Source organism: Macaca nemestrina, chromosome 9 (genome assembly GCF_043159975.1).
Source record: "Macaca nemestrina isolate mMacNem1 chromosome 9, mMacNem.hap1, whole genome shotgun sequence".
In the NCBI taxonomy this organism is placed as follows: domain Eukaryota; kingdom Metazoa; phylum Chordata; class Mammalia; order Primates; family Cercopithecidae; genus Macaca; species Macaca nemestrina.
Window position 1 is genome coordinate 19895077 of NC_092133.1, and position 60623 is coordinate 19955699.

At 41.7% G+C, this 60623-nt stretch overlaps 1 protein-coding gene and 1 long non-coding RNA gene across 6 annotated transcripts; one reads left to right on the plus strand and one right to left on the minus strand.

Annotated features, from left to right (window-relative positions):
- Positions 1-7631: 7631 nt before the first annotated feature.
- Positions 7632-41096, minus strand: LOC105466950 (pleckstrin homology domain containing S1). 5 transcript variants are annotated; one of them, XM_071069095.1, is made up of 15 exons: positions 40576-41095; positions 40347-40434; positions 38159-38205; positions 23680-23768; positions 23461-23567; positions 22692-22826; positions 21285-21360; positions 20266-20382; positions 17744-17863; positions 15504-15610; positions 14803-15012; positions 13977-14078; positions 12564-12699; positions 9430-9532; positions 7632-7794 (listed from the first exon to the last, which is right to left on the minus strand). In XM_071069095.1, the coding sequence occupies exons 3-15, from the start codon at positions 38184-38186 to the stop codon at positions 7775-7777; spliced, it is 1350 nt and encodes a 449-aa protein (XP_070925196.1). In that variant the 5' UTR covers positions 38187-38205; positions 40347-40434; positions 40576-41095; the 3' UTR covers positions 7632-7774. The 5 variants fall into 5 exon arrangements, with proteins under 5 accessions (XP_070925196.1, XP_070925197.1, XP_070925195.1 ...); XM_071069096.1 differs by having other exon boundaries at positions 7653-7810; positions 40576-41096; XM_071069094.1 differs by lacking the exon at positions 7632-7794 and having other exon boundaries at positions 9183-9532; positions 14845-15012.
- On the plus strand, positions 18622-53998 carry LOC139356184 (uncharacterized). Its single transcript, XR_011607625.1, has 3 exons — positions 18622-18817; positions 48669-48800; positions 53863-53998. It is a non-coding gene; the product is annotated as an uncharacterized lncRNA (long non-coding RNA).
- The last annotated feature ends 6625 nt before the right edge of the window (positions 53999-60623 follow it).

Here is a 60623-nt window from a genome sequence, read left to right on the forward strand (position 1 = left end):
CTCAAGTGATCCTTCCACCTCAGCCTCCTGAGTAGCTGGGACCACAGCTGCATGCCACCATGTCCAGCTAATTTTTTATATTTTTGATAGAGATGGGATTTTGCCATATTGCCCAGGCTTGTCTCAAACTCCTGAGATCAGGAGATTCATCTGCCTTGGCCTCCCAAAATGCTGGGATTACAAGCATGCGCCACCATGCCTGGCCTCTTTTTTATGACCAAATAATATTCCATATTATTTATTCCATGAATACATCACATTTTGTTTATCTATTCCTCAATGAATGGACATTTTCACTTTTTGGCTATTATGAATAACAGTGCTATGAGCATTCATACACATGTTTATGTGTGGACATATATTTTCATTCTACAAGGGAACTTTTTACCCCTAAACAATTTTCACACCTTAATTAGGCTATCACCTCCCTGAGGGAACATATTTTATTCCTGTTAATATCACCAGTGCCTGACAGGCCCCTGAACCCAGAAGATGCTGGAAAAGTGCTGACAGTGACAGCCGACAGAGATTAAGGAGTTCTACAGGACCCTCAAGAACTTCTGTGGCCCTCCAGTTATATTCTGGGGGCTGTGCACTGGGGATTTGGCCTGTTCTAGAATATTAAGTGAATCCTATTCATTCTTCAAGACATGAAATCCCTCCCACTACATTTCTCCACCCCAAATAAATCTCTCCCTTGAAGCTTTATCCAAACCAACTAGATAGGATTAGTCTTTAAGACTTTTGTGTTTGTAACATTGAGTTGTGTCTTTAACAAAGGATTTAGGATACTCGTATTTGCCTTGTAGGTATCTATGTATATGTCTTTACTCCACCTCACTTGATGACAAGGTCTACAAAGCCAAAGATTCTTTATTACTCACCTCCTATCCAGAGGACTAGCTGTAATGCCTTTGTCACTAGAAGTATGCATTCGTTTCGTATTAACTTGACTATAATATAGAGTCAGATGGCCAGCTCAAAGAAGAGGTATGAAACACGTTTACTAGTCATAACAGAAGCCACTGCAGAATTCCCCTGGCTCCTGGAACCACAAAAGGAACCACTTTTGTGGTTCTTTTGGGCAATAGGCCCGGAAGATGAATGCGTGTTACTGAAATGAGAGATGTACGAAAACGCCGAGTCATTCTGTGAGTCATTCCAACATGTTCCTTGTTTTTACTTTTGGCAAGTGAGCTCCATGTCTGATCATGTCTGCACCGCCATCCCTTGTTGGATTATTCTCTTCCAGAGCTCAATTTCAACTCCTCTTTCACGACGGCTGTGGTCTCCAAAGCCAGTCTTTCTGGTCTGAATTCTGGCTCTGTCTGGTACTAGCCATAGCCTTGAACAAGCGATGTATCTTCTCTGTCCTTTGTCTCCCCATCCGAAACCCAGGGACAGTGAGAGTCCTGGTCTTGCAGGGCTGTTTTTTGTTTTGTGTTGTTTTTGTTTTTGTTTTTTTCGAGACACGGTCTCGCTCTGTTGCCCAGGCTGGAGCATAATGGCGCTATCTAGGCTCACCGCAATCTCTGCCTCCTGAGTTCAAGTTCAAGCAATTCTCCTTCCTCAGCCTCCTGAGCAGCTGGCATTACAGACGCCTGCCATGACGCCCAGCTAATTTTTGTATTTTTGTAGAGATGAGGTTTCTCCATATTGGCCAGGCTGGTCTTGAACTCCTGACCTCAAGTGATCTGCCCGCCTCGGCTTTCCAAAATGCTGGGATTACAGGCATGACCCACTGCACCCAGCACACAGGGCTGTTGTAGGAGTCAGTAGAGTGTTTGAATATTGCCTGGCAGATAGAAGGCACTCACCGCACGTTAGTCATGGTTGACTTTCTGTTCCATCTCAATCTCCTTCCTTTCTGAACTCTGCTCTCACCATGCAGTTTGATAGTTCATTGACCTCTGATTTTTCTTGGAGAGTAATTTTACTCTACCTCTAATTATTTTTCTGGTGGTCTCACCTATCCAGAACATACTTGAGAGCCAAGAGGCAAGCAAATGGCAATACCTTCACCACCACCACCGCCACTAGCACCAAGGCAACTGAGAACTCCAAATCAATGTCACAGAACCCCTGGATTAAGAACCAACATCTTTACTCATAAAACCTCTTGGACCCATACTCAAAGCCTATTGACTCCTGGTGCATATGGTTAGAACAAGCTGCATCCTCTGCTTTTGCAACCCACAGCATAAACAAAGCTGTCTAGGATCAATTGGCATAGGGGAAAATAGTCCCCCGCAGCTCAGTACTCCGGAGGAAATATTTAGAGTAGTAGATACTTAGAATGCCCATAACCATGTCCCTGAGTGGGAGGAGTTTAAGAATGCAGGAAAGTGTTAAGAAATTTTAGAAAGATTATGATTCATGTAAGCTAAAAATTAAACTTACAGAATAGTGCCATATCAAATGATATCAGGTAAACAAAAGATAATGGTTTGCTCAATTTTTCTCTTCCTCACCACGTAGTAAGCTCTTTTTAAGAGACTTTTAGATCTTCTATTTCTTTTATGTCCCCGTAACAGCACCAAGCCTATTAACTACTGCATAGGAACCTTAGAAATCTCTTAATTGTTGAAAAAAGAGCTTACATTAAAAAGGCCCGGCATGGTGGCTCATGCCTGTAATCCCAACACTTTGAGAGGCTGAGGCAGGCGAATCACTTGAGCTCAGGAGATCGAGACCAGCCTGCAATGTAATGAGACTTCATCTCTACAGAAAACAACCACACAAAATTGGCCAGGTGCAGTGGTGTGTGCCTATAGTTCCAGCTACTCAGGAGTTTGAGGTGGGAGGATCGCTCAAGCCTGGGAAGTCAAGGTTGCAGTGAGCCAAGATCCTGCCACTGTACTCCAGCCTGGGTGAGAGGAACAAGACGCTATCTCAAAAAAAAAAAAAAAAAAAAAAAAACCCCATAACTTGGTTTTCAATTAATTGCATCTGACCCCAGACCAAAATAAATAAATAAATAAAAACAAAGTTATTAGCCTCACAATGGAATGACTCTGATAACATTTTTTGTGGGGAGCGGAGGCGGGGGGTGCTGGGGTCAGATGCAGTTAATAAATACTCATTTATGAACAAGGTTTGTGAATTAGTATTTAACACAACATTCCTTCTTTTAACATATACTTATTGAGTACTTGTTATGCGCCATGCCCTGTATTTATATGCTAGGAATATGGTGGTGAATAAGAAAGATGTGAATTGTTCTCCTCTTGGGGCTTAATACCCTGGATCAGTGCTGGCCTCTGGAAGTTTCTGTGATTAAAATATTTCACATCTGTGCCATGTAACACAGTACCAAATTGCCACATAGGGTTATTGAATGCTTCAAATGTGGCTGGTGCAACTGAGAAACTGAATTTTAAATTTTATGTAATTTGCATTAGTTACAGTTAAATGGTCACATGGAGCTAGTGGCTGTCGTATGAGGCAGCACAGCTCCAGAACCCAGTGCTGTGACTGCAAGGGTGCCCTTAAACCTCCCTTCATTTTCTAGAACCATCTAACCAGAGTTGATGTGGAGAATGACCCGTAAGTCCTACCAGATTCTTGATCATTAGACAAAGATTTCATTAACTCAGGCATTTTAAGGAGCTTTTTCTGTAAAACACATATCTTGCATATCCACAAAGTTCAACTTCACTGAAGAACTGAGTTAATCCAGCTAAATCTGAACACCCTCTCCCTTTGGGCCTGTTTATGATACTTTAAATTCCTCTTATCTCAAGGGAAAGTCACTTGGCACAAGCTCTAGAGAGAAATGGGATGGAGGTGGGGGGATCATGGTGCACTGTCATCTTAGCATATCAAAGAATTATTGTGATTCTCCACCTGTCCTCTCCACTCCCTGCTGATACACACACACACACACACACACACACACACACACACTTAGGTACATATATTGAACGTACAGTGGCTCATTCTCTAGGTAGAGAAGAATACCTTCCTGGAATCTACACTCACATGTTGATGGCTTCAAGTAAGGATGCATGTATTTGGCCCTGTGCATTCATTCCGTATCTTACCAGCTGCTTTTAAGATTTCACTCTGAAGGGTTTACATCCTCAGCCAAGAGAACAAAGTGGACACATATAGACTCCCTCTGTGGCCTGTTCTGGATGCATAAGGCAACCATTTGGAAGGGAGAGCAGGCCAGAGAGGTGGTACCGCCAGATGCCCTGCTGAGAAGTGTGAGTGCAGGGAAGGTGTTGGCCTGGGAGGTGGAGGCATGGCATGGAGCCAGAGAAGCCCAGGCCAGTGTCTCCAGATGTCTGGACTCTGGTTTCTTCTCCAGCAAGACTGAAAGGCTGCACCAGATTTGAGCTGAGTATGTGATGGTCAAGAATTGCTCCAGTCCATTCTCATGACCTCCTTTCCTCCAGAAATATGCCAGGCGGGCTATCCTGGCAGGAAAGCTGGGCCAATCGCTTTGCAGTCCCCGGCCCCATACTCACCCACCTAGAACCAGGTTGGGACAAATATCAAGGGCAGCTCTGGAAGGGGAAAGATCACAGGTGGCAGAAGGCACTGAGGGTGGGTGTGGGCTTGGCTGTGGTGGGCAGTGTGTCAGGAGGGTCTGTCCCACCCTCCTAGCTCTGGCAGAATTATACACATACGAGGCACAAGTGTTTTTCTAGCCCCAGCCTGGGAATTGTCTGCATCTCCCAGCAGCCTGTCCTGTACCTTTCTTTTCTTAGCTGTGCAGCAGAAAGGGCTCTAAAAGCTGAGGTCTGAGACAATGGCTTGATGACTGGGCTTTGGGGCCAGTTTGGTCATGAGCTTCCCTTGGAGCCACTCCCGTTATCAGGAGAAAGAGCCTCAGTGGGCCCCTGGGGAAGCGTGGCACCCAGCCCTGGGAAAGGGGAGGCCTAGAGGAGTGAACCCAGGCCCTGAGGAGCGGCAGGCAGAAGTGGCTTTGCTGAAGCCAAAGCTATGGGCTCCTTTCTCCACCTCAACTGCACAACAGCATGGGGTGGTGCCCAGCTCCTCCAGGCACTGATTGTACCCTTCCCTAAGTAGCAGATAGCAAGGAGTGAAAGCCAGGCTTCTCCCTTCAGGAATCAAGCCTTTTTGCAGGTGGGGAGGGGGTGACAGTCATTAACCTCTTTCAGAACTATTGGAAACTGTGGGCCTTCTTCCCTCAATAATGTGCATCCTCCACATTCTGCAGCCTCTCGGGAGGACTCATGTGCCTCTCCACGGGACCCCAGGGACAGTGCTCCCCAGTGTATGTTCCCTGTTCCACCTGCAGTGAGATCCCCTTCAGGGAAGGTGGCTGTTAGAACGCAGTTATTAGGGTCCCATACTGGGTCTGCAGAATCAGAATCTTTCAGTTGGGGGAACCTTGGAATCTGCCCCGAGATGTTCCTTGAGAACAAACTCCTCATGTGAGAGAAGCCCCCAGAGCAGGATCCTTATAACAAGGACCCCAGCTGGCCCTGATGTCGGAGGAAAGTTTTGGGATTAAGAGAGGGCCAAGGGCAGGCTGGCTGATCTCCCTATGCTGGGCTGGAAGAGCATGGGATTGGGAGCCAGGAGTTTTGTGTTCTGAGCCCGGCACTTCCTTGAGCCATGTCAATGATTCACCTCCTGAGGCCTCCCGCTGTTCTTTGCCTCATTGAGGGGATGGAAAGACTGGTGGGTAAGGTTTGCCCACTGGCCTCCGTTTCGCATTTATTGGTGTGGTAGTGTGGCCTCAGAGCAGGCCCAGGGAAGGACCTTTGGGCTTCAAAGCAGTGTATCCACCCACACCATGGTTGCCAGGTGGTTTTACCTGGAGGTTTTAAAAATTTCTTTCATTGCAGTGGCTTGGCTTCTCATTTCTGAAGGTTTAAAAAATACGTACATGTGGCCAGGTGCGGTGGCTCGTGCCTGTAATCCCAGCACTTTGGGGGGCCGAGGCAGGTGGATCACCTGAGGACAGGAGTTCAAGACCAGCCTGGGCAACATGGCAAAACCCCATCTCTACTAAAAGTACAAAAAAAAGTTGTACTTTACTAAAGGTACAAAAAAATGTTGTACTTTACTAAAAGTACAAAAAAAAGTTGTACTTTACTAAAAGTACAAAAAAATGTTGTACTTTACTAAAAGTACAAAAAATTAGCCGAGTGTGGTGGCTGGTGCCTGTAATCCCAGCTACTTGGGAGGCTGAAGCAGGAGAATCGCTTGAACCTGGGAGGCAGAAGTTGCAGTGAGCTGAGATCGCGCCACTGCACTCCAACTTGGATGGCAGAGCGAGACTCAGTCTCAAAAAAACAAAGTATATATATACATATATATTTTTCCCACACTTGCATTTTTGTATTATAAAAGTGACATATGCTCATTGCAAAAAAAGTATTCAAACATTACAGAAATGCCTCTCTTCCCATGGCCAGCCCTGATCATATTTCTCAGAGATAATTCTTACTAAAAATTTGATTCTAAGTTTTAATTAAAAAAAAAAAGAAAGCATGTAGAGCAACAGTGGCACAAGGAACACCTGTGGAGTGTTTACTCCTGATTAGGGAATGTACTTACAAGGAAACCTCACAATAGCCCTGGGAGGTACGGACCTCTCAACCTAGCGAGGATTGAAGAAATTTGATATACACATATACATATACATACACACAAACACCAAACATCTATTTGTACAAAAGTGGGATGATGTTATCCTTATTATACAACTTGATTCTTTCATTCTTAATATATCAAGAACAATTTTACAGAACTGTGCATGTTGAACATTTTAACATCTGCAGTGTTCAATGATATGAAATCAGAATTAAGCAATACCCAAATGATTTTTTTTTTGGAGACAGAGTTTCGCTCTTTTTGCCCAGGCTGGAGTGCAATGGCATGATCTCGGCTCACCGCAACCTCCACCTCCCGGTTCAAGTGATTCTTCTGCCTCAGCCTCTCAAGTAGCTGGGATTGCAGGCATGCACCACAATGCCCAGCTAGTTTTGTATTTTTAGTAGAGATGGGATTTCTGCATGCTGGTCAGGTTGTTCTCGAGCTCTTGGCCTCAGGTGATCCACCTGTCCTGGCCTCCTGAAGTGTTGGGATTATAGGTGTGAGCTACTGTGCCCGGCCTGATTTTTATTATTACAAACAATGCTGTAGTAAACTATTTTTTTTACATGTATCTTTGTGTATATGTGTATTTCTGTAGGATAAGTTTATAGAAACAGAAGATCCAAAAGGGCATGCATATTAGTTCATTCTTACATTAAATAAAGAAATCCCCAAGATCGGGTAATTTATAAGAAAAGAGGTTTAATTGGCCCACAGTTCTGCAGGTTGTACAGGAAACATGGCGGCATCTGCTTCTGGGGAGGCCTCAGGAAGCTTTCACTTGTGGCAGATGGAGCAGGCATCTTACATGGCAGGAGCAGGAGGAAAAGAGTGAGCAGGGAGGTGCTGCACACTTTTAAACAACCGGATCTCACGAGAACTTACTATCATGAGAATAGCACCAAGGGGATGATGATAAATCATTCACGAGAAATCCACTCCCACGATATCATGATCTAGCTGCCTCCCACCAACTTCCACCTCCAACACTGGGGACTACAACTCAACATGGGATTTGTTAGGGATACAGATCCAAACCATATCAGCATGTAAATGAAAAAATTTTAATACTTTCCGAACAATCTGGATAACAGGAAATGAAATGTATTTGAATGTCTCTTCTAAGTGCTGAAGGTATTTTCAAATCCAAGTCCAAATATGAGGCTGGCAACAGGACATTTGTTTCCCAGAGCTGGTTTTAGATTCTTGGTTCTGCAACTGAACGGTTATGAAACTTGGAGAAACAAAGAGGGTATGCCTTTCATCGCTCTGGGCCGTGATTTCTACCATGTGCAACAACAGCATGGTAAAATCCTCTCTCTGAAGCCTGTTTTTGTTCTAACAGTCCCCAGTTTGATTAGTGCTTTAGCTCTCTGCCTTTGTTTTCCTATTTATAAAAAAGAATTTTATTCCTTTGACCTTCCAGGATCAATTAGTCAATGGATCCATTAGTGAAGACCTTTCAACCTTGAAGTGCTAAGTAGAGATGTTATTGCTTGTAGAGCAAGCTGATCTTAGCTGCATATGACCTAAAACTGCTGCAACTTCTAAAATAGTTGCTGGGTCTTTAAGAGAACAAGATACTTATTGAATCCAAAAGGCCACTCTGTCTCAGCACTCTGGCTTGTGGGGTTGAGGAGAGGCCGGTGTTTGGGAAGGAGGTGTTTGTTTGGGAAGGAGGTGTTTGGGAAGGAGGTATTGGGAAGGAGGTGTTTGGGAAGGAGGTGTTTGTTTGGGAAGGAGGTGTTTGGGAAGGAGGTGTTTGTTTGGGAAGGAGGTGTTTGTTTGGGAAGGAGGTGTTTGTTTGGGAAGGAGGTGTTTGGGAAGGAAGTGTTTGGGAAAGAGGTGTTTGTTTGGGAAGGAGGTGTTTGTTTGGGAAGGAGGTGTTTGGGAAGGAGGTGTTTGTTTGGGAAGGAGGTGTTTGTTTGGGAAGGAGGTGTTTGGGAAGGAGGTGTTTGTTTGGGAAGGAGGTGTTTGTTTGGGAAGGAGGTGTCTGGGAAGGAAGTATTGGGAAGGAGGTGTTTGGGAAGGTGTTGGGAAGGGGGTGTTTGGGAAGGTGTTGGGAAGGGGGTGTTTGAGAAGGTGTTGGGAAGGAGGTGTTTGGGAAGAAGGTGTTGGAAAGGAGGTGTCTGGGAAGGAGGTGTTTGGGAAGGAGGTGTTGGGAAGGAGGTGTTTGGGAAGGTGTTGGGAAGGGGGTGTTTGGGAAGGTGTTGGGAAGGAGGTGTTTGGGAAGCAGGTGTTCGGAAGGAGGTGTTGGAAAGGAGGTGTCTGGGAAGGAGGTGTTGGGAAGGAGGTGTTTGGGAAGGTGTTGGGAAGGAGGTGTCTGGGAAGGAGGTGTCTGGAAAGGAGGTGTTGGGAAGGAGGTGTTTGGGAAGCCTGATCGGGTATCACATCTCCCTTGCGAATCTTGCCTTCTTGAAGTAAGAATTTGCAACTGTGTGTCCTTTAACAAAGAAGGAATTGTGTGGACCACATCCTCACAGAACATGGCATGTATTACGTGAGGGACTGACCCAATCTGTGTCTGTGGTGTTTGGGACAATAGCTGAGATAATAAGGACTTCCATTTCCCCCAGGTCCTCCAATCATGTCATGTGACCCTCTTAACATCTCTGACGCAATAACCAGACAGGGAATAGTCATCCCCATTGTTAAGATGCAGATGCAGAAATTCAGAGGGGTGTGCTGACTGTCTCCTATCACATGGCAGTAGCGGGTGGCAGAGCTGGACAGTCCCGGCTCCATCCTGGTTCTACCGCCATGGGTCTGGGGTGCGTTACTCCCCAGCTCCTTTCTGCTGGCTCTTTTTAATGGCCGGACTCCTCTTGGGAGCCCTGTCCAGTCGAGGCTTACCCAGCTGAGAAGGTGCAGCACTTTGGCGTTTTGAGGGACACGTACAGCACGCAGCATGAAATGTCTCTGAATTTGGGATCCTGCCGATGGTAAGCTTTAACTTCTAAAACACAGGAAAGAAGAAAGTTCAATGATTGAAGATTATCTTTCAGATTGTTGCTTCCCAATCTGTCCTCATTAATACCCTTGGGAGCTGGTTTTGAAGAAAGTCCTGCAGCGAACTGTAATATCTGGGCCAGAAGAAGACAGGGATGACTTACTTGGCTACTTGGGTGGAAGGTGGATTTTTATTTTCTGGTATCCATGGGGCTGAGCTTTTAAGGAAGGATCCAGGTAGCATTGATGGTGCTCTCAGGGGTCCAATTGCACCAATAATTAAAAGGCCTCTTGAAACAAGTGAATCAAAATGAAACCACCAGACAGGACTCACCCAGACAAGATTGGGAGGAAATTGAAACTTGATCAGTTTCTCCTGCAACCTATCATGTCCTTCCCCTGCACACACCTTCTCCCCTTCCTTTGAAAATCTCAGTTCTCTCCCCTCTCAATCCCTGCCCCATTCCCACCCCAACCTCCAATTCCCTCATCCGTAGCATAACAGGAAGGAGAGTAAATGGGATTGATTCAAGCACTTTAAAACATCAAGGGCCAATGGCTGTTCTTCCTTTGCTTCCACGTCTCCCTTTTCCAATATTCGTTTTCCTTCCAGGGACCATGTGTTTGAGTGTTAAAAGAGCAATGGATACCCGTCAATACCAAGAAAGAAGTCAGGAATGGTGGCGGTGGGAAAGTAAAGGAATTTTCTGATCTTCCAGATAATCATGAAGATGGATACTGCATATTTCTCAGTAGCATGTAGGAGCTGTTATCAATTGGAAAGGGAAGGCAGAACAAGCACAAGAGAAATGCAGTCGCCCCTTTCCTATGCAATGACTACACAGTCTGGAAAGGCAGTCAGGATAAACTGTAGTCAGCAACACCCAGGTACCGTTCCTGGATCTGCTCATAGGCAAAGACCCTTTTCCTGGCTTCTGAATTAATGCCTGGATCTTTGGGTCAGAGTAGTGTTTGGTAACTTTCAGAAGAGTTCAGAAGCTTATATTGGCCCCAGTGTATGTGGATCCTTTTTTTTCTTTTTTTGAAACAGTCTCGCACTGTCCGGGCTGGAGTGCAGTGGTGCAGTCTCGGCTCACTGCACCCTCTGCCTCCTGGGTTCAAGCGATTCTCCTGCTTCAGCCTCCCAAGTAGCTGGGATAACAGGCACCCACCACCACGCCTGGCTGATTTTTTGTATTTTTAGTACAGACAGGGAGTTTCACTATATTGGCCAGGCTGGTCTTAAATTCCTGACCTCATGATCCGCCCACCTCAGCCTCCCAAAGTGCTGGGGTTACAGGTGTGAGCCACCTTGCCCAGCCCAGTGTGGATCTTTGGCAGAGAAAATGTGCTATAGGTACCAGATTGTTGGACTGGGGCCCTGAAATCTACTTCTTTTCTGCCATGCACTTTCCTATCCAGTCTTCAAAACCCAAGCCCAACAGCACTTTCTTTGAGACACCATGCTGGCTTCCTTCATACAGATTTACTCCATTCTACCTCTGTGATCCTGTGGCCCTGTGTTCATATCTCAGGGCACACACTGTATTGCAAGTAGCACATAACATGCCTGCTTCATCCACTAATCTGTGAGCTTCTTAAGCTCAGGCTGAGGCCATTTTTGTAGCTCTTGAATTTAGCACAGTATCTAGCACCCAGTAGATGCTCAATAAATAGAAAGTGAATGAATATGTACTTGCTCTGCCACTAACTAGTTATGTATCTTAGACAACTCACTCACTTATCCTCCTGGGATTACTCATTTAGGGTAATGAGTAATAGGGATAGCACAATTTGTATGACCAACAGGACTATTACATAGTGCAGAAGAGATAAGACATGTTCTTAATATAGATACGCTACACAATCACAAAATTCCCAGAGCTGGAAGAAATTTGGAAATCATCTAATACAATGGTTTTCAGAAATTTGAAGCCAAAGAACTGTGTCTTAAGGAAAGCTAACAGGAAAGTCCAACATTTTGGACTAATCTTTTTTTATAAAAGATAAAAGATAAACATGAGCTTCTCTGGTTGAAGACCCAGCATACTCTCTCCTTCCTCTCCTTTCCTTTCACCTCTATCCTAGGGATGTAAGACGTACAGTCTGAAAACCAACTTCTCACTTTAGTGAGAATAAGCTGAAGTCCAGAGAAGGCAGTGAATTTCCTAAGGTCACAGGGCTAATTAGAAAGAAAAGTAGACCAGGGAAGGAATTAACACATGAAGACTGCAGTGACATGCAGGACAATAGCTAGTCCATGAAAAAACAACATACCCATATATTAGGGTTGGTTTGTTGTTGTTTTTCTTTTGAGACAGGGTCTTGCTCTGTCTTCCAGGCTGGAGTGCAGTGGTGCAATCATAGCACACTGTAACCTTGAACTCCTGGGCTCAATTGATCCTCCTGCCTTAGCCTTCCGAAGTGCTGGGATTACGGGTGTCAGCCACTGTGCCCTTCACCACATATTATGTTTAATTCTTGCAATACTCTATGAGGAAATTAGGGCTGTGACGATTTCTGAGATGAGGAAACTGAGGCTTTAAAAAATGGGCTTGAGTAACATTCCATGGTCAGTTGTAGTAGAAGTAAAAGTAACTAGTAACTTTATTGATTACCTAATATGTGCCAGTCACCTTTGTAAGCACATTATACATATTACCTCATTTAATTATCCAACAACCAGCACTATCATTAGCCATAATTTTACAGAAAAGAAAACTGAGGCACAAATTGGTTGAAGGACCTGGTTTGGAATCCCTGTACCAGTCTGATTGCATGCAAGCTCTTTTTGTTACATCACACTGATCTGAGGTCCTGAACCCAGGTGCTGTGTCTCTTAGCCCAGTGCCTTCTCCAAATGCTACTTGATATGAAAGAATCCTGAAAGAGTCCTAAAAGAACATTCTGTTATTTGCACTTGGTGGTGGAAGAATGAGGAGCCTTATTTATACTCAGGGTACCTCTCAGACTCCATCTAAGACCTTTTTCCTTCTGGTACTGATTTGCCCTGTTCAGGGCTGGTCAGTACAACTCACCTCCTTCTGGATGGACCGGGTGAGAAACAAGGAGAACTCGTCCAGGCTCTGGGGCTTCAGGCCATTCACCGCCAAAAGATGATCTCCGTGGCAAAATATGCATCCCAGACGTGGGGGGCCTTCCCACTGAGACACACTGCAGTGGGAATACAACATCCGACACCAGTGTGAGGCTCAGCCGGCCAGGAGGACAGGGCACACGTGGAGTCTACAGGGAGTCCTGATTCTAGGTCACGTGGCACCACCTCTGAAGTAGACTATCTCCATCTGTTTAGAATATTGTTTCCTCTGTCACTACTACAGGAGCCTAACCCTTTCTCCAAAGCCCAGCTCAAATTATACTGCTCTTACAAAGGCCCATAAAATCGTACATCCCATTCCTCTGCTATAATTCATTTCCCCTACCCCTGGACTTGTATTACATTGTGTGAGTACCTGATTTGTTACATTTTTAAATAAAATGCATTTTACATTTACTTGTTTGTGTGGCTGTCTTTTTTTTTACGAGGGTACAGGACCCCAGAAGTATGATGTCACCTTTTTGTTTGTTTTGTTTTTTAATTTTTAAAACCCCATGGTTCCAAGCAAAGAAAGAGGGCTCAGCGTTTGTTGGAAGTGAGGGTGTAATGATTACACAATGAATATCTAATGAACAAATAAATGAATTAAGGAATGAAGCAGCTCAGTTATGGAGGACTCCACAGTTTTGGTCAAGTGTGTATTGAGCCTTGGATTGTGGACTATTTAAAAAAAATGGAAGGTGTGGTTCCTCCCTTCTTAGAACTTATAAGACAACTATTGTGTGGCGTTTACATTAAAGAGTTTTCTTCTCTTACGAAGATGTAATCTTCCATCAAAATAAATTACAAAGTCTTTTTACAAATGCCATATCAAATAGACAGTGATTGCTTTAAGAAAATTCTCTGCCACACAGTCTTTTGTGTCTGTGTCCGTGACTAGCAGTTTTTTTTTTGTTTGTTTGTTTGTTTGTTTTACCTTGTGTCTGGAAGTCTTAGAAGCTGATATGCTTTCTTCTTTTAGGCCTCTGATTCCTGTTGACTTCAGTAATTTCACTCATTCATCAAATACTCATTGCACAGTGATCAGAAATGATGTCCTTGGGTCATCTGTATCCCCGCCCATTCTTCCTCCCTTCAAGGAGTCAGAAATGGCTGCTTCCTGAACTTTTGGGTCCTGTTATTCCCCCCTCTCACCTCCCAGCTGACTTTCCTGCACAACAAGACCCTGATTTCGGCCTCAAAGACTTTTGTAACAACAGCAAGACAACAGTCCAAGGTCCCCGACCCCCCAACCCGAGTCAGTGTTGCCAAATACACTGTTTCAAGATGTAACTGTTCTCTTCAAAGCTTCCAGCCCCATTTATAATCCACAACAGTCAAATCTCCAACCTACCATATCCGTCCTGCGGCTTCTGTGAGAGCAAGATAGTTGATGACATCAGGAGGAGAAAGGAAAATGTTCAGTTTCTCCACTTGGCTTTCATCAGGGATATTACTATGAACAAGACATTTGTAAAAGTCACATCAGACAACTGGCCATGGCTCTTAACTGCACTTTCTATTTCTGAGATGATATTGCACAGGTAAAGGTCCAAAACATTTGGAGAATAATATAAATTTAAGTTACTGAAAAATCCTCTTGGGATGTGGTAGTGGATGGTAGACTACGGGAACAGAGGGAAAATGGACTAAGTTGGTTATGTAACTGTCCACATCAGGCCAGTCTGCATATTTCTTTGCTGGAAATGATTCCGTAGAAGAAGGCACGGAAAAGAGTTAAAATTACATCAGTCGTACCAAATGCTCTTGGTATCACTTAAGGCCTAAATAACCCCCTCCTGGTCTATAACTAAGCCCCATGCAACTTGCATGCCCATAATTACACTCATGGGAAAACTGACTGACATGCTATTCAGATCGGTTTGGATCCCAAGTCTTGGGAACTGAAAGACTAGCCAAGGGGTGATTTTTAAAAATAGCTGAAAATGCCACCCCCAGCCCCGGGGACTGCTTTACTTCAGCTCTATCATCCCCTCTCCTTGGCCACAACGTCAATGACAGGGAGAAGATGGTCAAGTTTTTGGCTGACTTGGAGATTTTTAGGAATGGCTTTAAAATTTAATTCTAAGTTAAAAAACAAACAAACAAACAAACAAAACAGTGGGAGGGAGCCTGCCTTGCTCTTAGGGCCCATAAAGTTTTAGAAATTAGAGCTTTACTTGATTAATATAGACAATTGCACAACAGTTAGTGAGGCCGACCCCTTTTGGTCATTTGTGGTCTGTGCTTCCACATCGGCAGGGGAAAGACACCAATCAATTCCTGAGCCTTGTTCTTGCAGGTGGAGGCCCCCATCCTGGGTCTCTGGAAGGGTCTGGGGTTCCTCTTTGCTGCTATCCACAGACTCATGGGATGTCTCTTTGAAAAAACTAGAGTATAAGAAGTTAAAACAAGCCCTATTTTAGCATGTGTTTTTACAGTGTTCCCCTGTGTGTGTCAGATTTCAGTAGCTAACAGCCATGTGAAGACTAGCAAGGTCTTGAAGTATGTCCAACTATCAGAATCACAGCCACAGATAGAATCAAATCCAACAAACTTTCCTTCTAAAAATGGATATGGAATCAAAATTACCCTTTACAGTGTTTGGAGGACAGAAGCGAGAGTGTGAGAGACATAAATGCAAAGTAGAAGATAACTTCCTCAGGAGACGGAAAAGGTCCTGAGGATGTCATCGGTGGTTTTCTGTGGTTGGAGACGTGACTCCCTCATTTTTGTGTGTTGAGATGATGGAATAATATGTGGAACCTGGTCTGTGGTAATGTTTGGCATCAGTTTATCAACTATTGAAATGAACTGACAGTCATTGTTCCATAACAGCAGATGAGCAAAAATCAAATTTTTGAATGGCACTTTGACTTACTAGGATTCCATTGGCTCATAATGACACTCGATTCTTCCAGAGACCTGGTCTGGACCATCAGTTTCAATGGATTCACCAGAATCACTGGAAGCAATGACATTATCCAACTGTAGATAAAAGGAATAGATGTAAGAATCCCAGTTTACCGATAAGTCAGGTACCTTCTTATTTCTAGTGTTAACAGCTCTGGGCTCTGACATAGAGGTACAGTTTCCAGTGGATGAACGTGGTTCTCATTTGGGAAATATCAACTGACCTTACCTCCGTGAGACTGAACCAGCAAAGCTTCTGGAGGACTCAAAGTCAATTTTCTTCTCCTGGATCCCTCATGTGGCTGACACAAGTGTTATTTCTATTGAAACTAAATTGCTATTTATCTTTCTGTTTCACCATTAGGCACTTAATGACACGAAAGCGTTTCCCCAATCAGTTCTACTATAGAATCATGGCACTTGGCTGGGTCAAAGACTTTGACACAATGTGTAGCTGGTCTCAGGCTACTGTGCTCACAGGCAGGCCAAGTGGCTTCAGGGATGCTACAATGGTCTAGGAAAACACTGCCCTTAGGAAGCTCTCAATAGCCCCCTTAGAACAAGGAGAGTCACTTGTGGCGATGATTGCTCAGAAACCCTAAGGCCTACCTAAGTTCACCATTAACCCATGATGGAAACCTTCCTTCCAGTCAAGCCAGTCTTCCCATTGGCCCCCTGCAAATGGTGCTCTTCTGTCGCCATATTCATGCAGTCTTCTTCACCTAGCGTGCCATCTTTCCTTCCTGCCTACTGAAATCATGTTCAGGCCTGCCTGAAGTCCCACAGCCCCCTCTGATCACCTCAGTTACTGCAGAGCTCTCCTTTCTCTCAATTTCCATTGCATAGTTTTGTACTTATTTATTTATTTTTTTGTCTTTTTAGCTTAGTTTTGTCTGCTTTACTAGACTTTGCCTATCATAAAGTACCTAGCAAAGGCCAGGCCTCTAACTGATGCTCAGTACACGTCTGATTGGTTGGCTGGACTATCATAAAAGACTGCATCCCAGGAAACACAAACATGAAAATCTTTTGGTGAAAGAAGAACTATGTGCTCAAAGGAGCTTGGGAAACACCATGTGTTGTATTTGACTTGACTATTTACAGTGCACCACTGTATACTAAATGCTCTGAGAATTCTGCTAAGAAGTTTGTTTAACTTATTTTAACTGGGTGTTTCCAGAATTTATTTGACCCCAGAATGTTTCTTTTAAATAAACATATGTCACCCTCTTACGGAAAACCCTCAGTTTGGGAAATGATGCAGCATTGCCACCCTCCATTCTGTCTTCCTATCTCTCACTTCCATTCTCTTCTCTCTATAGTCCACAGCGGATACAGCTGCTGGGTTAATACTAATGGAGGATAACTCAGGTTTTGATACTTCCCAACTCAGAAGCCATCGCTTCCCCTATGCTGTCTACAGAATGAAGTCAACTTGGCATTCAAAACCCTTCATGGGCTGGCTCTTTTCTTCTGTTTATCTCCCACTATGCCTTTCACACACTCTAGGATGCAGCCTCACTGAACTATTCCCCATGCATGTATCAAATGGCACTTCATCCCGGAAGCCTTCCTTGACTCTAGTAGAGACAGAAAATATGCTCTTTTTCTATTGCTTCCGGAGCATACTGACCACGTCTTTTGTGCAGCATGATCCTGTGGTAACTGACAAGACTATGCACTCAGCAGGGTGATGTCAGGCTCATTACTTTAGCCACCGTGCCCAGTACAGTACAGTGACTACTGCTCAGAAGGCATTCAGTAAGGGCCTCCAACTGATCAATAGACTGATCGATACACAGCACACAACTGATCACCCAAGCACCTTGACTCACATTATTCTTTCTGCTAAGAATGCAGAAAGACTCCTCAAGGCAATCCCCCACATCCAAATTTTACTCATCATGTATGGTCAAATGTCATCTCATCCCTGAAATCTTCCTGATTTTTTGTTTGAAAGTCATCTCCTCCTCCCATTGCTCATGCACCCCTAGAATTTTATAAGCATCTCTCTTCAGCACAGAACCCTTCTGTCTTGTATTACAGCTGGCTCCTAGCCAAGTGTCAGCGCCATGAGCACGTCATCTGTATTTGATTTACCTCTGTGTTCCCACTGACCCTAGCCTAGTATTGCACGAAAAGTGCATGGCAGGGTTTCAGTAAATATTTGTGAAAGAAACAAATGATGAATGGACAAGAAAGGATTACCTCTAAAAGAACACTTCGAGGAGTAAGATAATAATTCTCTTCCTTCACATCTTGAGTGGTTTCTGATAAATCTTGTAGATGAGCTTGCCTAAATCCTGGAGAACTTTTTTCCATTAAATGCTGAAGAAAAGAGATAAAAATGCTTTGCTTTTTCTTTGCAAGAGATAGAATTAAATCACATGCATTCTGGAAAACCCATAATAAATTAGTTGGGTTAAAAAAGACCAGAGGGTCTTCCAAGGTTACATCTGGAAGCTCACACAACTTCAACTTGCCTCTTGAGTCTGGGTCACCACTGAGGATGAAAAAACATAAGCATAGCACTCAGGCTTTTTTTTCTCTACCATTTGGAACAGTCACTCAGAACAAGTGGTTTTCTCCTGTGGGTGGTATTCTTTTTTTTTTTTTTTTTTTTTTGAGACAGAGTCTTACTCTGTCACCCAGGCTGGAATGCAGTGGCGCAATCTCGGCTCACTGCAACCTCCACCTCCTGGTTCAAGTGATTCTCCTGCCTCAGCCACCTGAGTAGCTGGGAATACAGGCACGCACCACCATGCATGGCTAATTTTTGTATATTTTTTAGTAGAGATAGGGTTTCACCATATTGGCCAGGCTGGTGTCAAACTCCTGACCTTGTGATCCACCTGTCTCGGCCTCCCAAAGTGCTGAGATTACAGGCGTGAGCCACCATGACCGGCCCTGTGGGTGGTATTCTAAGTCACTAAGCTCTGGAGTTGCCACCCTCATCTTTTTCCTGTTATCATCCAATACCATCTGAGAATGTAATTAACCCAGAATCAAGGCGCTGCACCTTTGCTGTTCCTGCTCCATATTTTTCTTTTGTGTTCTGTTCACATACTTCTATTGTTTCCATGGCAACGGAATTTGGTTGTGTTGATCATGTGATAGTATGAATTATAGGTTTCCATCTAGATTCAACCACTATTGCCTCCCCTTCCCCATAGATACACAATATTCTACTAAAGTAGCTTCTTCGCGTGGCAGAAAAATTCCAAGAACAATGCCTCAGAGCAGGGGGTTTGGAAAAGACCCTGAATGTTCTCTAGGAAAAAAGTCAAGTTTTTTTTTTTTTTTTTTTTTTTTTGTTGTTGTTGTTGAGATGGAGTCTCCCTCTGTCGCCCAGGCTGGAGTGCTGTGGCCGGATCTCAGCTCACTGCAAGCTCCGCCTCCCGCGTTTACGCCATTCTCCTGCCTCAGCCTCCTCAGCCTGTAGCTGGGACTACAGGCGCCCGCCACCTCGCCCGGCTAGTTTTTTGTATTTTTTTAGTAGAGACGGGGTTTCACTGTGTTCGCCAGGATGGTCTCGATCTCCTGACCTCGTGATCCGCCCGTCTCGGCCTCCCAAAGTGCTGGGATTACAGGCTTGAGCCACTGCGCCCGGCCAAAAGGTCAAGTTTTTAAATATACGTATGTTTAAGTTCTGTCCATGTTTTAGGCTCCAAGCTCATGGGGCCAGATTATGCTGAGTTGGGGGTAAAGGAAATCCACTTAATTTAACCACCACCACCACCATCACCCAGCAAGGCAAATAGTACTATTAACTCGAGCTGGTTTAAAAATCACTGGATCTATAGTGTGAAAAGGCAAGATGACAAATAATGTTATCTCTAGGGGAAAGGAGATATCATGAGTGAAAAGCAAGAGGTGCTTACAGAAAAGGGTGAAGCTTCTTAACTGCTGCATACCACCGTTTCTACTCACTAAATGAAGAACTGAGGTGAAGTGTTTGGCATGGTGAATTTGATATGCTACAAAAAGCTTTCAAAATAGTTGGAGAGCTACCAACTAGATAAAATAAGGGGCTAGGGCTCATTAGATGTACTTGGTATACATGGACAGGGCAAAGTCAATGGATAAGTCTTTAAGAGACAAAATAGTATCTGTGCCAGAGGACAAAACCACTCAGCATGTTTATGACTAATATCCCAAGTTGGGAACATTGCAAATCCAAGAAAGCTGAAGGTCCAATTACAAGTCGCTTTGAAGAGGCAGATTACATTATATTTTATGTCTTCAAATGGATTTCATTAGAAATGAGGATGAAGTGATAGACAGCTATAATGAATGAGAAGCAAGATTGATCAAGGTAAAGGGAGGAAATTAACAAGAAACTTGGCCTTTGCCTGAGGAATACAGACAGAATGGGCAGAAAACAGGTGGTGTCTGGGAAATCTTTTGGCAGAGGGATCTGTGCCCTCTGTGTGAAAGAAAGGAAGAAGTCGCCGGCCAGGTTTTGGTTTAGCAAAGGGTCTTACACTAGCATACCCAAAGCATATCAAGAGCATCCAAAATCAATGAATACACTGAGACGTATTCAGGGCAAGCCCTGAGTGAGGCTCATCTGTGGTATGGGATAAACATCAGGGCTAAGAATCATTCTTATAGTGCATCGGGCTTTGAGGAAGGTGGGCGTGGTTAAATTCAATTGCTAATTGGTAAGATTTTTAAGCATTAGCTGACTCCCAGGTGTGCTGTCCTGAGAAAGAAGTGAGCCCCATTACCGTGTCCTGGAGACCATTTCTTGGTGAGCTGGAACCAACAGCCTCCGATGTGCTGGGAGGGCCAAGGAGAGGGCTGGGGTAGAAGAGGGTTCTTTTATTACCCAATGAGAGTTCCTCCTGCTCACAAAAAAGGAATCAGTCAGGGCACCGTTGATCTCCATCTGGAATGAAACAGCAGCCTCTCTACTGTGCTCCTTGCCTCCCGTCTTTCCCCACAGTGATCTAACATTCATGCCACTGGCCTGCCAGCATTATCTCACCAAGAAAAGAGCCGAACTTGTCTCTCTCCTGTTTCTAAACCCTTGAGGACATTTAGCATGACCCTCAGAGATGGCCAGCGTTTCCCTCCACCTGTCTTCTCAACTGTGTCTCTTTCTGACGTCCTCTGCCCTAGTTCCCTTTGCTCTAATCATTTCAGTCTACTTGAAGACATGCCTTGATTTCTCCTTCTCTTTGGCTTTTGCTGTAAGCATGGAACAACCTAGAAAACATGTCAAAAAACATACCTAGGGGCCAAAGTTCCATCTATAAAAGTCTGCCCTGAGAAAGGACTTGGGAACATTAGCAGAGGCCCTTTTGAAATAAATTTAAAATGTAAAACTACTAAGCACGTACATGAAAGATACGTTATATTAAAAATGCAAGATACATGAAGAACATTTTTATAGAACCTGCCCTAGACTTAATCATTCAAAAGGGAGCTTGTCATGCACCTTGAATAACAACGATGGAAAATACTATGTTCTAGCTACTACTTAAAAAATGCCACAGTTAACTTTTCCTCCCTCTACCACAATAATAAAAGTCTGAAGTGTCTGTATTTTAGCTCTCTCACAAAACACAGAAGAATTTTTTTCTATTGTTAATCATAAAAAGTAATAAGGATGTACATTTTCTCACTTATTTATTCCTTGTATTAACGCCAGTTGCTAAGGAGGCAAAGGAAAGCTACCATTGTTTTCTATTGAAAGAGGGATGTATTCAGGTGCCCTGTTATTTTGTTAGTGATATGGAGTCACCTCTGTGTTCTGATGTGTTGCTTTTATAACCTGGAGAAATGATGACATGAAGGAGACCCAGTCTTTAATCTTCTCCCTGTTGATAGGAATAAACTTTTAGCTGGCATGTGGCAACAAAAGTGCTTGTACTTCTTTTGAACCAGAGAAGGATTCTTTTATGAAGGTTAGAATGGCGGTGAGAGCAGGTACCAGCGAAGTAAGAATTTTTCCTAGGTAGTTTAAATGCCCTCGCCACCTCCACATTTGCACACTAGAATTAATGCTCAGCCACCTCTGCAAAGAAAGCTCAGAGAAAGGGAAGAAAAGTAGAAAATAATAGTAGTAATCACAGGGTTTGGGGCTTTCGGCTTTGACACTGATTTCCTTTATGTTCTCAAGCCAGCCCCCTAACCTGTCAGTGCCATTTTTGTGTAACTATGCAGGTGGGCCTTCCCTTAGAAAGTGCACATGTTGATGAAGAATGTGCTTGAATGAATTTGTATAATCACATCTTTTCTATGGACTCACAGGACAACTTAGAAGAAAGCTTTGGTCAATCTGAAACAGATCAGGGTTTTTCATATGTTGGCTTTGGCACTGTCCACCTCCTCTGCACAGTCTCCCCCACACCAGCTTTGCCTCTCCCTCAGGCAGATAATCATCCATGAAGAGTCCACTAGGCACCTTAGCTAGAAGCAGAAGCCCCTCTTAAAAACTTCAGACTCCTTTGGGGGCAAGCCTAGTTCCTCCCTAATATATGTAGCTTGGTGGATGTTTTTGTATTGGGTTCTTTTACATGGAATGCTTCTGGGGTGATGGTGACTGTTATTGGTTGAAATGCACGCTCCCCACCCAATTTGTGTGTTTCAGTTCTATATCCCAATACCTCAGAATGTGACCTTATTTGGAAAGAGGGTTGTTGCAGATGTAATTGGTCAAGATGAGGTCATACTGGAATAGAGTGGGTTCCTAATCCAATATTACTGATGGTCTTATAAAAAGGGGAAATTTGGACACAGAGCTATGCACACAGGGAGAACACCATGTGAAGACTGGAGTTATGTTGCCACAAGCCAAGGGAACTACCAAGAGTTAGGAGAGGCCCCTGGAATAGATCCTTCCCTGGAGTCGTCAGAGAGAGCATGGCTCTACCAATACCTTGATTTCAGACTCCTAGCCCCTGGAACAGCGAGACAATACATTTCTGTTGTTCAAAGTTACCCAGGATGAGGTACTTTGTTACAGCAGCCCTAGGAAACTAGCTCAGTAACTTTTCAAGATACTTTAACAAATAGCAAAGATTGCCAAGATGGCATCTGAGGTTGTAGCATGGGTTCAGAAACTGTTTATTGGTATAAAATGTTTTGTTTTTTGGTTTGTTTTTGTTTTGCATGCAGTAGACATTATGTGTTATCTTACTTCTCTCACCTGTCATGGCCAATGAGGAAGTATTCCCTGTTAGTGGTTCTGATGGACATGACCTCATCAGGGTGGCATTTAAACATCTTCTGCACAGATTGCATCTTTTCCTGGTTACTTATGCCAACTTCTACACTGGAATTTCTGTTAGATATTGACACAAAGTATTAAACCAAGGTAAATACAGAAATAGAAAACTGACTAATATTTTATATTGGGATTCAAATGGAATAAAACTTTAGATGTGCTGGATCCATGTTTTGAAGATTGTCCAATAATTTTAGAAGATAAGTTTGGATTTTTGATCTGGTTAATTAATAATTGAAATTATTTGGTTTAGCCTAAGATTCAAAAATTTCTATTTTAATTGGATTCTTGATTCCACAAATTATCTTTTTTAATTTTTGGGTGCACAATTTATTAAAGAGAAGACCAAAAAAAGCTGATCTAAATATTTTTAAAAACTCTATCTTAACTTTATAAAATGAAAATTTCATCCGCTCCCTCTCATCCACAAATTACGTGAATCAAACTCCCTAACGGAATGCCTGTTAATTAAAGACTTACCAAGTATGACATACAATATGAAACAAATATTCAACTATCTTTTACTTAAAGTGCTCACTATTTTAGCTCCTATTCAGTCACAAATATTATAATAAGCTTGAAGCCTTTGGTTCCTTTGGTCAATTATGTAAATTTCAATTTGCATGCAACTTGTTACTGTTTGACTTTATAGTATTTGTTGTTATAAAAGTTTTCTTGCTTGGATACACACTGATCAATTTCAATGGACCCTCGGTGATGATGGTCTTTGTAATAAGAAAGACTAAAGCTCTTTTCCCCAGTCCTTGACAGGATGAAAAACCGCTTTTTCCAAGAGGTCTGAAAAATAGAAAGATTTTATGTCTTAGTTAAATCTCAGCGGAAAAGAAAGGATTTTTAAAAATGCTCATGAGGCTGGTGGGAGGCTTGTTAAATCATAGCAAATACTTACCACAGAGAAGAACAGCTGAGAAGGTGGTGATTTAATAAAGTAATCTTGTTTGCAGACTTCATTTTCATAAGAAAATGTAAATTGTTTGCCTAATGAAAGTGAACAGAACTCAGTTTGTTCCTCATACATTTCTGAAAAGAACTGCCTCAATTGGAAAACACTATTTATCTCTGGAAAGACCTTCAGATTATTCAGTAGTTACGGAAAAGAACACCTATAATAACCCAAGAAAACAAAGGACCAAACGTGTGATTCTTATTCCTCCACAGCCAAGACCTTCATTCAAACAACATTTGAAAGCATGTTAATTCAGCTCACACCTGTCTGGCTTTCTGTTTCTAGAGTACATCGTTGGCTCTCTACGTGTGAGCGAAGATTTGGCTCTTAGTTCCATTGCAGAAGCATGATAATTTTGCATTGCCCTTTGGCTTAGCAAACAAAATCAAAAGCACCTGCTGTTAAAAATGATGTGGCAAAAACTATTTGGGGAAGGGGGACAGGTAGAGCTCTGCAGAAGTTGGGAAAGGAGGGAAGGTAAACACAGCCACCTCCCCAGAATTACTGGATGCTATCCTCATAGCCCCAGCAGCTGTATTACCAAATCTTGAGTCTGTTTTCACTTAATAAAGAAGCTCTAATTTTTTAGTAAAGACTGCCCTTTCCAAAACTGAGGATGAACTAAACCTATAGCCTGGATGTGAAAGCAAATCCAAGCTAAAACAAAAACAAACCCAAAACAAAAAAAACAAAAATAACAACATCGTGTTTAACAACATTAATTGTGTTTTTCTAAATAGTGAATGTAATACATATTTATTGTGGACATTTTAGAAAATATAGAAAATATTAAAACTGCCTATAATTTCATCACTCACAGAGAAGCAGTGAACATTGTAGAAACTTCTTTAATCACTTCTGCCACCCCATTTTCAATAGTGAGTTGTTTTGCTTTTGTCTGCTAAGCCAAAGGGCAATATATACTGTCTCCCTAAGTATTCAAGAGTGTTGATTAACACATGTGGGTGCTGAAACTACCTGAGGCCAGAGAAAGAACCATTAAAAAAATCAGAGGCTCAGAAAAAGTGCCTGTTACCTCCAGCCAGACTGGAAAAACTTATAATTTACAGGGCATTGGACAGAGTACTCAGGAATGTCTTGCCTCAGTGTGAGGAATAATTAGCTGTATACTAATTACTAGCTCTACACTGAGCACTGCTCCAAACCCACCTAACAAATCATAAAAGACTTAGAAGAAAGTGGTTTCCAAAAAATTTAACTGCATCCCAGAACAAAGCTCAAGATTCATAGGAATACAAAGATATTCAGGACCCAACAAGGTAAAATTTGCCATGTTTGGCAGTCAATCAAAGTTTACCAGGCATACAAAGAGGAAGGAAAGCATGATCAATAATGAGGGAAAAGTCAATCAATAAAAACAGGCCTAGAACTGACACAGATGTTAGAATTGGCAGAGAAAGTAATTAAGGCTGTTATTATCAGTGTTTTCAAGAAGTTAGGGAGAGATATAAAAGATATAAAGAAGACCGAAAGTGAAATTTTAAAGATGAAAGCTACAATGTCTCAAAAAAACAGCAACAACACTGGATGGGAGTAAGAGCAGATTAAATATTGTACAAGAAAAGATTAGTGCACTTAAAGGCATGGCAATTGCAACTAACAACATAAGCAAAGAGTTAGAACATAATGTAAAAACTCGAAAAGAGCACCAGTACACTGTGGACAATTTCAAGTAGCCTAGTATACAAGTAATAGGCGTCCCTGAAGTGACAGAGGAAGAAATAAAAAATATCTGAAGCAATAATGCTAACAATTTTATAAACCTAAAACTATAATCCCAGAGATCCAAGCAGTTCAATGAAGCTCAGCACAAGATACACAAAGAAAAGTACGTCAAGGCATGTCATAACTGAATTGTTCAAAACCAGCAATAAAGAAAAAAAATCTTAAAAGCAGCCAGAGGAAGAAAAGACCTATTATATACAGAACAAAGACAAGAAATAGAGATACTGATTTCTCATCCAAAAAAAAAATGCAAACAAGAAGAAGTAAAACAATATATTTAAGGGTTGTGTGTGGCAGCTCACGACTGTAACCCCAGTACTTAGGGAGGCTGAGGCAGTGGATTTCCTGAGATCAGGAGTTTGAGACCAGCCTGGCCAACATGGCAAAACCATGTCTCTACAAAAATACAAAAATTAGCCGGGCGTAGTGGTGCAAGCCTGTAGTCCCAGCTACCTGGGAGGCTGAGGCAGGAGAATGGCTTGAACCTGGGAGGCAGAGGTTGCAGTGAGCCGAGATAGCGCCACTGCGCTCCAGCCTGGGTGATAGAGTGAGACTCCATCTCAAAACAAACAAACAAACAAACAAACTATATTTAAAGTACTGAAAAAATACTCTCTTTCAAAATTCTATATTCAGCAAAACTATCTTTTAAAAATGAAGGCAATTTAAAGACTTTTTAGATATATAAAAGCTGAAATAATTAATCATTAGGAGGCTTGCAGTATAAAAATACCAAGGGAAGTCCTTCAGGAAGAAGGGGAATGATAACATAAAAATCTGAATTTAAACAAAGCAATAAAGAGCACTGAAATGGTAACTACTGAGGTAAATGTATGAAATTATTTTCTTGTTATTGAAAACATTGAAACATCAACTGACTGTTTAAATAAAAATAATGACAATGTATTGTGCAGATTATAGCATATGTACAAGTAAAATGCATTCCAACAGTAGCATAAAGGCTAATAGGGAAAAATGGAAATACATTTTTGTAAAGTTCTTTTATTATATGTGAATTGGTATACTATCACTTGAAGTTAGACTGTGATGTGTATAAACCCTCAAGCAATCAGTAAAATAACAAAACAGAAAGTAATGACTAATAAGCCAACAAAGGAGATAAAATGGATTCATAAAAAATTTGATTATTCCAAAAGAAGGCAGAAAAGGGGAAAGGGAGAATAAATAACCAATAGGACAAATAGAAAATAAATAATAATATGATACACTTACACTGGACTATATCAATAATCATGTTAAATGTAAATGGTCTAAACACCTCAATTAAAAAACAGAGATGACCAGATTGGATAAAAAAGCAAGACTCAACTCTATGGTGCCTGTAAGAAACACACTTTAAAGATGAAAATACAAGTAGGTTACAAGGAAATAACTGGAAAAAAAGATATGCTATGCCAACGCTAGTCAAAGAAAGCTGGAGTGCCTGTATTAACATCAACGTAGATTTTAAAGAAAATAATATTACCAAGGACAAAGAATATCATTTCATAATAATAAAGGGATGAATTAATCCTAAGAGGACATAAAAATTTAAACATATATGCCCCTATAACAGAGCTTTAAAATACATGAAGCAAAAACCGATAGAACTGCATGAATAAAAGGACACATCCACAATTATAGTCAGAAATTTCAATATCCCTCTCTCAAGAATTGATAGAACAAATAGTTCTAAAATAGATATTTTAAATTTTGGATGCATTTTTAATGTTTTAAATAATAAGCTTACTAAGAGATTTCAATCAAGAAGAGTGATGCTGGCCTCATAGAATGAGTTGAGAAATATTCCCTTCTCTTCTGTTTTGTAGAAAATCAGCAAGAATACAGTAGGCTTGAACAACGCTACCAACCAACTTTACCTGATTGATATTTATAGAACACTCCACTCAATGACAACAGATTATACATTCTTCTCAAGGGCACATGCAACATTTGTTAATATAAATTATATTCTGGACCATAAAACAAGTCTCAATAAATTAAAAAGCACTCAAATCATATAAATCATGTTTTCAGAGCACCAGGAAATCAAATTATAAATCAATAACAGAAAGACCTCTTAAAAGATCCTGAAATAAATAATCTCTAGATTTAAAAAATCCCAAAAATAAATTTGCAAGTTTTTTATACTGGATGACAATTAAAACACAAGATATCAGAATTTGTGGATGCCACTAAAGCAGTACTTAGGGAAAAAATTTTTTAATGCCTATGTTAGAAATGGCCATGTTTGAAAAGAACAAAAGTCTCAAATTAATTATCTCAGCTTCCACCTGAAACTGAACATGAAACTGGAAAAAAAAAAAAAAGAAAGAAAGAAACCTAAAGTAAATAGAGGAAGCGAGATAATAAAGATAAAAGTGGAATTCAATGAAAGAAAACATAGAAAAACAACAGAGACAACTAATGAAACCAAAGTTAATCCATTAAAACGATTAACTTAACAAACCTCTACCTAGGCAGATAGACCAGAAAAACTGGAAAGAAAACACAATTTGCCAATATTAGGAGGAGAGAGGGGACATATCTACAGAGTCTACTGATATTAAAAAGATAATAAAGAAATGTTATGGACAACTTTATTCCAATAAATTTGGCGACTTAGATAAACTGAAAAATTCCTTGAAATACACCAACAAAGGTCACTGAAGAAGAAATAGATGACCTGAATAGCCTCCTATAGCTATTAAAGAAATTGGAATTGTAGTTAAAAATTCTTCACATAACGATAACATTAGGCCCAAGTGGCTGTACTGTTCACTTTGATCAAACATGTAAGCAAGAAATCATCAATTCTACACAAAGGCTCCCAAAAAAATTGAAGACAAGGGAATATTTCTCAACTCATTCTATGAGGCTGGCATTACTCTTCTTGATTGAAAACTCTTAGCAAACTTATTGTTTAAAACATTAAAAAATGCATCCAAAATAAGTAAAAATAAATAAAACATCCAAATTGAAAAGAATGAAGTAAAATCATTTCTATTTGCAAGTGACATAATCTCATATGTTAAAAATCCCAAAGAATCCGTGAAAACTACTAGAGCTAATAAACAAATTCAGCAGTATTGAAGAACAACAGACAAAAGTTAGCTATATTTCTATGAACCAGCAATAAAGAATCCAAAAATAAAATTATGAAAACAGTTCCATTTACAATAGCATCCAAAAGAATAAAGTACCTAGGGATAAATTTAGGCAGATAAAAACACTGGTACACTGCAAACTACAAAAATTGCTGAAATAAATTAAAGAAGACATACATTTTTGGGAAAACATTCCGTATTTATGAATTGGAAGACTAAATTCTGTTAAGATATAAATACTACCTAAAGCAATCTATAAATTCAATGCAATGTCTATTAAAATCCCAATGGCATTTTTTTCTTGTAAAACTGGAAAAGCTAATCCTCAAAATCATCTAAAATACCAAGGGGCCCTGAATATCCAAAATAATCTTGAAAAAGAACAAAGAGTACACACACTTCCCAATTTCAAAACTTACTACAAAGCTACAATAATCAAGAGTGTGGTTTTGGTATAAGGACAGATAAGATACATAGGCCAATGGAATAGAATTGAGAGTCCAGAAACAAACGCATACATTAGTGGTCACGGCCATTCAATGGGGAGAGAACAGTCTTTTCAATAAATGGTGCTGGGCCAACTGAGTATTCACATGCAAAAGAATGAAGTTGGACCCCTATGTCATCCCAAATAATGAAGTTAACTCAAAATAAATAAATGACCTTAACATGAGAGCTAAAACCATAAAACTTTTAGTAGAAAACATAGGTGTAAGTTTTTATGATCTTGGATTTGACAATGTATTCTTAGATATGATACCAAAAGCACAAGCAACAAACAAAAAATAGATAAACTAGACTTCATCAAAATTAAAAACTTTTGTGCATCAAAGGATATTATTAAGAAAGTGAGGCCGGGCGCGGTGGCTCAAGCCTGTAATCCCAGCACTTTGGGAGGCCGAGGCGGGTGGATCACGAGGTCAGGAGATCGAGACTATCCTGGCTAACATGGTGAAACCCCGTCTCTACTAAAAATACAAAAAACTAGCCGGGCGTGGTGGCGGGCGCCTGTAGTCTCAGCTACTTGGGAGGCTGAGGCGGGAGAATGGCGTGAACCCGGGAGGCGGAGCTTGCAGTGAGCCGAGATCACGCCACTGCACTCCAGCCTGGGAGACACAGCGAGACTCCGTCTCAAAAAAAAAAAAAAAAAAAAAAGAAAAAAGAAAGTGAAAAGACTACCTACAGAATAAGATATCAAAAGTCATATGTCTGACCAGGGCCTACTATCCAGAATATATACAGAGCTCTTACAATGCAATACAAAAGACAAACAACTCAACTAAAAAGTGAACAAAGAACTTGAACAGACATTCTTGTAAAGAAAATAAGCAAATGGCCAATAAGCACAAGGAAAGCTGTGCAACACATTTAGTCATTAAGGAAATGTAGATCAAAATTACAATAAGAAACCACTTCATGCTCACTAGGATGGGCATAACTTTTTTCTTTTCTTTTCTTTTCTTTTCTTTTCTTTTCTTTTTTTTTTTTTTGAGATGGAGTCTCACTCTGTGGCCCAGGCTGCAGTGGCTCAACCTTGGCTCACTGCAACTTCCGCCTCCCAGGTTCAAGCAATTCTCCTGTCTCAGCCTCCCGAGGAGCTGGGATTACAGGTGCCTGCCACCATGCCTGGCTAATTTTTGTATTTTTAGTATAAATGGGGTTTTGCCATATTGGCCAGGCTGGTCTCGAACTCCTGACCTCAGGTGACCCACCACCTCAGCCTCCCACAGTGCTGAGATTACAGGTGTAAGCCACTGTGCCTAGTCTAATTTTTTTTAAAAGTAAAATAACATGGATAATAAAATGGTAAGGATGTGGAAAAACTGGAACCCTCATACACTGGTGGTGGAATGTAAAACGGTTCAGCCACTGCAGAAAACAGTTCAGTGATTTCTACAAAAGTTAAACAGGGGCTTACTATATGATCCCTCAGTTCTACTCTTAGGCATATACCCAAAAGAATTGAAACAGGTACTCAGACACATACGTGTTCACACGTGTTCAAGTAGTACTTTTCACAATAGCTAAACATGGAAACAGTGCAAATGTCCATCAATTAATAAATGGATCAACAAATTGTGGCATACATGAACAATGGGATGTTTGTCAGCTGTAAAAAGGAATGAAGTAATGATAAATTCTACAATGTAGGTGAACCTCAAAAATGTCATGCTGAGTGAAAGAAGCCAGCCACAAGAGGTGAAATATTGTATGATTTCATTGATGTGAAATATCCGGGATCGATAAATCCCTAGAGATGGAATGCTGATTAGCAGTTAATGGGGGCTGGGGGGAAAGGGAGAACAGGGAGAAATTGCTTTATGGGTAAGCCTTTTTTCTGGAGTGATGGTAATAGTTTGAACTGGATAGAAGTGATGGTTGCACAACATTGTGAATGTGCTAAATGCCACCAAACTGTTCACTTTAAAATTGTTATTTTTCCTGAATGGTACTACCTAGGTTTTCCTCTAGGGTTTTTATGGTATTAGGTCTAACATTTAAGTCTCTAATCCATCTTGAATTAATTTTCGTATAAGTAGTAAGGAAAGGATCCAGTTTCAGCTTTCTACTTATGGCTAGCCAATTTTCCCAGCATAGGCATGGGCAAAGACTTCGTGTCTAAAACACCAAAAGCAGCGGCAGCAAAAGCCAAAATTGACGAATGGGATCTAATTAAACTAAAGAGCTTCTGCACAGCAAAATAAACTACCATCAGAGTGAACAGGCAACCTACAGAATGGGAGAAAATTTTTGCAATCTACTCATCTGACAAAGGGCTAATATCCAGAACCTACAAAGAACTCAAACAAATTTACAAGAAAAAAACAAACAACCCCATCAAAAAGTGGGCAAAGGATATGAACAGGCATTTCTCAAAAGAAGACATTCATACAGCCAACAGACACATGAAAAAATGCTCATCATCACTGGCCATCAGAGAAATGCAAACCAAAACCACAATGAGATACCATCTCACACCAGTTAGAATGGCGATCATTAAAAAGTCAGGAAACAACAGGTGCTGGAGAGGATGTGGAGAAATAGGAACACTTTTACACTGTTGGTGGGATTGTAAACTAGTTCAACCATTATGGAAAACAGTATGGCGATTCCTCAAGGATCTAGAACTAGATGTACCATATGACCCAGCCATCCCATTACTGGGTACATACCCAAAGGATTATAAATCATGCTGCTATAAAGACACATGCACACGTATGTTTATTGCGGCACTATTCACAATAGCAAAGACTTGGAATCAACCCAAATGTCCATCAGTGACAGACTGGATTAAGAAAATGTGGCACGTATACACCATGGAATACTATGCAGCCATAAAAAAGGATGAGTTTGTGTCCTTTGTAGGGACATGGATGCAGCTGGAAACCATCATTCTTAGCAAACTATCACAAGAACAGAAAACCAAACACCACATGTTCTCACTCATAGGTGGGAACTGAACAATGAGATCACTTGGACTCGGGAAGGGGGACATCACACACCAGGGCCTATCATGGGGAGGGGGAGAGGGGAGGGATTGCATTGGGAGTTATACCTGATGTAAATGACGAGTTGATGGGTGCTGACGAGTTGATGGGTGCAGCACACCAACATGGCACAAGTATACATATGTAACAAACCTGCACGTTATGCACATGTACCCTAGAACTTAAAGTATAATAATAATAATAAATAAAAAATAAATAAAATAAAATTGTTATTTTTCTTTAAGTTCTTTTAAAAGTTAAAGAATCATTGTACTCTTTTTGCTTGTTTATTTGAGACAGGATCTTGCTCTGTCACCCAGGTGGGATGATCATGGCTCACTGCAGCTTTGACCTCACCATGTAGCCCAGGTTGGTCTGGAACTCCTGGGCTCAAGCGATACTACTGCCTTGGCCTCCCAAAGTGCTGGGATTATAGGCGTGAGCCATCACACCTGGCCCACTCTACTCTTAAGTAAAGGAATATACAAATACAAAAACTGGTCATAAATATTGATAGCAGCTTTATTTGTAACAGCCAAAGACTGCAAGCAACCCCGATGTTATCAACAGGTGAAAGGATTAACATATTGTGATATATCTATACAATGGAATACTATATGGGAATAAAAAGGAACAAACTATTGACATATGCAATGACTCAGGAAATTTATTGTACAACATAGTGACCATAGTTAATATATACTTGAAAATTGCTGAGAGAGTAGATTTTAACTTACTCCACAAAAATATGTGGAGTAATGCATATGTTAATTAGCTTGATTTAGCCATTTCACAATGTTTACATACATCAAAACATCATATTGTACATCATAAATAAATTGATTTTTATGTTAATTTAAAAATTAAAAAAGATCAGCCTTAAATAAAATAAAAGTACTCTGACATTCTAAAATTAAAGACTTTGTGTTTTGAGAGATATAAACTGGCAAACCAAAAATAAAGAAATCCAAATACTAGGAAAACAAGGGAAAATATGCTCAACCTTCCTTAGTTCTGTTTTCCTGCTTTCTTCCCTTCCTTATCCTCTCCCTATTGCCTACCCTTCCTCCTCTCCTCTTTCCTTTCTCCTTCCCTTCTTTCAGTCTTGGAGCTAATTTTTAAAATGCTAACAATTGTTAATACGTATTAATAGCAATATGTATCTTGTTATTGTACTTTATATTTACATGTCTTTAGAAAGGGAGAAATAAAAAGGAAAATGTTATTAAAAAAAAAGACATGGGTAAATCTCAAGAGAATTATGCTGAGTAAAAGAAGTCAGACAGAAAGTGTTCATACTGCATGAGTATATCTACATAAAGTTTCAGAATACACAAACTAATTTATAGGGATAGAAAGCAGATCAAAGGTTGTCTGGGAAAGTATGACTGCATGGAAGACTGGGAGGCAGGGGACGAAGAAAGTTCATGGGGTTGATGAATATGCTCATATCTTCACTTAAGTGATAATTTTATGGGTGTGTACATTTGCCAAGACTTACTAAATTATAGACTTTAAACATGTCAGCCTACTGTATGTCAATTATACCTCAATAAAGCTTTAAAAAAAAATCTAACAAATCTGAATGAAAAGTAAGCATACTCCAACCATATGACCCAGCCATTTTGCTTCTAGCTAAAATAAAGAAATATATGATTTTACAAAAATTAATGCACAAAAGAGAATGCACAAATATTCATATTAGCTTTATAATAGGTAAAGACTGGAAGCAAACTGGATATTCAACAGGTGAATGAATCAACAAATTGTAGTACATCCATATAATGGAATACTACTCATCAAAACACATGAACTATTTCTGCACTATTGGTGCACTCAATACCATGGATATATTTTTGAAAAATTATGCTGAGTGAAAAAAGACAAAACAGTGTATGCTATATGATTCCATTTATGTTAAACTCTAATAAATACAAACAAACTTAGAGAGAAAACAGAACAATGGGGACTGGGATTGGGTGTGCAGAAAAGGATTACAAACAGGCACAAGAAAACATCAAGAGTGATGAGTATGTTTATTATTTATTTATTTATTTATTTATTTATTTTGAGACGGAATCTCCTTCTATTACCCAGACTGGAGTGCAGTGATACAATCTTGGCTCACTGCAACCTCTGCCTCCCAGTTCAAGTGATTCTCTTGCCTCAGCCTCCCGAGTAGCTGGGATTACAGATGCCCACCACCACACCCGGCTAATATTTGTATTTTTAGTAGAGACGGGGTTTCACCATGTTGGCCAGGCTGGTCTCGAACTCCTGACCTCAGGTGATCCACCCATCTCAGTCTCCCAAAGTGCTGGGATTACAGGTGTGAGCCACCACACCCGGCCACATTTATCATCTTGATGGTTTCCCAGGTGTCACACGTATCAAATACAGGCAGACCTCATTTTGTTGCACTTCACTTTTTTGTGCTTTGCCTATATTGCAGTTTTCTTTATTTGCAAATTGAAGGTTTGTGGCAACCCTGCACTGAGCAAGTCTACTGGGACCATTTTTTCAAAAGCATGTGCTCACTTAGTGTCTCTGTGTCACATTTTGGTAATTCTTGCAATATTTCAAACATTTTCATCATTATTGTATCTATTAGGGTGACCAGCAATGAGTGATCTTTGAGTAATTGTTTCGGGACAGTATGAACGGTGCCCATATTAGACGGTGAATTTAAAAAATGTGTGTGTTCTGATTGCTCCACTGACTGGCTATTCTCCCATCTCTCTCCCTCTCCTTGGACCTCCCTGTTCAATGAGACTCAATAATATTGAAATTAGGCCAATTAATAACTTTACAATGTCCTCCTAGTGAAGGCGAGTGTCAAGTGAAAGGGGAGTTACATGTCTCTCACTTTCAATTAAAAGCTAGAAAATCCTAAGGCCCTTAATTATACTAAATCTACTCTACTCATGCTCTATCAACACAACAACAAAGCCTGGGTGACAGCATATCTGTTTATAATATGGTTTAATGAATATTTCTAAGCCCACTGCAGAGACCTGCTACTTAGAAAAAAAAAGAGATTCCTTTCAAAATATTAGTGATCATTGACAATACACCTGGTCACCCAAGAGCTCTGATAGAGACGTACAAGGAGATTAATGCCGTTTACATGCCTGCTAACACAACATCTAGTCTGTAGCCCCTGGATCAAGGAGTAATTTCAACTTTTAAGTCTTATTATTTAAGAAATACATTTCATAAGACTATGGCTGTTATAGACGGTGATTCCTCTGACGGATCTTGGCAAAGTTAGTTGAATACCTTCTGGAAAGGATTCACCATTCTAGATGTCATTATAAATATTCGTGATTCCTAGAAGGAGGTCAAAATATCAACATGAACAGGAGTCTGGAAGAAGTAGATTCCAATACTCCCCGATGACTTTGAGGGGTTCAAAACTTCCTTCAGTGGAGGAAGTCACTGCAGATGTGGTGAAAATAACAAGAGAACTAGAATTAGAAGTGAACCCTGAAGATGTGACTGAATTGCTGCAATCTCATGATCAAACTTCAACAGATGAGGAGCTGCTTCTTATGGGATATGAAAAGAGTTTTCTTGAGATGGAATCTACAGCTGGTGAACATGCTGTGTTTATTTTTGAAATCACAATAAAGGATTTGAAATATTACATAAACTTAGTTGAGAAATCAGAGTCAGGGTTTGAGAGGATTGATTCCAATTTGGAAAGAAGTTCCACTGTAGGTAGAATGTTACCAAACAGCACCACGTGCTATAGAGAAATTTTTCATGAAAGTACAATCGATCGATGTGGTCAACTTCACCGTTGTCTTATTATAAGAAATTGTCACAGCCACCCCCACCTTCAGCAACAACCTGCCTGATTACTCAGCAGCCATCAACACTGAGGCAAGACCCTCCGCCAGCAAAAAGATTATGACTCACTGAAGGCTCAGATAATTGTTAGCAAACTTTAGCAATAAAATATATTTAATTAAGGTATGCAAATTGTTTCCTTAGACATAATGCTATTATACACTCAACTACAGTATAGTGTACACATAACTTTTATGGAATCCAATACATTCATGTGACTAGCTTTATTGTGATATTTGCTTGGTTGCGGTGGTATGGAAATGAGCTTGAAATATCTCTGAGGTATTCCTGTTTATGTTTCATATCAAAACTTGTATCAAATTGTATATTTTAGATGTATATATAGTTTGTTGTCTGCCAATTACAATAAACTACAATAAAGCTATTAAAAATATGGCGAATCAGCTGGGTGCGGTGCTCGCGCCTATAATCCCAGCATTTTGGGAGGCCAAGGCAAGTGGATCACGAGGGCAGGCATTCAAGACCAGCCTGGCCAAGATGGTGAAACCCTGTCTCTACTAAAAATACAAAAAAAAAAAAAAAAAAAAAAAAAAAAAAAATTAGCCAGGCATGGTGGCGGGCACCTATAATCCCAGCTACTGGGGAGGCTGAGGCAGAGAGTTGCTTGAACCCAGGAGGCAGAGGTTGCAGTGAGTTGAAATCGCGCCACTACACTCCGGACTGGGCGACAGAGTGAGACTTCGTCTCAAAAAAAAAAAAAAAAAAAAAAAAAAAAATCTAAAATGCAGCTCTGACCATGCCGCTTCCATACTTAAAATGCTCAAAATGCTTCAACGTTACCTGTCACATGTGGTCAAGGTCTGGCACAATATGGCAACAACTTTCTGCAGCCTCATCCTCCATTTTCCCTTCTCCTACCTTGTAAGTATATTCAGCTCTGATACATTCTGCTTCTATACCATTTCATTGCTTTGGTCATGTCGTTCCTAAGTACAAAAACCCCATAGCATTTGTACTTATTTCATGATTTCCATCACAGGCTAATCTTAATTTCCCAGCACAGTGATTTGCATGTGTTTAAGTTCCCGACAAGATTTTATTTTATTTTTTTGAGACAGAGTCTTGCTTTATTACCCAGGCTGGAGTGCAATGATGCGATCTTTGTTCTCTGCAACCTCCACCTCCCAGGTTCAAGCGATTCTCCTGCCTCAGCCTCTTCATTAGCTGGCATTACAGGTGCACACCACCACGCCCGGCGAATTTTTGTATTTTTAGTAGAGACAAGGTTTCACCATGTTGGCCAAGCTGGTCTCAAACTCCTGATCTTAAGTGATCTACCTGCCTCAGCCTCCCACCAACAACATTTTAAAACTCTTTGAGGGCAATGACTCCTCTCTATTAATCTGTATATCCCCTGCAACCCAAAGCACAAAGACTTACTAGTAATAGGTGCTTTGTAAATATTTTTGAGTTGAATTGGATAATTTAACTTCTAAGTGACTTCATCCTAAATTTAGCTTTTCTGTCCACTCACCTACAAAGAAGTGTATGAATATGAGCAAGGATATTTGAATACCATACATTGAGCTACCCTCATAATAAGCCGTAGTGACAATGCAGGCAGTTTCTCTAAGTGAGAGTTTCATGTAAAATTAAGAAAATATTCTCTAATCTTTGCTGGCCCATAGTTTACTATTAACATCATCTTTGGGTAATGAATGGAAAATTTGGCTCATAAAAATCAGAAAATGCTAAACTTCTAGACAGGTAAACTCTTACACGATAATTAATTGAATCCAGTAGTTCCTGCTACACTCCCCAAACCAAAAACATTGTCATAGAATGTTACCCATTATCCCCACCAAAACTAAGTTCTGGGGCTGGACATGGTGGCTCATGCCTGTAATCTCAGCACTTTGGGAGGCTGAGGTGGGCGGATCACCTTAGGCCAGGAGTTTGAGGCCAGCCTGGCCAACATGGAGAAACCCCACCTCTACTAAAAACATGAAAATTAGGCAGGCATGCTGGCGTATGCCTGTAGCGCCGGCTACTCAGAAGGCTGAAGTTAGAGGATCACTTGAGCCCGGGAGGTTGCAGTGAGCTGAGATCGCGTCACTGTACTCCTGCCTAGGCAACAGAGCAAACAAAAGAAACAAAACAAAATATACACAAAAACCACCAAGTTCTGTATCCTGGTTAGCTTAAAGGGAACTGTGGGGCATTTTCAATAAAAAGATTTCTGTTTCTGAGATTATACCCCTCGGGTACCTGGACTCTTCTGAGGTTTGGGTTCCATGATGGCTGTGTGTCCTCCCCTGTCAAAAGGAAGGGTTAGTGTTAGTCCCCAAACAACGGCATGCGTGTTTCATTGACCAGCCACCGCTTCAGTGAGTATTGGGATTGTGCTCATGAACGTTGCTGAGATGGGTTATGAGTTTCCCATTCCCATTCTTTCTTTAGTATTTCCCTCCCTGGGCCTGAGGCTGACAGTAGCTGCGGTAACGGGGACGCATCCAAGCAGCTTGTCCTCACTCAGTGGGTGGTTCTGCGGAGGTGTTGTTGAGATGACTGAAGGAGCTGTCTTCCTTGGACTTTCTCTGTTCTTGCTGCATAAGAGGCTTTGATAAGAGAGCTAGGGGATGGCAACACCAAGAAGAGATAAGAACAGGGCAAAGGGCAGGATGCCATGGAGCCAATGCAGTCGAGAAAGCCTCACTGGCTTAGAGGAAGCCCAAGATAAGCCCTTCTCCATGCCAGAGGCTCGCTTTCTCCAGGGGAAACTCAAGAATAAGGACTGCTGGGCATGGTGGCTCACACCTGTAATCCCAGCACTTTGGGAGGCTGAGGCAGGCAGATCACGAGGTCAGGAGTTCGAGACCAGCCTGACCAACATGGTGAAACCCTGTCTCTACTAAAAATACAAAACTTAGCCAGGCGTCGTGGTCCGCGCCTGTAATCCTACCACTTGCCTATAATCCCTCAGGAGGCTGAGGCAGGAGAGTCGCTTGAACCTGGGAGGCGGAGGTTGCAGTGACCCTAGATCACGCCACTATTTTTGAGCTGCTCTTTGTCAAAAAGCCAAAAAAATCATTTTTAAAAATAAAATATTTCTAAAGCCTTTAAAGTTTATGAAATGCATTTGCATACTCTTTTTGCGTGTTTCAGAATGGCCTCATTCTGAGACAGCTCATTTTACAAATGAAAAGCTGCATTTGAGAGAAGACTGAGGTGACTTGGACCTAGGTCCCCTGGCAGAACTCCACACAGCACCACATTCATGCTCATGGACACTCCCAAATAACATTTGCCTGCCCCGTACCCTGTGGATGTCAAAGTGTGCTTTGGAGGATATCTCTGTCCTTCCAGTGTCTGTGAAACCCTCCGGAGTCGTGTGTTGTGACCATTCCTCGGTCACATGGGGACCATTCATCTCCCCACCCACCATAAAAATGAGAGGACAGATAAGGCAGTAGGGTGTGGTGGTTTAGAGTGCTAGCTCTGGCATCTGGGTTTAAATTTCATCTCCATGAATTATGAGGAATGTGATCTTTGATACTTTATAATACTTCTCTACACTTCCATTTCTAATACTTCTCTACACCCATTTCTAATACTTCTCTACACCTCCATTTGTTCATCTGTAACATAAAGTTTATTACCACCCTCATCAGATTGCTGGGAGCATCACTGGAGACACCCTGTTGATGAGCACTCCTCAGTACATAATAGAAGCTCAATAAATGCTAGTTGTTAGGTCCTTTCCAGCTCAGATATTCTAGGATTCTATGGTTGTTTAATAATGGGTAGCATTTTTTGAGTACTTAATACATTCCAGACACTTCTAAGCAATATGTATATGAAAGATTTTATGTATATGTATACATATAATTTCACGTATACATATACAATCTCATCCTATCCTCATAACCATACTCTAAAGCTTGCACTGTTTTTACAATGATACAATGCCCATTTACAGATAAGGAAATGGTTATCGGAGAGATTACACAACTTGCCTTTGATCATGTAATGAAAAAGAAGCAGAACCAGAATTCTAACTTGAGAGCTGGCCTACTTTGTTCTTCCTCCTACCTAAGAAAGTAGAATTAAGTCTTGTCGTAGTTCTGCTTGCATTTCTTGTCGTTGCCCCCAAACAAAAAAGAAAACCTTTCTGATTTAGCTGTTTGATCTCATTCAGGAGAATCTCCCCACAATCACGCCTAACCTATTTATTATAACATTATTTTGGATTTAGTGAATACAACATACCAAGAGGTCCGTCCTATTTCCCTCTGACTATAGGATAGCCTAGGAAGCTTATGAAGAAAGAGCCCATGGAAATACTGCATATCTGCAAAATTTTCCATTTCCAAATTTGCAATTGCTCAATTGCTAAAAAGCTTCTAGATCATCCCAGCCTTGGGAGTCCAAACCAGATACACCAAGCAGTACTTACTGGAAGCCAAGTGGTCGCTGGTCCAATGCTCAGGAAAGTGCCTTGTCCTGAAGATTCCTGAACTCCTGCTGACACTGAGGCTTGGTGCCTGGGTGAGGATTAAGCACAAGCTGTGCTTGAAATCTGAACCACCAGGAAGTTCCCAAACTACTATTCTTGAGCAGATTTTATTATCACCCCAAATTGAAATGGAAGCTGTGCCCTCGGGGGAAGTTTTGGGGCTTCATACCTGTGGCTCGCCGCAGAACCGCCTTGGTGTCCCAGCTGTCTAGCACGGGAAAATGATAAGCAAACATTTCATTTCAAAAATGAAAGCAAACAAATTAATAATAATAAAAAAAATTCCTGCCAGACTTTGGACCATGGTTACAATAACCCTTATTGAGAACAATGCCAATTTATCCTCAACCGTCTGTGGCGACTACCACTGAAAAAAATTCCCTTTACTTCCCTCATCCATATCTTAACCAATGTCTTCCTGGGAAGGATAGAAAGGGTTCCTTTGTACCAGATGAGGAAACAAAAAACCTGGTTTCTCTAACACACTTGTACATGCCAGTGGTTTCCAGGAAGAGTTGCTCATTCAGCCATAACAGAGTGTTATCATCAACAGGGTGGCGCTAGGCATGTTCCCCTGCACAGCCACCAGCAGCAATTGAATAAACCATCATGCTTAAACCTGCTGAGTGGCATCCAGCCACCAAAGTGTCTTAGATATATTTTCATGTATATTACAAATTTCTAGGGGAGAGGAAGAAGTGACAATGGATTTTATCCTGTTCTACTACCTTTAGAAGTAAAAGTACATCATTTTAATCCTCATCCTCACGAGGGTAGCTGGCCTGGAATCAGCTCAGCCATGGATCCATTGCGGGGTCTTGGCAAGTTAACTGGAGTTCTCTGAGTCTGTTTCCTCATCTGCAAAATGGGACAGATAATACTGACTTCACAGGTTTTTTTTTTTTTTTAAGTAAAATTTCACATATAAAAAGCATCTAGCACAGTGCTTTATCCACAGTTAGCATTCAGCAGAGGTTATTTCTTTGTTTTTCTCTTTTGCATCCTATGGAGGGTAGATGTTATTGGCTCCTTCATTTAGCAAACCTAGCTGGACTTCAGGCATACAGAAATTATTAATATATTATTTGCTTCCTGCACAGGATCAGTTTTGCTTGATTTAGGAAAAACAACTTCTTAAATTTGATATAGTTCGGATGTCCCCTCCAAATCTCACGTTGAGATGTAATCCCCAGTGATGGAGGCGGAGTCTAGCTGGAGGTATTGGGTCCTGGGGATGGATCCCTCATGGCTTAGTTCTGTGTCTGAGATAGTGAGTGAGTTGTAGCGAGGTCTTTGTTTAAAAGTGTGTGGCATCTCCCCCAACTCTACTGCTCCCACTCTCACCAGGTGACATGCCTACTCCCGCCTCACCTTCTACCACGAGTAAAAGAAAGCGCCTTGAGGCCTTCCCAGAAGCTGAGAGATGCCAGCACTATGCTCCCTGTACAGCTGGCAGAGCCATGGGCCAGTTAAACCTCTTTTCTTTATAAATTACCAAATCTCAGGTATTTCTTTATAACAAGACAAAGAATGACCTAACAGTATTTCCTGGATGTTCTTTTAGGCCAACTTTTGACTATTCTGCAGATAGTATCTTTACATTAGATCTTTAATCAGATACTAGTTGTAGCTCTAAGTAGTTCATAAAAAGCTTGTACTGATTTCCACTTACTTGGGAACTATAAAGTCCAGACAGACCATTGTTATAATATAGAGACCTAACCAAAAAGGGGAAGAGGGAAAGTTACTGTCAGACTTGTGTTCCTTTAGAAAGGATACCTATGAGTCAGTTAGATGGGCTTTCCGTCAGCAACCTGTTCATCTGTCTGTCCATCCACCTACCCACCCTTCAAACCCACCCTATTCTAGGCTTTTTTGTATTATTTTCCCATAGTATTACAAAACTCTTTGGGGGAAGAAGCCTAATAAAGCTATTTGTACTGTAGATGAACCCATAAAATAAAAACTGAAAAGCAAACAAAAACTGGCACAGACATCAAATACTAAACTTGTGAAACAAACATCCCTATGAAACACAAGCATAGGTTTTTTAAGTTGTCTCCAATGACCTGTAACAAGGTATGGATTACCTGTCGCAATAAGCAATCGCCTGTTCATCTGAAAGATCAGATGAGTTATTCGATGACTTTGTTAATTGAGCTTCTCTGTCATGAAGATGCTCTTTAGTTCTGCTGCCTCTTAACCAAAACACAACTGAACAGTTTATATGGCATGGCAATACCTACTACTTATTGGAGATTTTTGTTTTACATAGGATATCTCATTTAATTCTACCTTGTTGCAGAATAAATTTTATTATTCCTAATTTTAAAGGAGGAAATTTAAATTTAGAGAGATTAAATAACTAGCTAAGGATCATGCAGCTAGTAAGTGACCCACAGAAATCAGACTGGTCTGTCTTGACTCCAAAGCCTGTGTGTGTTCTTTCATACGCTAAACTATGTGAGTCCTGGGCTGAGATCAGTTGGCCTTGCTCTCGGCCTACTCTGACTGTGTGATATTGCATAGGTTGCCAGATATTTGGGCCTTGTAATCCCATTACTATCCTTCCCCAAAAATCTCTAAGTACCCATTCATCTCTGATTATGATTATGCCTTTGAGTCAAAGTCAAGGGCTTATTAGCGTGCAGGCCTTTTCACTCCATGCCGCATGGTCATTGTCCATGTGGATAGTAAATGTGTCCTTGTCAGTGACACTGGTAAAGGAGTGACATCAATCACATCACTTCAAAGCATCCTTACTATACCTCTTCTCTGGAACAAAGAATTCAAGGAAAGCAAGGAGAAAGCTGTACACAGAACAAAGTAATAACAAGGGTATCTTTTAGATTATGTTAAAAATGGTATCAAACCAAGACCTATTTTCTATCATCTGTTTGGTTGTGGTCTGAATCATCTGATGTTTGTAAAGAGAAAGGAACTGATGATATAAAGCATTTTGTATAATTTTATGTGATTCTCTTCCATGACTGATTTTGGAAATTGCTCTATGGTTAGGACTGTTTTAGCTGTTAAAAAAGAAAAAAAAACCCAACACTCAACAATAGTGGCTTATAATTTATTTATCATACATCATGCAAGAAGTCTGGAGTGAAGCATTTCCAGACTTATTTTGATGACTCAGTGATGTCAGAACTAGGGTTATGTCTCCGATTTTCTTGGCCTTTTCCATACGGCCAGAAGTTGGCTGTCGTAAGTATCATGTTTCCACAACACACCATCTCAAGCAGCAGGGAAGTGTTGGGAGAAAATGAGCATTCTCCTTATGTGCTTTTCACTTCATGGAGAAAAATTTCTCCTACAAGTCCTGGATAAGACTTTCTCTTACATCTGATTGGACTGATCACCTGTTACCTCAAGAAGACCAGTCATTGGCAAAGAGGAAATGAGATTTCATTGGCTTGCACCAATCGTGATAATTTCCCTTGCTATCTGAACAAAATTGGGGTTCTGCTAGCCACGAAGATGGAGCATAACTGTTGCAGACATTATCATCCCTCTCTCCCTCCGTCATCCCCTGCCTCCCTCTCAAGATCGTTTCCAAGAACTCTTACTCCTGGTCTCTGCATGCTGAGCACCTTGACCTTTCTACGTGCTGCTCCCTCTCTCCGGCTCACTCTTCTCCTGTTTCTTCTGCTGGCTAACTACTACACATCCTTCAGTTCTCACTCAGACATCACTTCTCAGTGACTCCTTCTCTCCCCAGACAAGGCCAGATTGTTTATGACACATTATCATGGTGCAGTGTTAACTTCAGTACCCATTTGCCATTTGTAATTTTAGATGCATTTGTCTGATTATTTGGTTAATGTCTGTATCTTCCTCCAGAAGACTGTATAATCCATTAGTACTGTGTCTGTTTCTTCTGACCAATGTATCTCCAGTAGCTAGCTTAAATGCCTATCCATTCTTTATTTACAGTGTGCCTACTATGTGCCAGATGTTAGAGATAATAGAGAAATGGAAAGATTAGTGTTTTTTGAGAGCTCATAATTTGACCAGGGAGATCCAGAGAAAACTTTAATACTCCATTAGTAATCCCTCCTACTTCACTTTTGTACCTCACTCTTATGATTACACTCTGGACCTTGGAACTACCCATTCTTGCATGACCTTTGATAACTTTGCCTCTGGTGCTCTGCTTTCCAACTGCAATCTCCCTTCCTTCTGTGCTTTACGTTTCTTCACTTCATCCTCTCCAAGACCTCAAGATTCTGGACCCTTCCTCGTTCTTTCAATATGTCTGCTGAGATCAATGTCCATTACCAGCTGAAACTGCCACTCTCTCAACCCCCTGCAAAAGGAGATAAAGTGGGCTGAACTTTGCACAAGAATAACCACTTATGGGATCAGGGTGAGCACCTTACCCTACGACTGCTTCTCTATTGGCTGGCTGTTGACCCAGGGAATGGCCTGACACAAAGAACTTTGCTCAGAAGAGGCAATGGCCGTGAGCCAACCCTTGCCGAAATTTTCTCTTCTCTTTGCTTCCAGGTTACTCTCTCACTTGGTTCTCATCTATACTGATCTATTTCTTTGTTTTGTTTGCTGGGTTCTTTACCAGCATGCAATCCTTACTTTTTGGGGTCCCCAGAGTTCCTTCCTTATATACTGTGTTTCCTTACTTTGTAAGTATTTCTCAATGCTGCAAATACTGTGGGTCCATTGAGGTTGGTAACTGTAAATTTGGCAAGGTTCCAGATGTGTGATTTTCTCCAGTGGCCTTCAGCTGTTCAGGAGCAGGCATGGGGGAGCCAGGGCCTGGGGTTCCTTTCAGCTTAGCATTTTTGCTAGGAAGATGCCACGGAAGGACAAAGGAGCAAGGGAGTTTAAGACACTTGCTAAAGAATGCTTGAAATGTTGACTTATGGAATCAGAGGGTCATAAGGAGGAAATAACCAAGGACATAAAAAGGTAAAGGAGATACGAGGAGATTCTTGGGGAGGAGAATCCTGGGTGGCGATTCCTGGTAAGATGTGCCATCGAAGACAGATGGTACAAGCTGACTGAAGGATAGGAAGTAGTGCTTGGAAGGAACATGTTTGATTGATCTTAAAATAGAGAAATTGCAAGGCGCAGGTAGCTGTGTAGTGTAGAAGGTCATTGGTGATGAGGAGATCAAGGAACTGAGGGGCTAATATGTTTGGCCATCCACATGGATGTCCAGTTGATGGAGCAAAGTCCTTTTAAAGTTCTCTAAACATTTTAAAAACATGAGAAGCAGAATAAAGGTAATTAACACTACCTGCTTCCCCCAATACACATACATACCTGTGTCCATTTTTGTATTTGGATTCATCTGTTAGAGCAAAAGCAGATGTAGATGCCAAAAGAGGACTTGGAAATCCACAGAAGATTGAAGTCAGAATCTTCCTTATTTAAAGAGAACACTGGGTCCAGTTTCTGGGGATTAGGGAATGTACACAGGTGACAGAGGATGGCCCAGAGATTTCGGACTGGGAGTCAGCCAGTGAGACCACCACTGGGGCAGAGGGAGGGGTGATGAGTTCTCCTTTTTTCTTTCATTTCTTTGCCATTGTGGCCCTGAATCTTAGTAGTTCTAACTTGGTTGGCACTGGGCCAAAAGAGTCAGTGTTGGTAAGGAAGGGGTGGCAGTGCAATTGAAGAAAAAGTGGAGTAGGAAGGAAATCCCAAATTAAGGTCCTGTGCAGTGGCCTCTTTCCCACCAGCCCATCACATCTGTAGGGTGTGGTGTAACCCTGGAACCCGATGATTCCTAGAACTCCTGTTGGTCAGTGTGGAGCTTCCCTGCTGCTCTGGATCTCAGAGCAGCCCAATTTTTTTTTTTTTCCACTTCAACTGCTATCATAACAGGAGCAACCCTATTTCATTTCTGGGACCTGGAGAAGAAAGAGCATATGCCATATGGATTCTGTATGAATCATGAATTTGAGGAATCAGGTAAAGCCCATGAAATCAGACTACACATCCCACTTAGCATCGTGTTTTATTCTTCTAAAGTTTTTTATTCTTCTGAACTCAACTTCTAAATGTTTATTGTTCCAGGAGATGTATATCTTTTTAAAACGTTTTCATTCTTTTCACCCTCTATTTAAGTTGAAGGCAGTTAATAAGAAAGAAAATTTCCTTTCAGCATTTATTGGTACCACTTGCATAACAGGCACAGTTGGGAATTGTGAAAAAAGAATTAAACATAGACTTTGCTCTTAGGGACCTTATAAACTAATATGGCAGATAAATCTGTACAGAAATAACGTGTTAGGCAGGGTCCCAGCAGGAAACAGCATGCTCAAAGGATTTATGGAAGAGAGTTGTTGCAGGGACTGTCTACAGAGGTGGAGGCAGGGTTAAGGGAGCAGCAAGGAATGGTGGTGGGATGGTGGTACAGCAACAGTGGGAAGCTTTCACCTCCCCTAGGCTTGCAGGGATGAAAGGAGGGAGAAGTGTTACCCAATTTTGATGAAAGCTGCAGTCATGAGATAAACCTACACTATAGGGGTAGTGGCCGTAGTCAACGTATATGGTCAGTTGTCCAGACCATGGCCCAGCATGATGGAGGGAGCAGGGGGGCTGGGGTGGGGTAGGACAGGGAGAAGCCAGCAAAGGAGATTAACAAGAAGCATTCAGAGGAGCATGCGGAAAACCAGGAGTGTGTGGCGTCTAGCAGTAGAGACAAGGTTTGGGTGGGTAGGGGGCAGCCACCTCACATGCTGCCAAGAGGAAGGGTGAGATGGATTTGGTAGGGTAAGGGCAACTGTGGCTTTGGCAAGAACCATTTGGTAAGTGGCGTGTAGCCAAAGTCTGATTGGAACAGGTTAACTAGAGAAATGACCCATCTGTTGAGGACCCTCAGGGCAATAAAGAGTGGAGGAGAGTGGAGAGGGGTTCTGGAAGGGCAAGTGGAGAAAATCCAGAAGGAGTATAATATGAGGATATTAAGTGGTCAGTGTTGTCAGGGCAAGGCAGAGCAAGAGCATGGGGATTCAGAGGAGAAAGCCACTCTCCCAAAGAGGGAAGAGAAAGAGACACAGGGAGGTCTCATGGAGAAGACAGTGTCTTGGCTGGGTCCTACAGGCTGGTGTGGCCAACAGTTTCCATTTATGCCCCCCACCCCTCCACGTCTCAATTGCCCTGGGTATCCATGTAACTTGTGGACAGCAGACACACTCTTGACCCCAGCAATGGCCCAGTCATGGTTCAGAGGCAGAGGGAGCCTCAGAGGGAAACTGGGTCAAAGGATCCCTCTCTTCCTCTGGGCAGGGTCCATGGGGATGGGAGAGTGTTTTGCTTCCATGAGGGAAGCCAGCCTTGCAATGAAGACGACACAGGACAAGGGCAAAACTGAAAGTCACAGAGATACAGAGCAGCAGTCAGGATGACTTGGCAAACTCTGGACCAAACTGTGCTTGAATTCCATCCTTCCTCTGCACTTTCTCATTATGGGAAACTAAAAACGTCCTAGCTGTTTAAGTCAGTTTTCATTAAATTGTTTTGTGAAATGTCAAACATCTTGGATGAGAGCTATTATGATTTGGACATTACCTAATTGGCCCAAGGATGAAGATGAGGGGAGGGAGTTTGGAGGCAGAGAAAATATAAGAAAAAGGAAGGTGACTCAACATAGCGTAGTATTTACTAGCATGGAGTCAGACTTCCTGGGTCCATTGCTATGTTCCATAATTTGGAGAAGCTACTCAACCTCTCTATGCCTCAGTTTCCTTGTCTGTAAAACAAGAATGATGATAGTATACTTGATAGAGATGTTATGAGGATTTAATGAACTGATATTTGTAAAGAACTGAGAACAGTGTTTGGCATACAGAAAACATGTTATAAGTGCTTGTCCAATAAATGAAGGGCCTTGTGTCTATACTTTACAACTGAACTTATACATGAGTCCCACCTGTAAAGAGAGGGGCTGGGCTCCCCTTAGAGTTTGAAGACTCTCCAAGTACTTTATGTAGTGACAATGTGGGTGTCAGGTAATTCTTTCCATGTTTCATATGAGTAAATAGAAGTTTCAGGAAGGTCAAAATCATTTAAGAGAGAATCTGATAACAAACATCATGATGGAGTTAAAGCCCAGCAGACTAAGAATTAGGACACTGAGTTTTATGCTTCTGCTCTGCTTCAACTCACTGAAGACCTCAGGTCTGTCCCCTTTCTTCTTCTTATGGGTATGGGGGTTGACCAGATGATCTTCAGGTACCTAACAGACTTAATCGTTTCATAATAACACCACTGTAATTGATTTTCCAGTTTAGCATTTACAAAGCATTTGGACAGCGTCTTCTGCTCATGCAAAAACCTTGTCAGAAAGGCATCATGGACATTATTTTCACTGTTTTACAACCAGGTAGGGAAGCCAGCTGATGAAAGCTTTCATGTCAGGTAAGTTATCCCTGAGGGTAACAGGAGCTGAATCGCACTGGGAAACACTCGGAGCGGGTGGAAAACACCTGCCTCAGAGTTATTCCATCCAGTGGGGAGGGAGCTGGGGTATTTATATACCAACCCTGCCAGTCGTCAGGGGACATTAATTTATTGGCATTTCTAGCCTGTCATACATGTAGCAAAGTGGGCTCAAGGGACCAGAGGAATCCTTGGGGCAAAAACACATGGATTCTGGCAGTTGAGTAAAGGTCAGTGCACTGACATGATTAGCATGAGGAGATATGGGCAGCCACCACCAGCATCTGCTACAGTCTTCTTGGGAAGGTGCTGTTGTCATCTTTACTTGCAAATAGGCGTGTAAAATGTGATTTTAGCTGAGTACATTGCTATTCTGAACTCAGTTGCCTTACATGGGAAAGGGGACTTTGCAAATGTAGTTAAGAATCTGGGGATGGGAAGATGAAACTGATTCAGGTAGAATGGGGATGCCTGTAACCTCAAGGCAGGCCCAGCATAGTCACAAGGGTCCTTACAAGAGGGAGGGGTAAGGCCAGAGCGGGGGAAAAATGCTACTCTGATGGCTCTGAAGGTAGAGGAAGGAGCTAGGAGCCAAGGAATGTGGGCAGGTTCTAGCAACTGGAAAAGGAAAGGAAAATGTATTCTTCTCTAGAGCCTACAGAAAGAACCAGCCCTGTGGACATCTTGATTTTTTTTTTTTTTTTTTTTTTTTTTTTTTTTTTTTTTTGAGACAAGTCTCGCTCTGTCACCCAGGCTGGAGTGCTGTGGTGTGATCTCAGCTCACTGCAACCTCTGCCTCCCAGGTTCAAGCAATTCTCATGCCTCAGCCTCCTGAGTAGCTGAGATTACAGGCACCCACCACCACGCCCAGCTAATTTTTGTACTTTTAGTAGTGACAGGTTTCATCATGTTGGCCGGGCTGGTCTTGAACTTCTGAGCTCAGATGATCCACCCACTTCGGCCTCTCAAAGTGCTGGGATTACAGGTATGAGTCACCGTGCCCAGCCTTTTTTTTTTTTTTTTTTTTTTTTGAGACAGGGTCTCACTCGATTGCCCAGGCTGGAGTGCTGTGGTTGATCCTGGCTCACTGCAGCCTGAACCTCTGGGGCTCAAGCCACCTTCCCACCTGAGCCTCCTGAGTAACTGGGACTACAGGCTCATGCCACCATGCCTGGCTACTTTTTGTATTTTTTTTAGAAATACAAAAGGTTTCACTATGTTGCCCAGGCTGGTCTTGAACTCCTGAGTTCAAGCTATCCTCCTGCTTTGGCCTCCCAAAATACTGGGATTACAGGTGTGAACCACTGTACCCAGCCATGCTGACATCTTGGTTTTAAACTTCTGACCTCCATAACTCAAAGAGAATCAATTTGTATTGTTTTAAGTCCCTAAATTTGTGATAGTCTGTTACAGTAGCAATTGGAAACTAATAGAGTGACAGTGGATGGATATTGGGTGGGTTAATGGAAGAGTCTACCACAGATATCTAGCAGGTATCTTAAACAGCTTGCATAAAACAGAAATTTTGATTTTCATCATCCTTACCTCTTGCATCAAAGTTGTTCCCAATCTCAGGAAACAGCCCCGTGTCATCCACCTGCTTAAGCCAAAAACCTTGAGGTCATCCTGGATTTCCAGCCTGTTTTTGTTTAGTTTTGAGATGGAGTCTCGCTCTGTCACCCAGGCTGGAGTGCAGTGGCACAACCTTGGCTCACCACAGCCTCCGCCTCCTGGGTTCAAGTGATTCTCATGCCTCAGCCTTCCGAGTAGCTGGGACTACAGGCTTGTGCCACCATGCCCGGCTAATGATTTCTAGCCTTTCCTCACATTCCCACCTCAAATTTATCAGCAAATCCTACTGGCTCTTGCTCAGTAGGTGTATACTTATCCCCAAACTCACTGAGTTGTATATATTAAATATGCAACAGCTTTTTGCGTGTCAATCATACCTCAATAAAGTGTTTTTTTTTTTTTTTAAAAAAGGCCACACCCAAATCGGACGTCTTCTCAGGACCCATTCCACCTGCCATCATTTCCACCTAGGTCATGACTGCAGCAGCCTCCCACCTGGCTCCCTGCTCCACTCATTCTCCTGCTAATCCATTCTCCAGAGTGTCTTTCACAGTCGTACATCAGATCCTGTCCCTCCCCTGCTCCAATCCCTGCAATGGTTTCCCGTTTCATTAGAAGGAATCCAATGTGCTTGCCACGGCTGAAAGCCTGACTGATCTGGCCCTGCCTGCCTTTTGCCCCTGCTTTCAGCACCCTGCTCTGCAATACTGGCTTTTTTTTAAAGTTATTATTTAATTTTTCCATACGGTATTGGGGTACAGGTGGTATTTGGTTACATAAGTTCCTTAGTGGTGATTTGTGAGATCCTTGTGCATCCACCACCTGAGCGGTGCACACTGCATCATGTATGTTGCCTTTTAGCCCTCATCCCCCTCCCACTCTTCTTCCCAAGTCCCCAAAGTCCATTGTATCATTCTTATGCCTTTGTGTCCTCATAGCTTAGCTCCCACATATCAGTGAGAACATATGATGTTTGATTTTCCACTCCTGAGTTACTTCACTTAGAATAAGAGTCTCCATTCTCATCCAGGTCACTGCAAATGCTGTTAATTCATTCCTTTTTATGGCTGAGTAGTATTCCATCATATATACATATATATATCTCACAGTTTCTTTATCCACTCATTGATTGATGGGGATTTGGGTTGGTTACCATGATTTTGCAAGTGTGAATTGTGCTGCTATAAACATGTGTGTGCAAGTATCTTTTTCAAATAATAACTTCTCTTCCTCTGGGTAGATAACCAGTAGTGGGATTGCTGGATGAAATGGTAGTTCTACTTTTAGTTCTTTAAGGAATGTCCACACTGTTTTTGTAGCAGCTGTACTAGTTTACATTCCCACCAGCAAACCCTGGCTTTCTTGATGCTTGTCAAAGAGGCCCAGGTGGTAGCTGCCCCAGGGCCTTTGCATGTGCTGCTTGCTCCACTGAGAACCCTGCTCTTTCACACAGCCATGTGGTCCACTCCCTCACTCCACTCTGGTGTCTGCCCAGCTATATTCTCCTCAAAGAGGCCTTTCCCAGCCACTCTGTCTGATATGGACTCCTCTCTCCCATGTCACTGTTTCTGAGCTCCTTCTCCTACTTTATCTTTCTTTATAACCCTCCTCTCTCTATCACTCTCTCTAGAACTGTCTGTCTTCCCTACTAAAAGGTAAATCCTATGAGGACTAAGATTGTTTTGTTCAGTGCCAACAACAGTGCTTGGCACAGAGTTCAATAAATATTTGTTAATTGAAATGCACACACACACACGCACACACATATGGTTATTTATATGATTACTTCCTTTTGGATGTCACGGACAGTTAAGGGTAAGTGGTGACTTCCCACGTAGCTGTAGTTTACCTAGAACACGGATTTGTGCATTTTTACAGAGCCACCCACATCTCTCATATCTTTATGCCTGAAAGAGAAATTGGTCTTCAGCTCCCACAAGTCCTGTCAAGCTGGAAGAGAAATTGTGAACCAACTGTGTAATTTCATTGAAAATACAAATCCTCCAACACAGCCCCTTTCAATCACAAAAGGATCTTTTTGTGCTCTCAAATGCGAGGCACCATTGTCCCTGTTGGGTATGTGGGACACTGTTAGGTGCTGGTTGATTATAGCAAACTCTTACCTGGCATTCTTACTTAATCAACTATTTCTAGCACATACCCAAATTTCCTGTTTTTTAAAGTGATCATGTTCTTTTGCCCTTGGTACTTATTTTAGTGTTTTAAAACATACATTTTTGAAAAAGCTGATAGAATATATCTTTTTTTTTTTTTTTTTTTCAAATTCTCTCCTGCTTTTTGTTTTGTTTTCTCTTTCCTCTTCCCCCTCTTATAACCAGTCTCATAAAGGGCGTAGCTATCCCTTAGGACTCTCCTTATGCTCTAAAGTTTCTGAACTGTTCAACTCACCCCTTTGGGACTATTCTACCACTGGTGAGAAGCTTGGAAGCAAATGGGAATCTCCTGGAAAGGTTTAACAACACTGATGGCTGGGTGCCAACCTGAGAGATCCTGATTTAGTTGGTCTGGGGTGCTGCCTGGGCATTGAGATTAGAAACCTCTCCAGGTGACTCTAAGGTGTTGCTGGTGTCGACAGTCATCACATATAGTCCCTCTCTTTAGAGTCTTTAGAACTTAAAAATCAACTCCACTGGTCGGGTGTGGTGGCTCATGCCTGTAATCTCAGCACTTGGGAGGCTGAGGCAGGCGGATCGCCTGTGGTCAGGAGTTCGAGACCAGCCTGGCCAACATGGCAAAATCCTGTCTCTACTAAAACTACAAAAATTAGCCGGGCATGGTGGCCCATGCCTGTAATCCCAGCTACTCAGGAGGCTGAGGCAGGAGAATCGCTTGAATCCGGGAGGCGGAGGTTGCAGTGAGCCGAAATCACTCCATTGCGCTCCAGCCTGGGCTACAGAGTGAGACTTTATCAAAAAAAAAAAAAAAAAAAAAAAAAAAAAAAAAATCAACTCCATAGACTCCTTGAAATTTTCCATACTTCTTAAACTCACAAAGACTTGCCTTTTGCTTGATGACTCAGTTTTCATAAGAACACCCACCAAAGGAAATGTCTCCTTACTTGATTTTAGATTTTTTTGGGAGTTTGCAAAGCCATTTTTGTGTGTTATTTTCCTGGCTCCTCCCAACATCACTGTGAGGTGGGCATTCAGGACTGAGATGAGGCAATGGAGCTACAGCAGTGGTCTACAGAGTTAGGCTAGGGCTGCCAAACTGAGGAGAATAAACAAAGAAACACAACAAAAAATAACTCCGTCTCAAAACAAAAAACAAACAAAAAAACCCACTCACACAGGACACCCATTTAAACTGAAATTTTAGATAAACAACAATTAAGTTTTTAGTATATTTTGTGCAGTAGTTGGGATATATATATTAAAAAATTGTTTTTCTAACTGAAATTCCAATTTAACTGGGCCTCTTCTATTTCATATGGCAACTCTACACTCAGCGCTGACTCGTCTTCTGACGCTCAGGCCAGCATCTTATGCCCTTCTCTTTCCTGCCTATGACCTCCAGCAGCTTGACTACATCGCTTTTGGAAGACATTCTTCCTCTCCATTGCATGGGTAGCCGTCATGCTCAAAAAGAACCTCTTCTGTATGTCAGCATCATTTGCATGTCCTTTTGTTCCCCCCATCCTTATCTCCTTTCTGTGGCCTCAATTATCAATAAGATCAAGCTGGTTTAAAAAACACAACCCAACATTTACTTGCCTTTTGCTTGATGACTCGGTTTTCATAACAACACAAAACAAAGGAAATGTCTCCTTATTTGATTTTAGATTTTTGGGGAATTTGCAAAGCCATTTCTGAGTGTTATTTCCTTGGCTCTGCCCAACATCCCTGTGAGGTGGGCACAAGACCTGTGGAGATAGGCATTATTTCCTAGGTACTCACATAGGACTAATTCAATCTGAGGATGAAAGAGGAATGGTTTGGAGGGATTAAGAGACTCCTGAGGTCATACAGCTTGGAAGTGCCAAAGTTGGGATTTGAACCTGGGACTGTCTGACACAAGGGCCTTTTTTTTCTTAATTAGCATGCTAGGAAAACAAGAAGATGGTACTGAGGGCCTGGTGGCTTAGCTATTCAAGTTTTCCAGACTTGCTCAATTTGGCTTTCTGCAACTCCTGGGGTGTGGAACAATCATTGGATAAACGTTTTTCCATTCCATGTGGGTGACTTGAGAGATTAAAAGTGTTGACAATATAGCAACCCATAAGATGCATACATATTCTTGGAAACCTTATTTTTAACCCTGAAAAAAAAAAGTTGTCACCACAAGGTTCTGGAAGAAAGATTTCAGCAGTCATTGCCAGCAAAGTCAACACTAAATCAACCCAGGGACACGTTCTTTAAACACATTTGCTGAGGCTAAGGGGCAAATAGTTTATGCTGATTCTGGGTAACTGGCCACAAATATGTGTCAAAGAGGCTTTTTTCCAAGTGTTCAGTATCTTGTTTGGCATAAGCTTCTCCTGTGCTTTAGCCCTCTGTAAATATTTGTGCAATTAATGTATGCTGGCAAATGTCTCAAGAGGAAAGCAGGCTACATTATGCCAAGCAAAATTGTAATTAGCAACACAAAAGAAAAAGAATTTGTCTCTTTCATCTCAGTGCTTAAAAACTGTCAGCACTTAAGGCAGCTGGAAGCTTCAGAAAAGATAATTTGCAAAAGCTGATTTTCCTAAGCATTTGAGAATGTGTCCTATACCCTAATATATTAAAAAAAATAAAAAAAAAAACCACACATTCACTTGAGAATTCTGTGTTCCCTTCACTACTTAACATTAATCTAGTTAATTACAAAAGGTGCTGTAGAGAAAAGTTCCTTTAAAAATGTCAACCTCAAAATGTTGTTAAGGGGAGCATTTTGCATTGTGGCACCTATGAGGCACTGGAGGAGAGGGAATACACGAGTGGCCCATCTTGTCTAGAAATGATTGCCTAAGTGATGCAATCGAGAGGAAGAGAAAGAGGTGCGCCTGCTGACACCAGCTGGAGAAGCCAGTGCACCTGGACCCATGCACTGAAAGCTATCTGCTGATCCACCCCTCCCTCACACTTCGCAGCCTTCCTCAAACCAGCCTGTCAACATGGGTTTGGTGTTTCTGTGCAGCCTCTGGAAGTTCCTGGACAAGAACGCTCCAGTACTGAACTCATTTATGCCCTCAATCCTTTGCTATTCAGTCTGGGGATAGGATGGCTAGCTGGGTCTGCGAACAGCCAATGCACTGCTGGCCCCTGGGTGATCTTTTCCGGCTGTTTAATTTGGGCTTTGCTGCCACTCCTGCGGATTTTTGGTATCAGAATAAAGCATGTTGTCTGAGGACCACCTGCCTCAGAATATCTAGGAAGGTTGGTTAAACATGCAGATTCCTGGTCTCCACCCCAGACCTATTGATTTGCAATGAGGATGCGGTGGGGCATAGTGATTTCCTTCCTAAACAGATCTTCCAGGAATTCTCAGGCCGTCTTCTGCCTGCTAACCTTAATTTCCTCTCCACCACCATCCCTTCAGCCTTTTTGGGAGGCTGGAATGGAAGATGATGAAAATATTTCCTTTGGAACCCCTCTCGGACTCCCCAGGCAGGATGCACCCCCTCTGTATTCCTGGGTAATGTGCACATGACTCTGTTACAGCCACTAAGCCCTGGAGGGATTTGTTCACCTCCTTTGAGATAAGCATCCTTTCTTGGTCATCTTTTTACCCTCATCCTAATATAACATCTGGCATCTAGTAGGACTCTTCGAATGTTTGCTGAATAAAGCAATCGCTGATCTAATCCCTTCACTTCTGGGAGACCTCAGGTTGAAAGCATAGACTGAAGAGCATGACCAAGGAAGAGACCTGGAGGTAGAAAGAGCAAGTGGAGGCATCCAGGAGGGCATCTTCCATTCTTGCCCCTCCATGAGCCTCATGTCGTCATCATCATCATTCATCACCATCATCTTTGATATCCACTACTCATCCATTACTTTGTAACCGAGTAGCTTAGCTTCAAATACTGTTTTCAGAACCTTTTTTTTCTTTCCTTTCCCACCTTATGCTCCCATGCCTATGCACATTTATTTACCTAGATTCTTGTTAAGCTCACACCATGCCCACTGATCTTGTCATGTATTTCCTTAGAAGCTTCAGGGGCCGAATCCTGATATGGATGAGGCATCTCTGGAATTCTCTCCCGAGTAGAAGATGACTTCAAGGATGGAGTTCACTTCCAGCGAGACATTAACTGCACGATTGACTGCAATTAATTTGTAACCTGGTTGGGCCCAAGATGGCACTGGCCCCTTTGCCAGTTGGAATAATAATTCAAGATAAGCCATCGGAGTGAAACATGCCACCTGGCACCTCCTAGCCCCTCCTACCTCTCTGTATTCCAAGCCTCTATTCTTAAACTGTTGCCCTCTCTCCAGAAATTGAAAAGGTGGCAGTTTTCCGAAAGGATTCTGACCTTTTCCCCTTGCTGGCAATGGATAATAAAATTCTCTCTCTTTTGATCACACCTCGTTCTTGTTATTTTGGCTTCTTTCTATAAGTGGTGAGCAGCTAGACCCTCTTTTGGTTACAACTTTGTGCCAGGCATTACACTAAGCACTTCCTATACATTATCTCATTAATCTTCACATTACCATCCTCATATGTAGATGAGGAAACTGAAGGACGGCCTAAGGTTATGTGAGTATTAAATGGTTAAATGACAGAGTTAGGATTAGAACTTGGATCAGACTCAGAGCCTAATTTTTAAACATGAATGGTTAAAAGCACCTCTGCTAAAAAGTTTGATGCTGTACTAATTGAGATCTGCTTTAAATAGCTGAAGCTAGAACTAGCAACGGAGACCAAACCTATCTTACCATTTACACTTTCCTCTTTACTAAATCTTATACTATTTACTTGGGCCAGACCCTTAAAGCTTGAGAAATGCGCAGCCTTGTTTATTTGCAGCCATAACCCCATGTGCCTTCCAAATTTAAATTCTTTGACACAGTTTGGCTTTAAATGATTACAACAAATTTGTTAGAAAACTGTAGTGCCATAAATATTCATAGTGCCATAAAAACCAAAACTTACCCCGAAGCAAACTCGTCGTATTTGACTTTTGTGTTTTCTGATGTTTGTTGCGTACTTCTAGAGAGCCGTTCCTGCATGAACCTACAAGCTAATGGAGTTTCCGCGTCCACATCAGTACTGTGGTAGTGGCTGGGCTTTCCACATATGCCCTTGGTGTGTTTGTGTTAATGATTTATGAATCAAAAAGAATTATTTGCCACCTGATCCAAAACAAAGCCCTGAGGTCTAACAAAAAGGTGACCTATGGCCTGAGGGCACACTGGCTCTAGTGTCCACTGGGCTCTAGGGACAGGACGGGTGGAAAAGACAAGCTCTGAAGCCTCAATGCTCAGCAGTTCTGCCACCAACAAAAACATGCAAGAAATGGCTCCTTTAATCCCATTATGTTTATGAAAACATTTTAAAGGCTGCAATTCACATTCACAGACACTTTGAGATCATATAATCCTTTTATGCAGCAAAGGCTTATTTAACAGGGAGATGGGTAAAGAAAGTAAAAAGTGTACTATATACTTTAAGGGCATCGTGGAGTTTTAAAAGAGATTACGAGAGCTTGAAAATCTGTCTTCCATGAAAGCTCCGAAATATTGTTTTATTAATTCTTTGTAGGTATGTACTATCACCTCCATGTTCAGTGCAGAGGGAAGACCAAAATGGTCCTTGCCCTCAAAATAGAGCTTCCTAAACTGTAATGTACACATGGACCACTTGGGAGTCTGGTTAAAACGCAGATTCACGTTGAGTAGGTCTGGGGCGGGGTTGAGAGTCTGCATTTCTGACAAGCTCCCAGGGGATGCTGATGTGGCCAGTCCAGGCACTCGCTCAGTGTTGCAAGACACGAAAACATTTACAAGGCACACAGTGTAAAGTAGCTTTCTGATCTGCATGTCTTCGAAGAACTCTTCAGGATACCTGGGCTGCTGCTATTTGTCCAGTGGCTAATTAACACAGAAGAATTGTTGCCATAAACTGATGACCAACACAGCCTCTTACCTGGCCAGATGTTTTCCGGAAAAGGGCCTGAAAGAGGAAAAGCTGGCAAAAATGCTGTGCTTCCCGGAAGTCGAAGGCAATCAATCCTTGCTCACCAGAGTAGCTGGTAATGAAAGATTTCAGGTGACTTCAGATTTGCACGACTGGGCAAAATAAGGGATTTGTCAGCCAGTGTCTAGGGCATTTTGGTGGATGTCGTTTTCTTTCTCACAGAGAGGCCTTGGTTCCCTCGAGGTTTTAAATCATGTAAATTCAGTGACCGCAGGACCGTCAGACCGATTTGTAGCAATTCATAAACACATTGGGCTGATGACAGCTTGTGGGAATTTGCTCAGACAAAAAGGCCAGGGCAGAGCCCAAAGCTGTCTGTGAATGTATTAATAGTTAAAACATCTAAAAAAAAATATTTCTTTTTTCTTTTTTTTTTTTTTTTTTGAGATGGAGTCTTGCTCTGTTGCTGGAGTACAGTGACAAGATCTCAGCTCACTGCAAACTCCGCCTCCCAGGTTTAAGCTATTCTTCTGCCTCAGTCTCCGGAGTAACTGGGACTACAGGTGTCCACCACTGTGCCTGGCTAATTTCTGTATTTTTAGTAGAGATGGGGTTTGACCATGTTGGTTAGGCGGGTCTCAAACTCCTGACCTCAAGTGGTCTGCCCGCCTCAGCCTCCCAAGAGCTAGGATTACAGGCATGAGCCACCGTGCCTGACCCAATAACTAAAAACTTAAATAACCTAATGGCACCTTGAGGAAAATGAAAATCCAAACAGAAATCCAGCTTTGAGCTCATAAAGCCAGTGGGAATGCTGTAGTCTGCACTGTCTTCCCATAGGACAAGGGCAGCGCCCTGTCTGATACTCCTGCGAGGAGGAACTGGGGTTCTGAACAACGATGAGAATTGGGATTGTATATTCTTCAGGACTGAGCTCTCCTTTAGGGTAACTTGTCATCAGAATTTTGGAATATAAAAAGTCTGGAAAGTTTAGAATGAAGGTGGTATGACTGAACACATTTCCAAGTTGAACTCAAGATTTCTGATCTCAATAAATAAGTGTCTGCCCATGGAAGTATTCAAGGACTAAGACTTTATTAAAAGTCTAAGGGATGAAAGGTAATATTCATTATCTGTAAGCTATAACTTCCCAGAAAATTCAGGAAAAATTAATCCTGATACTTGGGAGCATTTCTTTCCCTTTAATGAAGGTTACAAGGCAAATAACTAGATTGTATGGTGTTACTTCAAATTGCAATGCGCTTAGGCCCTTTGATTTCTGTGATAGAGACCTTTATTAGATAGCTTATTTTCCAAAGAACAGCCTGAGAATTCTGGGAATAGCAGTGTGGATGCTTGTTATGATCTCCAATTTTGAACATTTGGAATATTTTAGATGGCAGGAAACCAGGGACAAGTCTAATAAATGCACCCAAAATTAGTTTTCTTATTTGAAAGATACTTTTATGTTATCTGATTTTACTGCCAAAATTAATAAATGGCAGCCCATCACAAACATCTTTCTAAGTTGATTAACCCTTTATGTGAAGAGTCCTGGCTTCCCAAGTAATTACTTACTTATTAGTGTACTAACTTCAAAAACATTATATTATGTATTGAGGTCAAGTCAATAGGGTCAATTCTTCTTCATCTTTTTTTTTTTTTTTTTTTTTTTTTTTTTGAGACAGAGTCTCACTCTGTCGCCTAGGCTGGAGTGCAGTGGCTCGACCTTGGCTCACTGCAACCTCCATTTCCTGGGTTCAAGCGATTATCCTGCCTCAGCCTCCTGAGTAGCTGGGACTACATACAGGTGCCCACCACCATTCCCAGCTAATTTTTTTGTATTTTTAGTAGAAGTGGGGTTTCATCATGTGGGCCAGGCTGGTCTCGAACTCCTGACCTCAAATGATCCACCCACCTCGGCCTCCTAAAGTGCTGGGATTACAGGCGTAAGCCACTGCGTCCAGCCAATAGGGTCAATTCTTATCCTGTTTTCTCATTTCTCCATTGTCATAAATGACTTCAAAAGGAAAGCAAACCGGACAGGTTAGGAATTAAGCAACCACATTTTTAATCAATACATATGAACATTTGTTTGTTAACCAGTTACTATTAGGCAGAAAAAAACAATCATTTATCAAGATTTCA

Excerpts from the sequence above, each read along its gene's own strand:
- LOC105466950 (XM_024788246.2), bottom strand. The coding sequence starts at position 38,186 with ATGGAACCCAAACCTCAGAAGAGTCCAG. Across the intron at positions 23,769-38,158 it reads CAAACCTCAGAAGAGTCCAG|GCAAACAATTTACATTTTCT; the intron begins GTACCCGAGGGG and ends CACTTTCATTAG. Across the intron at positions 17,864-20,265 it reads GAAATGGTCTCCAGGACACG|CATTTAATGGAAAAAAGTTC; the intron begins GTAATGGGGCTC and ends TCTTTTCTTCAG.